The 62,709-nt window shown below is 38.7% G+C and overlaps 1 protein-coding gene across 1 annotated transcript; it reads left to right on the top strand.

Moving 5' to 3' along the window:
• Positions 1-2,175: 2,175 nt before the first annotated feature.
• Positions 2,176-42,824, top strand: LOC131693807 (myb-like protein W). The gene is made up of 3 exons (XM_058981955.1): positions 2,176-2,370; positions 19,846-20,156; positions 41,885-42,824. The coding sequence occupies exons 1-3, from the start codon at positions 2,176-2,178 to the stop codon at positions 42,822-42,824; spliced, it is 1,446 nt and encodes a 481-aa protein (XP_058837938.1).
• Positions 42,825-62,709: the final 19,885 nt, after the last annotated feature.

Genomic DNA, 62,709 nt, shown 5'->3' with positions numbered 1-62,709 from the left:
GCTGAATGACTCACGAAAACAGTAGCTAAATGGCTCATGAAAACAGCAGCTAAACGGTTCACTGATACGAGAGTTAAATGGCGACATAGTAGATGGAGACGGATAGCAAGAGAAGAGTCGAGAGTTGTATGACTCAAAGGTCGAGCGACTCAAGCACAATGAGCTCCCCATGAAGTAATACCTTGATGTAGTTCCGTGGGGAAGAAGGGCAAAAAAAAACGTAAGGCGTGTGTTAGTGGTTAGGCTCGAAAGAGAATCGTGAGGTGCAGAGCCAATACACAAGAGGCCAGGTTTTTGGAGCTTTTTAAACCTTACTATAAATACACAGGCTTTCAGGGACATGCCCCTTCCCCTTGGATCTACTGCGAGTTGGGGAGTATTGCTAGGGCATGGTGGGGTTTGGGCAGCATTGGGCTCTGCTAAAACTTTGAAAAGTCATAATTGCGAAAGCAATTCCGCTGCCGCTTTTGCTAAGATCCCAAGATGTCAGCAATCAAAGATCTTAGCAATAAAAGCACCCTTTTGCAATCGAAGTGCCAACCGGCACATCATGATCGACGCCAGTAACATCCTTATTACGGCATACTGGCCGTGGCTATCGTCAATGGACCGGACATGGATCACGAATTGGACGACGAATTTGGGCTTAGAAGCATCTACATACTCCCAGAGTATGGAAGGATGACACCGACCTGAAAAGGCTAGTGGGTTAACAGTACAGCTGCTTCCCTCCCGCTAAAATCTTGGCAGGTAATCCGGGTACGTTCAAAACTCTTCACAAATAGTTGGTTGTACTAGGTTCGGATAGACCATCCCAATTTTACGTCGATCCGACTCTGAACACTACACCCCATGAAGGATAGTGCTAACCCTAGTGTGGCTTCCCTGCTTGCATAGATAACAAGAGGCCATTACGTATAACGAGCCCAATAAAATGGAGAACAAACAAGAAACTCATACATAGGGGGTAGGCGCGGTGAATCCATTCGCCACAGGTGGTTTGGTGAGGTCACCATCACCAGCAAGAGGAGAAGCAGCAGCAACAAGAGCCAGAGCAGACCGGAGTGAGCAATAGCCCACAGAAACCGAAAGTAGTCAAAGCGAAGTGCTTGGTAAAGGAACTTCACAAGTTTGTGTACGTGAGAAACAATGTCCACAAGGACATTAAGGAGATGATTCTCAGGGTCCGAAAGGCGCTAGTGTCGGTCGTGAAGGAGTATGATACAGCAATGTTGAAGGCTATTGTAGCTGGGCGTGTATTGGCATCGGCTAAGGCTACTATCAAACCAGGTGATAGGGTGAGCATCCAAGTCAGCCTCACATGGTATGTTAGAGGCGAGCACAAAAGTAAGCCTAGCAAAGGTGAACACACAAGTCAGCCTCGCAAGGAACGAAAAAGGTGAGCACAAAAGTCAGCCTCATGTGGAGTGTTAGAGAGTGAATCAAGGTGTGACAGAGAGAGAACCCAAGTAAGCCTCATACAGGACGTATGAACGCGTGAGCGAGAGAGCGTGAGTACATCAAGGACAGCCATCCCCCCAGAAGTAATACCGTGAGGTAGTCCCTGAGGGGAACAATGGTGGTGCCCAATGGAGTTTAGTCGGTATTACCTAGTCATGGCTACATCACCATGAGAGCTCGACACACCCCGTGTGGTAGCTTGGCATCTACTAATAGCACGTGTACTGGGTAAGTACGTAAATTGTATTCTCCATTGTAAAAAAAGGCTACTATCTTCCTAGCAACCAGGGGAAGGAGAAGCTGCTTGGAGTGGAGAAGACGCCAGTTTCTATGGCTCCAAAGAGCGCAAGAACCTCACCAGGAGACGGAGGATAAGGCGGGTTCAAGAGGCAGATGAGCGAGCATGATCTCACTGCCGAAGGGAAGGACACCACTCAACCAGGAGAAAGTTGGAGTACCGTTGTAGGTCGGAAGAGAAACCATTGGGAACAGTAAAAGCGAAAGGAAGAGAGAAAAGTGCAGCAGAAGAGGAAAGGAAAACCTCCGGCTCGTCAGAAGGCGCCAAAAGAAGAAGCCGTACTCGTCAAAGCCGAGGCGACAACGTATGCAGCGTTCCTCAAGAAGGTCAGCGAGGATCCGGAGCTGTAGACATTTGGGGCAAACGTAATAAGAACCAGACGTACCCAAAAAGGTGAGATATTCTTCGAATCGAAGATGCATCCTACGATTAACATTTCGAGTATGCTGGAGATTATTACCAAATCACTGCGTGAAGAGGCAGAAGTTAAGGTCTTGAGCCAGGAGACGGTGCTTGTGTGTAAGAACCTGAATGAAATCACGACGGAAGACGATCTGAGAGAAGCACTGAAGCAGCAATGTAACCTGGTCGAGGTGTACATGACGATTCGGGTAAAAAGGGGTATGGAGCAACTCAGACAGGGATGATTCGTGTACCGGTAACCACTGCTGATAAGGCGCTAGAGGTAGGCAAAGTTACGGTTGGATGGTTGAAATGCCCATTGAGAGTCGTCCCACGAGTGACTAAACAATCAGAAAAATGCTTCGTGTGTTTGGGCTTTGGACATTTAGCAGGGGCTTGCAAATGCCCGGATAGATCCAAGATGTACTAGAAATGTGGGGAGAAGGACCATCTTGCGAGAAACTGCACGCAGAAGCCGAAGTGTACGCTTTGCACTCCAGCGAACAGAAACGACCAGCAGACGGGTGGCTTCAAAAGCCTTGACTTCAAGAGGGGGATGGCAAGCCAACGGCAATGGAGATACCAGACTTCCCAAATGAACATCGAACACCATGTTCGCTCTAGTTCTGTAATCATCTTAAACCCACATTTCGTGTGCAAACTCGAACGCGCTAATTCGTACCAAAACACGTACACGTGTTCGTCTGCACAAACGAACCCCATGTACGTACGCGGTGTTCATACACTCAGGTTCTTGACACTAGTTTTCTCTTTCTATCACTCATCATCACTAGTGTTGACTCATTCAGTTTTGTGTGTGCCTTTCTTGTGTACGCACACGGTGTACGTATACGGTGCTTACACCTAAGTTTGCACATCGTTCGCTTGGGTTCGGTGTTCGAGGCGAACCTGTACACAAAGGCAAAGCAAGTTTGAGGTTGAACGCGTGCACGAAATTTTGTACACAGGTGCAAACTTATCGATGTTCATGGGAAGACTGAGAGATACACCAGATTAATCTGAATCACTGTGATAACAACAATGTGTGACATCGCTCTGATTGCAGAGCCATATCAAGTTCCCCTTGATAACGGTAACTGGGTAGCGGACAGATCGGGAACGGTTGCAATACAAGTTTTGGGCAGATTCGCCATTCAAGAAGCGGTAGAACGCTCATACGAAGGCTTCGTGTTCGCTAAAATGAACGGCATCTTCGTGTGCAGCTGTTCCGCTCCTCCAAAGTGTGCAGGCGAGCGAGTGGAGCGTAATACTGGAGCAGTTAATTGAGCAGCTGATCGGCCGAAAGCCGGTAGTCATTTGTAGTGACTTCAATGCTTAAGCTGAGCGGTGGGGCAGTAGGTAAACCAACACAACTGGGTGTATCCTACAGGAAACTCTAGGCGTACGGTAAAAGCTGCTATCCTAGCATATCCGGATATGTTCAGGATGGTGCTGCAGATATGTTTGGGTGAAGGCAACTTCCCAGAAATGTGAAAGATATAGAAGCATGTGTTGTTGCCACAGCCAACTGGATACACTCGGAAAACATCTTTCACAGGATGTCGAAATGCTCGGAGGGTGGATGGGGACTGTCCAAGGCGCAGCTCAGATTCCCTAAAGGAGCATCGACAGTTCATGCTATTTGAACAGAGCTCGAGAAGGCATATTAACAGAAGCGATGAAGAGATCTATACTACGCTGTGGTCACGATAGATGTTAAGAATGCATTTAATAGCTGTGATGTCATTGACCAAGCGCTGCAGTAAATGAGGGTCCCCGACTATCTATGCCAAATCCTGAAGAGCTACACCTTTTTGGAAAAAGGACATAATTTATGTTGATTTAATCTTCTTCAGTAATAAATTTACAAGGTAGTGTGCTTCTCAAGAATCACGTGAAAGCAGGCATGCCCTAGCCGTTAATCATGTCCTCTACGCATCTGTTAGGATTATTAACTGGTCATGAATAATTTCAGCGCGCCAAAATGGATAATAACATAATTCTTGAGCGTTTTTTCAAAACGTCATATCTGCAATGAGTTACTCTCTTTGTTTACTTTCTCTTCTGTTAATAATTCGGTCACTTTAACATTTATCCCTCAGCTCTTTGCATAATATGCTAGCTAAAACCACCGTCTTTCGATCTGTACTGTAAAATAAGTGAAAAGTGTAATAATGACGCCGTAAAAATCGAAAGAGAAAGTATAAACAGAGAGTAACTCATTGCAGATATGACGTTTTGAAAAAATGCTCAAGAATTGATCTTTATAAAGCTGTATAGAGAATCACTACAAAAAAGTAAACAAACGAAAGGTGACAGTCAAACGCACAGAATGCTGCGATAGGCACATTAAGGCGCACTCTTGCTATTTTCGTGATGCGCGCCATTATACAAGTATACATATACAAGACCGTTTTCTTTGTTGGGAAAATACTGGGACGGAACTCGCGGATAGATGTTTTCTTTTCCTTTTTTATTTTTCATTCCCCAGAATATTCACATACGCTCTCATTCTGGTTCACATATCGCTCACATGCCATCTCATTCTGGCACACACTAGTTCAAACTGACGTTTGAGGTTAATAATGTTTATACCAACAAGAATGCTCTAAACAAAGTAAAAACTAATTTAGATTAAAATAAACGAGAAATCTTCCAGATTTTCAAGCGAAACGAAACCTGTTGCGCATACTTGCGAACCTATATCACAGTAGAAGAAAGACACAAACAAGACAACTCCCAAAAACCAACTTCCAGTCTTCTCTATTATCGAACATGAAGCAAATAATTCGAAAAAAATATTCGCACCAACAAACTGTTGCCCGCACCACCTTTTCGCAGCCATAAAAACGCACCATAAAATTGTGAAACAATTCACTAAATCATTATCAGATTGACAGTCGGAGTCAAACCACAGACAACATACTTCTCCCCGGTCGGTGTGTGACACTGATTGTGTTTACGTCGTACGATTATTTTCACTCCATTAAAAAGCCATTAATCATGGCAGGCGACGCCCGGTACGAACCGAGGCTGGCGAGGGTGGAACGTTTCGCGAAGGTATTGGCTGCGCCTGGATGTGCCCATCCGGTTCCATGGGATGATGAGAGCTACATGCACAGTTCAGACGATAGAAGCTGCCTGTTTGCCTGACACCCTCTTTACGTTGCCCCAGTATCCGTTGGGAACAGTTCATCATATCGGTAGTGACTGTATCGGCTCAGGTCGGTCGCCAGATGTCGCGTGTGCGTAAGCAGAGGAAGCTGGAGTAAAAGACACCCCAGCATATACTGGATTTTCGTAAGTAGCTCGTTTAAAAAAAATCAATATATTATGTCAACCTTAAACCAATAAGATGCCTAAAGATGGCGGGTATCCAATCAAATTTCTTCAATCAGTGCATTTTTACTCAATTCCTCCATGTTAATCCCAACCTTTATCATAATTAGCACCGAAGAAGAGTAGCGATACTTGTGCCATACATGCACTTGACCATCGGACCATTAGTTATTGGCTGCTTGGACGGATGGCGTGTTTCCAACCGAAGTCAACACGACATCAGCCTCTTCCTTTCCGGTGTTGGCTGATCAATTAGGCTGACTGGTGGTCGGGAGCAGTCGGATCTAATTGAAATGCAGCCTCAGCTAATTGAGTCCAGCTAGCGAGTTCATCTGCCCTGATTGCCAGCCTTGGGTTCGATATGTATATAGGAAACTTTGACGGGTGGACCTTGGCTTGACGTGTCCTGTGGGAGATGTGCCACATGCAATCACCCTATTCGGATTCTGGCCTTTGTCTTTTCCTAATTGTTATTGGAAATCTGGCGAGGGAGAGAGAAAGAGAGAGAGAAATGTAAGAGGGTAGATATTAAGTTTGAAAAGGATTGAAAATAATTTCGGTTTACAAACACTTTTTATTTGCTTATGTTAAATTTTTCCATATAGCTCATTCTTTTTTGCATTCCGCCCACTCTGAGCTGAGAAGTATATGTTTGTCTGCTTTGGCTATTATTTTCATTGTAGCCGCCAACCCTGTCCAAAATCATGATATTATGAACCCTATTGTCATCTACCTATGCTTCACAAAAGATGGTAATACGGAAAAACTGGAATCGTAGTTATTGTACCGTAAATATCGATTTTGAAGTTGCTGGTACCGAAAAACAGCAACTGAAAAAATAAGTACCAGTACTTTCGGCAGTATGCTTTAGAGTTTAATTGAGAAAGCATCGAAAATCCACCATCTTTGAGAACGAAAAAAGCAGTTTCTTTGGCTGCCATTTCCACAATCTTCGTTAAAATCAATCAATGTATTCAGCGTTGTCAAAATACTAACTATATTTTTAAAATATATTTTTACTCGGAGTTTTTTTCCCAACTCATTTTAAAGTAGAACTACTTTTTTGTTTTCGATAAGGGGGTGCACTTTGCAAATATCAGAAAAAATTACGTGAAAAGAAAAGTGGTTAGATTTTGAACACTTATAAAACAGCAATTTCGCGATAAATTTTCGTTATTTTTTCACATATCGCGCAGAAATACTTTCCAAGAACAGATTTCAATATAGATAAAACTATGGATTTTTTTCACCGCATTGAAAATTTGAAGGATGTAAAACATAGTCTAAATACCATGCAGAAGGTTGCGTTTCCCTCGTCTGAGACGACAGGTATGGGTGCTCGGCACGCCACGCTTCTATGAATGACGCCATCTTCGACAATTTAAATTACAGCATTGCTCGAGTGAGCTCATCCCAGGAATTCCAGGTAAAATTTTGTGAAATCTGTGCGCAGCCTATGTAAAAATCTGTGTAAATCTGTGTGAAGGAAAACGTACAAATTTGTCTCATAACAAGAAGCGGCGACCTTTTTTAAGTATTCGCAAAACAAAAAAAAACAGAAATCTGTGCTAGTCTGTGCATTATCAAAGAAAACTGTGGAAATTTGTTCAGTTTTAGAAAGCTGTGCAGCAAGTTAGAACCGGTTGTGTCACTGGAGCCGGAATACTAACCACAACCTGCCAAATTTCCGATTAACTTCCAGCTGAACTTTACTGAGTGGCAGGTTCAATTTCCTAGTTAAACCCATTCCGGAACCGGTTCGGATTTCTGAATGGAGTCAGTATGGATTTCAACTCAAATACAACAACCGATTGCGACTCAATCGATTTCGGAATCGGTTGTTGCGTTTGAGCTGAAATCCATACTGATTCCATTCAGGATTTCGAATCAAATTCCAAATGGTTTGACCGAGTGGCTCCGCTCAGTTTTTCCGCCTAACTATAATTGTAGGAACTGTAAATGTAACCTGACACATTAGGTTTGTTCCAGTACCAAGAGAAACTGAAAGAAAATCGTTCCTCTTTTTCTTTTTTTTTCTTCTAGTAGCAAACCGGAGTAATCAGGAGCAAATATTTTTTACTCCGGAGTGACTTCCGTGTACTAGAACAAACCTATTTTCGGTAGTAGGATAGAACTACAGACACTTTATACACAGAATAGTGAGGGGTCAAAAAGTGCTGCCAAACGAGCATGAGGGTTTTGAAAGGGGAAGTACTAGAAGAATCGCATGCGAGGCTTATGGGATCTTCCGTGATGCCAATTTACATTCATCTAGCAACCATGACTTACTGTTTTTGTCTCCGCAAGTCTGTGTATAAAGTGTCTGTAGTTTGACTGCCCTCTAATAATGGCTGGTTTCAAAATCGTCCAATGAAGGACGTTTGTTGGACCAACGTTGAACGACGTCCAAATAACCGTTCAACGGACGTCCATCGCTGGACCAGCGTTGAACGATTTTCAAACAAATTTTTGGGCTTCTCAGTGGGTGGATAGATTTATAATTTTGTCGGCCATTTCGAAATGTCTATGTGAGGCGCTGTCAATTCAGTCAACCTTACAGCTGGAGTTGGACGTCTGTTCTCTGTGCTGCCATGGTAGCATAAACCAGGCAGCGACTTGATCCAGCAACAATACTATTTTTTACATTCTACATCAACCGAACAGAACCTGCTAACCGCTGACAAGAACTCGGGTGCCACCAGACAAACTTACTTCTGCTGTTATCTCCAAACCAATGCAACAAGCTGACGCCAAGATTCACCACGAAGCATGAAGCAGAGAAACACATTTTCATTACTGAGGTAATTGGAGTACAAGTGGCACGGGTGTAAATAAACGAGAAAAACCGCTCGTAATCATAAAGAAAATTTCCAACTCGATAAACAGCATTCCTTCTGCCGCAGTTATCCTTCAGTTTGCGGGGAGTTTTGTTTTTCTTTGCGTTTTTCAGGTACCTAGTATTTACCAGTCTGGCATCGGTGCGGGTCGGGTGTGAGCTGGATGCGAACAAGACGAATAACACAAAGCATCTTGTTTTGCTCGTTAAGTAACCATTGATTACAATGGATGTGATGTGGGTACAAGGTGTCATACATGTTGGTGTTTTCAACCGCACGACTTGGGCAGTATATCGTTCTATAAGGATAATGATTGTTTCATTAGAGTTTCTTCGACTGAGCACTTTAACTGAGTACGAAACGAGCAATACTTCTGGAAACCGGGGAACAGACGATCATTACGAAACGTTGAGATTGGGTCAAAAAATGAAAAATAAAATCGTTCTTTTATTACATACAACGAAAGAGCTCAACTTGTAAAATGTAACAAAATATACGTCCAAGCCTTCAAACTGTAGAACATCTTTTAGTTTATTTTCTATCAAAATGTAAACACGTCCTTGTTTGACACTATCGGTCTCACTTGACAATGGTTTTCGTTCCAACATGGACAGTTAACTCATCAAACGGATAGGGGTCAAGGTAATTGAATGGAATGTGTGGCCCTTTGAAGTATAAAATATTTTTAAATTAGAATACTTCTAACGTTTGCCGTTGTACTGAACAAAAAAAAAGATTAGCGCGCTATCTGTGCAACAATTTTGTAACCAATTCCGTAGGATGTACAATTACTAAAAATTACGGAAATAATGGATTTCATGAAAGCAGTAATTATCTGATCTATGATTGGTCGGAACAATTCAACCAAGCAGTGAGCGTTGCTAGGACTGCCCCTTTGTCATCGAATAAACTGCGACACGTATAGAAAGGGAGCATAAGAAAAATTCGTTAGTTTGTGTACTGACGTTGGAAGCGTAGCAGTTTCTGCGTTTCATGTCTACTCGCATTCTTCGGTGGTAGGTAATACATTCCATGACGTAGCAGTTTCTGCGTTTCATGTGTGCTCGCATTCTTCGGTGGTAGGTAATACATTCCATGACTGCCGCCAGGCGCTGATTGCATTTCATTCTAATGATGCAGTGGCATGTCAGTTTCATGCATACACGGAAGATACAATGATGACACACCACAGAAAATAAGCGAAAAGCTCTTTCTTTTGGAGCTGAATAAATGGATGGCGATGGGGTGGTTTGGTGCGAGAGCACCGCGCTCTCTTGCTCTTTAAATTATATATGGCGTCAGGTACGTGTACAGATAAATTCACCACAGCGCGCGTTCCAGAGTGCACCATGCACATAAACTGTAGTGTGAACTGGCGTGTGCTTTTTGGTTCGTTTTCCTCTGGCAAACGGTAGTGCGGGTGTGATTGACGATTAGATAAGCACTGGTTGTTTCGTTGTGTAAAGGAGATGGTATTGGCTTAATGGATGCTGATATTATAATTTTCTGTTGATGATTCGATACGATTTACTTTTGTACACTACCCGGCAAAACTCGTTTCTCGGGGCAAACTGGGAAAAAGTTTTACGTATCATCAATGTTTAAACACAGCTAAATAACGATTATTTAGGAAAAGAATAGGGGAAGTACATTTATAGCTTAGCAATAGAACATAACCAAATGTGTAAGCGCGCTGTTTGACCAGTTGCAAAAACGAGAGCAAAACGCGAGCAATATAGTTTGTCATACTGTTGTTCGATACGAACGTATAAGGAAAGCACACGTAAATTATATTCAAACGGTCTAAATAAATACCGTCATCGGGGGTTACTTTACGCCAAAAATAGAACGTTTTGTACATTACACTCAAGAACTACGATCACGCAACTTCAAATTTGAAACTGTTTGATGTTTTACATATGGCAGAAGTACTTCCAAAGCCAGTGAAAAGAACTTTTGGTAAATCAAGATTGAGCATGGGATATAATGAACTAAAAATTACGCCAAAAAGTTTTTTTTTTCAAAATCATGTTAACTTCTTGATTTATTTGTTATAGATCATAATCGTCATTTATGTGTGAATTCAAATGAAAGTCGTTCTCGTGGTCGTAAAAATAAAAAGGGTATTTTCAAAAGCTGCGTACCACGCATCCAATAATCTTGTTTTGACGAGTCAATAAGTCCTACAATTAAAAACAACAAGCCGAGAAAAAACGCTCTCCATAATGTACTTTTTCATTGAGCCTTATGAATTAGACACCCTTGTATTAGTATTTTTCTAAAAGTAGTTGTATTCTGGAGTGCAAAGGTTTTTCCAACAGAATGGTACTGTTATATTCAATAGTCAGGTCAGTTCATCCATCTTTAATGAGATATCCATCTCCAATATATTGATGACCTTTTTGTTTAGTAAAATTTTAACCATAAGTTCATTCGCCTACACTGCAGAACTATTCCCCGCTACTTTTTCTGTCATTCCACGACAAATTGTTTCAATACACATACCGTAAACCGGGGTCAAAGTCAATACACATACCGGGGTTACCGGTTCAATACACATACCGTAAACCGGGGTCGGGGTGACTTTGATCACTCGACACTTTTTTTCGTAGATCGCTTATTAAACCAGAATAGTCTACCGAATCATTTTAATTTGAAATGATTTTTACTCTAAACTTATAAAATACTGATTTGTTATACCTTTTGAGTATATTGTTCGGTTTTTGGGTACAAAAACTACAAAAAACCGAAACTTGACTTTACCTGATTTTTGCGAAGCTTCGTAAAGTGTCTATTTTTTATAAAACAAATAAGTCTCAGATTTGAGCAAGAGTAATAAATTACAAGCGAGTTTTTATTTTCCTTTAGATTGGGATATGCTAAATTTAATTTTAAGAGTTTGTTTATTTTTAATACATTTTTTGTGCAACTAATTGGCAATTATTTCAAATTATTTTAAGCTGAAATTCGTAACGTTTTTTTATTGTTCAATATTCCAACGTGTTAAAATGTATGAAACTTTTTGTACATTGATAAAATGTTGAACCAAAACAATTTAAGTAGTTTTAAAGGTTTTCAGAATCTTTTATTCTAGTTGGACACAAATTATACGAATTTTGGTACATTGAAATACTTTGTATAATACTAATTAACATCTATTTAACAATGAGTATCTTTCCAGAATTAGTTTAAATAAACATTTGAATGAAAAACATTGACATCAATAGCTTAATGTGGGTGAACATGCAAGTTATCAAAGTCACCCCGGAACACGAAAACGGACTTCAACTTGAAATCATTTCTTGAAAAAATAGCTGCAAACGGACAATTTTAGATAAAACCATCCAATATTGTTCTCCATACATCAGTACATGGTTTAAAAATATTAAACTTGAAAAAAATGTGTTGCGTCTAGAAATATGTAATGATTACTTCAAAAAGTGATCAATGTCACCCCGGTTTACGGTAGTTTAAATACTTCTAGAAACGATGGCGTTTTTATATGTTTGCCTCCATTGCAACTACATTACTCAACTTGCAAATTATGGATTGCTGTTATTTTTCAAAACAGTCAAACTAGTGCGCTAATCAAAATCTGCTTTGAATTAGAATCAAATCCCAAAACAAAGTAAATTTTAGATCAAATATACAGATTGTGTAATATAGACTTAAGTAGAGCTTGGCGTAAAGTAGCCCCAATTTGAGATATAATGGACATATAGTCACCATTTTCCAAAAAATCAAAAATACGGACAAAAAGTACAAACACAAATAATTGTTTTACATTGCCAGGTTAATTCCACGTAATCTATATCCTCTTATCTAATAATTTGACTAGTATATCACACTTTCCCAAGAGAATTTAAATTACAATGCTTTTTGCGTATATTTAATATTTCAGTTTCATCGCCTACTACGATTATTTGCAATCATTTTCTTAAACCTATTACCAAATTTATATATTTGTGTTGAACCAGCGAATAATACTATGTTTTGTTTTTGTCAAAATATAACGTTAAATTTGAACTAGAAGCTCAAGTATCATTCTACAATTTTGGCGAAAAGGAGCCCCCGATGACAGTACCCAAGTTTTAATATGAAACACATGAACACAAAACATCAAATTACACACACGTTAGAAAAACAGGAAACGCTCGGGATTGGGAAACTATGGGAAAGCAGTAAATACAGCCAAACGGGAGAGGAAAATTGCGAGTGAGAGGGAAGCTACTGGGTTAGGATAGAAAGAATGCAAATCACTTTTGCTAAAGACTTCAAGAAAGGCAGAAATCAAAATTAAAAGTTTAGGAAGATAGGCGGTTGGAAATATTTAAACGTAAAGTGTATAGTGAAGCAAATAAAAGTGTTTTATGACAAAAGAAAAGGATTCAAGGTTATACACCTGGTAATTGGGAGAAGTTAATAAATGTCATTCAACCACATATTCCCCTGCAATCGCAATCATGACGCTTTGCAAAATGTTCACAAACATGTAAAATATGCAATGTTTCAAATCATTATAAATAACACTTTGTAAAAACGGGCAGTCCAAAACGCACTTGTGTGAGGGTAAACTTCACCACAACAAGGGGGCATAATTCACTACAACAACGGGACACTTTAGACACATTTCAGCGTTAGGGAACAACGTTTGCACGCCTCGTGCAACTGTTAACATAATATCATAATAATCGTAATAATTACATACCGTAATTATCATCAAATGGCTGTTTTATAAGTGTTCAAAATAGGGTTTGCAGTACCGACCCTTTTTGGCGAGAACCGGTACTACGGTACTGAAGCCCTCAGTACCGGTAGTACCGGTAAAGTACCGGTACCCGTACATTTTTTTTAAAAAATTCGAAAAAAAGCGTCAAAGTGAAATTGAATGCTCAAACTGATGACCTTATTCTTAGATGATTGATTTGTGCTGATATAAAAAAAAACATGTTTATTGTTTTTATTTGCTTCGGAATGGTATGACCCATTTTAGCAGAAGATATTTTTCGAAGGCGGCACTTTTATTTTGAAATCTAGGCCACTTTGCGACTTTCGTCGACTTCAATAGCTGGTACACGTCAGAAACCCTATTAACATCAATAAATCAAAGCGAGAATGGCAGTAAATTCGGGCAGGTTTCTCGCATTTCCTCTCTTGCTTTTTTTGTAAATTGGTTTCGACCTCTATGTCGTTTGTCTACTATTCTCTTAAGCATACCAAGGCTCGTTGCTTTCCTGTAAACTATGGAGTTTTGCTAAATTTTCCGATTATCAATAATTACAAATCGTCCCATTTGAAACTGTTCACCAAGTCTAAAAGTGTTAGTTACTAAATCGCTGTTCGTTCTTTTATAGATAAAGGTTTAAGAGCAAACCAAATACAGACATGACTTAGACCGTAGTATTATTACGCGCCACCCAGTGAATAATGGAAATCAATCAGAATGTCACTAATAAAAAAAATCATAGCTATTTTATCGGTCTCTTACGCTAGATGTGAATATTTTGAAATTTAGTACAAGATCGCTAAATTTAATTTCGAGAAAGTAGCGCAGGAATTTAAACATACCGTTCAGTGCAACGGGAACTGGTAATGTTTAACTTCTAGAATTATGATGATGGCCCCTCGTCATTCCCCCACAAAGGTGTTAGCTCAACGATTTATCTAGAAGATATTTAATATAATTAAAAGTCATCTTGCAGACCGATATTTTGAAACAGATCCCCCTAGATATTTTTCAAAAAAAAATTGCATGATACCGAAAATACCGGTACTGGCTTTTGTTCAGTACCGGTATTACGGTACCAAAAATGGGTCGGTATTCCCGGGATTTTCGGTACCGGTATTACCGGTACCACAACCCTAGTTCAAAACCTAACCACTTTTCGTTAATATAATTTTTGTTGAATTTGCAATGTGCACCTCCCCCCATATCAAAAACAAAAACGTAGTTTTACGATAAAATGAGTTGGTAAGAAACCCCTAGTAAAAATCCATTTTTGAAAAATAAATGAAGTTTGTTCTAACATTTATTCATACAAAGCTACTCCTAATTAGGTTATTGCAAAGAGCTATAACGGTTTTAAAATTTTCATTTTTCAATTCAAATCGAAAGAATATATCCTATTTTCAACCCCTCTCAAAGCCCTTTCAGAAAAAAAATAAACAGAATTAGACGTGGTTTAAAATGCTATCAACTGCTTGCTGGAAGAAATACATGTGTGCGTACTATCTCCTATCTATATTACAACTTGTAAGTCGCATACATTTTTTTTATATATTATTTTCTATTTGATTATATTGTTTTGTTTGCATTACATTTCTAATTTAGTATATTGGGTGTTCAGCCACAAGTGGTGACTTTTCATCCCTATTGTTTACATGATTCAGTTAATTATTATAAAGTTATAATATGCTTTCGCAGTTAAGTATTTTTTTTTTCAGTAGGATGTTTTAAACCTACTTGTCTTCTGAATAAGGAGCTAAACAAATCTTATAAACTAACTTATAAACTATAAAAAGAGCCAATCGTTGCAATTGAAGATTGCAACGATTTTTGTCGGAAGTTGCTTATAATACTGTTCGTCATAATTTCTAATATTTCTATGTTTGCAAGTCTGTGCAACTCATTTGTGCTAAAGCAGGGAGGACGCTTCAAAATCATTTTCAGAATTTTATTCTGAATTCTTTGAAGCGTTTTCTTCCTAGTAGCACAAGTAGCACAAAAACTTCCCCAGATTGGCACTGCGTATAGCATTGCCGGTCTAAATATTTGTTTATAAATTAATAGTTTGTTCTTTAGGCAGAGCCTAGAATTCCTATTTATAAGAGGGAATAAACATTTTATATATTTGTTGCATTTTGTTTGGATTCCTTCAATGTGATCCTTAAAAGTGAGTTTTTTATCGTAAATCAAACCCAAGTATTTAATTTGATCTGTCCACGTTAAATTCAAACCATTAAATTTAATATTATGGTTATTATTTCCTAATCCTATTAAACAACGGTTATCATAATGAGCTGCAGTGTGACATCTTGTAATATCAGCGATGATCGTTTCTTGTGGCAGTGTGAATTCTGCAGAAAATGTTATCATGCAGCTTGTGTAGGAGTCCAGCGAAATCAAGAAGAATTTATCTCGCACTTCATGATTCCCCTGTGTGCAGATTGCCAGCATAATCTAAAGGTAGGCATAGACACACGAAAAGTGCTGTACCAACAGGAAAAATTATTTGAATCTATAACTACGCAAACGGACTGCAACTTACAAATAGCAGCCGACATAAAAAAGTTCAATTCAATTGTTGACTTATTCGAAAATGTTGAGCTGCAACTTAAAGAATCAGTGGCGAATGTGAACATAAACACATCGTCGCAAGTGGCAAATGCTGTATCGGCACTATCGCAGGCCATTGACAGTAATTCTTTTAATAAGGCCGATGAGCTGGTCACGCTGAAAAACCATATCACATCACTATTCAACATATCTATGGGATCTACAAAAAACACATTGAAGAGTATGTAAATGATCTCACTGCCGATTTGACCAGAGAATTGAAAAAAATCTGCAGCGAAGTTCAGAACTTGAGCACCCTTACCATAGATATGGCAGCTCATTGTAATGAACACTACCTGAGTGAATCGCGTCCTACACGTGAAGTTTTAGACGAAGTGAAAATTATAACAAATTCAGTTGGCAGTGACATTCTCAAAGAAGTATGATCTCTTGCCGGCTCAATTAACACTTTGGATAGCTCATTATCGGCAGTGATGCGAATGCTCATCACATCATTTGGGGCAGCTCAGACATCAATCTGAGAGGCTCTGAACTGATGGAGTACATAAGTAGTACAAATCTCCATATTCTGAATGTGGGAAACCGACCAACTTTTGCGAGGTCTGGGAGGGAGGAGGTGTTAGACATAACACTTTGCTCTGATAGAATTTTGCATGAACTGGGAAATTGGCAGGTTCCAAATGAAACTGAACCGCCTCTATCCGATCATAAATATATATTTTTCGAGCATTTTGATGTCACCTTCAATGTGGTGACATATCGTAATCCTAAATCTACAAACTGGGACCTCTTTTTGGAAAACTTGGCGACTAAATTTCATGGATATTTTCCAACAATTAGTCAATTAGACGACTTAGATGACGTCGTGGATACGACAAACTCATTCATATTAGCATCCTACGAAGAAGCTTGTCCACTTCGTACTGTTAAATCGACTAGGGGAACCCCTTGGTGGAGGGCTGAGCTTGAAAGAATGAAGAAAGTTATGAGAAGAGCTTGGAACCGGCGTCACCGTGATGACTCCAGGGCTTTCAGGTCAGCTCGTAGTGCATATAAGAAATGTCTTAGATCTGCAGAACGGGCTGGCTGGCAAAGCCTATGCACTAATGTCTCTAGTCTGAACGAGGCTAGCAGATTAAATAAAATTCTCTCCAAATCGAATGATTTTCAGATGAACTCCTTGAAAACCAGAGATGGTGTTTATGTGACGGACGAAAAAGATGTTCTTAATTGTCTCTTCGACACACACTTTCCAGGCTGTATCGATCCGGAGTTGATCAATGTTCACAGATCTCATTCTGGTGATTCGGACTCGTGGGCGTTAGCACGCACATTGGTTTCCACTGAATCGGTCAAGTGGGCAGTTGACAGCTTTGCTCCATACAAATCACCCGGAAAAGATGGAATACTTCCCGTGCTACTGCAAAAGGGATTTGATATTCTTAAACATGTCTTGAAAAAGATTTTGCTTTCCAGTCTTGCTACCGGGTATATCCCGAAATCATGGCGAGAAATAACTGTTAGATTTATTCCCAAAGGGGGGCGCTCAAGCTATGAAGAAGCCAAGAGTTTTAGGCCTATCAGCTTAAGTTCTTTTCTTCTGAAAGCTTTGGAACGGATAAACGATCATCACATCAGGAACGTTAGTTTAGTTGAATATCCACTGCACAAAATGCAACATGCATATCAGTGTGGGAAATCCACGATCACTCTGCTTCACGATGTTGTTTACAACATTGAGGAAACCTTCTCGTTCAAGCAATCTAGCTTGGGTGTATTCCTAGATATTGAGGGTGCTTTTGACAATGTCCAGTCTATTCTGGAAGCGACGTGCGGTCATGGGATACCTGCATGTATCTCGGGTTGGATAAACGCAATGCTTAGTAACCGCATACTTTGCTAGTCACTGCGACAGGCTGAGATACGGAAGTTGAGTATTTGCGGTTGTCCTCAGGGCGGCGTTCTGTCACATTTGTTATGGAACTTAGTAGCTGACGGCTTGTTGAAGAAACTCAATGAGCTTGGATTTCCAACCTACGGGTTTGCTGACGATTACCAAATACTAATTACTGGATTTTGCATCGGAACAATCTTTGACTTGATGCAACAGGCATTAAGAGCTGTCGAACAGTGGTGTCGACAAGTTAAACTATCAGTTAACCCAAGCAAAACTTCAATGGTTCTTTTCACGAAGAAGCGAATAACAACCGGGGTTCGTCCCTTGCAGTTCTTTGATTCTGAGCTGTTGTGTGCAGATCAAGTCAAATACGTTGGAGTCATATTGGATTCCAAACTGAATTGGTCTGCTCACATTGAGTTCAGAGTCAAGAAAGCGTGCATGGCCTTCGGGCAGTGCAGACGAACTTTTGGAAAGACCTGGGGTCTCAAACCTAAATACATCTATTGGATTTACACGACAATTGTACGTCCAATACTGTCATACGGATGCCTTGTGTGGTGGCAGAGGGGAGAGGTGGTGACAGTCCAGTCAAAGCTAAACCATCTGCAAAGAATGGCGCTCATGGCGTTGACTGGTGCTTTCACCACGACTCCGACTGCAGGTTACTGGGCTTTGGAACAGTAATCATGTTGATCTTGCTACCAGTCATACACGATTGTGGTCACAAATGGTTACATGGGGTGAAGATATTCTTGCTCCCAGCGATATTACACTCACTTGTAGTTTTCCTTACAGGACATTCCATGTTAAGATTCCCTCTCGAGAGGAGTGGTTGTCTGGCTTTATGGAAAGACAACAACAAACGCAAGTGGTTTGTTACACTGACGGTTCTCTGATGGAGGGACGTGCTGGTGCTGGTGTCTACTGTCGTGAAATGAGACTGGAACAATCTCACTCACTAGGTAGATATTGTACTGTATTCCAAGCAGAAATCTTTGCGATTATGTGCGGGGTGCAATCGGCCCTTCAACTGAGTTTGTCCGGCAGAGTTATAAACTTCTGCTCCGATAGTCAGGCTGCAATCAAGGCCCTTAGCTCAGACAAATCCCGGTCCAAGCTAGTGATCGCGTGCCGAACCCAAATCGAAGAACTAAGCATTGTCAACACTATCTACCTTGTCTGGGTGCCCGGTCATTGCGGTATTACTGGAAATGAATGGGCTGACGAATTGGCCAGGGCAGGTTCAGCGATTGACTTCGTTGGTCCTGAGCCCGCGCTGCCAATTTCGACAAGTTGGATAAGGGAAAAAATACGGTCCTGGGCTTCGTCCGAGCACCGCAATTATTGGAGAAATCTACAAACGTGTCGCCAAACAAAGGCGTTTCTAGAACAACCATGCCCAGTGGTTTCGAAAAATCTCTTACATTTTTCGAAGCTCCACTGCGGCATGCTGACCAGGGCTTTAACCGGCCACTGCAAACTCAATTATCACATGGCAACTATTCAGCGCGCTGAGTCTTTTTCATGTGATCTTTGTGAATCCGACTACGGAACCTCATATCATCTGATATGCAACTGTCCAGCGCTAGCGCAATTGCGATTTCGAGTCTTCGGCCGTCCTTATATAGACGAAACCATGTTTGGTCGACTGAAACTCAGAGACATACTAAAGTTTCTTATCCAATGTGGTAAAGAGCTTTAGGCTTATTCGCAGGCAAGTTGAACTACTTGTGAGTTTAACTTACCTGTTGTTTATTTTTGTTTTGTGCTGTTATTTTTCCCACCCTTCCAATTCTACTTCCCCACACCTCCTTGTCCTTTCCTTCCACTCAGGAAATGATGAAAACACACGGCAAGGCACAAATCCCCGACTATGTACGGGGAACGTGCCATTTGAGCCAATATATTCTGATTCCTGATTCCTGGCAGTGACATTCTCAAAGAAGTACAATCTCTTGCCGGCTCAATTAACACTTTGGATAGCAGTATACGCGATGCTTGTTTGTCACCAGCGGGCCCCAGCTTGATGGACGAATTAAATGCCCAATCAACAAAATCGGCTGACTCAGGTCACCGTTCCACTGCCGAAGCCACTGAAGGGTGGCGCTTATTGGGTTCGAAGAAAGTGTGGCGCTCTGACTGGACGGAGTACGACACACGTAATCAGCGTAGAATTCAACAGCAAAAGATGAAAGATAGGGCGATGGCACGAAGAAAAGCTAATAAAAAGCAGTTGCATCGGGTAATAAATGATCGCAATAAAAACAGACACCAACGTAGCCGTAATACTAATGAGACAAATAAACATCAGATATCCAGAAGCAGTTATTATAACTATAACCTCAATGACAACAACAATAGCAACAACAATAGCAACAATAATCGTAACAACAATCGCAACAACAATAGCAGCAATAATCGCAACAACAACAACAATACGCAATGCGGTCGTCCAACAGCTGGCAACTCTCTTCCCCGGGATAAGGATCTACTTGCGGCGGCAAGGGTGCAATTCTCTAGGCCTCCGTTTGAAAATCAGCGTGGTATCAGGATTCAACGTGGTGAAACACTGAATCCATACCCGGTTGTACATCAATTTAACTCAACTTCCGCACCAGATAGGTTTGTAACCCCCGTCCTGACGAATTCCTTTTCTCAGCGCTGTTCAGCTTGTTCCTGTGAGCATTCGTGTTTTCGTCCAACCTAACGCACTCTTCAGAGGCAGACCATGACGAACCGGTTACGGATGAAAACGGAACAATAGTTTTGCATGATATTTCTAAGTATGACAAATTGCCATTACCTTAATCAGAAACGCTTTCAGAAATTTTGATATATTGTCAAAATTTTAATCGTATGCAGAGCGCATCTAAAATGAGCAAAATCTATAGTAATGTATTGAGCTCCTCTTATTCTGTTATTTTAGGCACTGAAACAAGTTGGAACGATAGCATAAAAAGTGAGGAAATTTTTGGTAGTGGTTTTAACGTATTCAGAGACGACCGAAATCTTTTAGAATCTCAAAAGAAGTCTGGTGGAGGAGTACTTATAGGCGTTTCGGCTCAATTTAATTCTGAAATTCTTCCCACAGTGAAGTTTAAAGAATTTGAACATGTGTGGGTTAAAGCGAACATTTCAGGTGAAATACATGTTTTTGCCTCTGTATATTTCCCACCAGAGCATGCTAATATATCATCGTATGAAGCCTTTTTCAAAATTGCTGAACAAATTTTATTTGAACTTCCGGTCGAGGTCAAAGTTCACATTTACGGAGACTTTAACCAGCGCAATGCCGATTTTATTCCGGATTCTGAAAATGAAAATATTCTAATCCCAGTCGTAGGAGAAAACGAAACATTGAATTTCATCTTTGACAAAACTGCTAGGATAGGATTAAATCAAATAAATCATGTAAAAAATCAACAGAATTGCTATCTTGACCTTTTATTTACAAACACTCAGGAAGATTTCTGTGTATCTGAATCTTTGGCTCCTTTGTGGAAAAATGAAGCTTTTCATACTGATATTGAATTTTCTTTGTTCATCCATAAAAATCAAGAACCCAACGTCTATGACTTTGAGGAAGTCTTTGAATACCATAAAGCTAATTATGACAATATCAGACGGAAGGTAGGTAATGTCGACTGGCAAAACACTCTTAGGAATGAAGCGAATATTGAAACCGCCCTGGACGTATTTTACAAAATGATTTTCGAAATTATTTATGAAGAGGTGCCCATTAAGAAGAAAAGACGACACGGTAGCTCGAAGCATCCTATTACAACGGTTACGGTACAACAGGCAAATTAAAAATCTGAAAAATAGGAAACAAAAAGCCCACAAGCTATACAAGAAAAATCAAAATAACGAGCACTTGGAACAATATCTCGACATTTGCGATAAACTAAATATTGCCATAGATTCTGCACTTGCGGATTACAACTCCAAAACTGAACAGCAGATTAAATCCAGTCCAAAGAATTTTTTTAACTACGTCAAAACTAAATTAAAATCAGACAATTTCCCATCAACAATGCACTTGGATGACAACGTACATAATAGCCCGAAAGAAATCTGCAACCTATTTGCAACATTCTTCCAAGAAATATATACAACTTTTTCTGAACAAGACCGCGATCGCGATTATTTTGCTTTTCTTCCAGATTTTCCTATGGATATTGGTGTCAGTCATGTCATAGTGGAGGACATTTTCAATGCTCTAAATCATTTGGATTCATCAAAAGGTGCTGGCCCTGATGGAATTCCACCACTATTTATGAAAAACCTAGCAACCGAGCTTACAACTCCATTGTTCTGGCTCTTTAATATGTCTTTACAATCTGGAGAGTTTCCCAAAACATGGAAGAGTTCTTTCTTAGTACCTATATATAAATCTGGGAAAAAATCTGACGTTCGCAATTATCGTGGAATAGCCATAATCTCCAGCATTCCGAAACTTTTTGAATCGATCATTAACGAAAAAATATTTCTTCAAATAAAAAACAGAATTACTAACCTCCAACATGGCTTCTTCAAAGGTCGTTCGACCTCAACAAATTTACTAGAATTTATTAACTATTCACTGATTGCAATGGACAATGGAAACTACGTGGAAGCACTTTACACAGACTTTAGTAAAGCATTTGATCGAATCGACATCCCAATGTTACTTTATAAATTAAAAACTCTTTTAATCCACCTAACAGTGTGATGAGACATTTCTTATAACTCTTATCACTCTCTTCGGATATTATATCGTTTGAGAACATTTAGAACTTGATGCTTCGCGATGTTTTTGATAACACATACTACATGGGATAGTGGCAGGACTCAGAGAATCACTCAAATCAGCATAGGACAACATCAGTGCTAGAAATCTCAAACCAAATCAATGGGAAGGCGAAAAAATGGCCCATAAAATAGACATACAAACGAATTATTGCTAATGCTCTGTTAATAAAATATCTAAATTCCTCAATCAATGCATTGTGGTGGGAAAACTGATTTTTCTAAAGGGGTTATGTATATTGTACTGAGCCAAAAAAAAATCGATTTCTTTTTAATCGATTTGAAGTTTATACTTTACTCAAATTTCCAACGCGACTGAGAATTAAGAAATCAACGCTTTTTCTTTAAAAAACCCACCATTCCACTATGGGTCACAAGGGCGGTTTTTCGGTACAAAAATCAATAACTTCCAAACCGTTCATTTTAGAGAAATTATGTCTGAGAGAATATTTTTGGAAATTAAATTTTCTTACTTTTAAAGCAAAATGTAGCTAGGGTGGTCCTCTCAAACATTATTTTCGAAAAATTATGTTTAGAACTAAATGGTGTAGCAAGGTACTTACTTCAGCAAAGTTGTAGAAAAATGTTTTTCAAGTAACATTTTCAAATGCATCAAAGTTATAGCATTATAGCATTATCGGTTTTCATGTTATAATTATTTTTCTTCTTTATCTTAGGGTGTCATTTTAGTGTTTCTGAAAAAGTCAGTTTTTTAACTATAACTTTTTAAATTGTTAGTCTATCTTCATACTCTCTGAAGCAATTTTAGTACTTTTCATTGCGCATATTTCTGCTGAAGAATGTGAATCGATATCATTTTTCGTTATCGAATTACGATCATTTTTTTAAATAAAAATGATAGTTTTCAATGACCTCTAACTCAGAAGGTTGCAAAAAGTAGCAGCTAAATTTGTACTCTTTCGAAAGTGCATCAAAAATACTGTAAAATATCTCAAAATCAACTTTTGCTTTTTTGTCATTCAGCGAAAAATGTTGACATCAACATTATGATTAAATGACATCAGCATACGGCTGTTTTTAAGGGTCTGGTCATTGCCATTTAGAACCTGCTTTACTAGATCAAAAAGTCGAGTTGTTAAATGATTTTTTGAGCTTGTCAAATATATGTACACAAATATTGAAAACGTTAGGCTCAGACAGATATTTATTTTACTATTCTACGTAACTACTTTATTATCATCGTCATCCTCATAATTATTATAATCACAATCATCAACATCATCAGCATCGTCGTCGTTATAGTTATCTGAATCGTGTCTCTTTTCTCAAAGTGCTAACTCATTTAATATTGAACTTATTTCAGTGCGTTTACTGTATCGGGATCTTCTAACTGCAAGAACCGGATTAGACGAGTCCATTGCTCTAAAGAAAACATCTTCCATGTTCGCGACTCTTGAACAATTTCTACCGTGACTCAGTCGATCGTTCCGAGCCTCAGCTCCTTGTTCGCTCATGAAACTTGTTGGTAATGGAAGTGTTGACATAATATAAAATGTAGCGCATTTTGCCTTAAAAAGCAAATGAATTAAGGATTACCCTTCATTCTGTTCTAAGTAAGCGACGAATTTCTGTGAATGCAGGTTTGGGAGGAAGTGCAGTTTGAATCTTTTGTAGGAACTGTTAACGGCTTCTCAAAATATTTCGAATTTTTATCGAGCACTTTCGTCTCAATTCGATTACTGTCTTTCCAAAATTGATCAAACCTTTTACATGTTTTAATTGTTACAGCTTTTGCATTCTGAGTGAACTTATTTTTTTTCATTTTGTCCCACATCAAATTATCTCATTATTTCCTCAAACACAACTTTTATTTTATTTTTATTTTCACCTTTGGCCACTTTCCAGAGATCGAACAACTTTATTTTATCCATTTTAACAGCACTAATAATACAAAGCACTACACGCGTTGATCAAAGCAGTCGTCGGCTACTGCGATTCGATTCATGAATGAGATTGATACCAATTAAACTGTCACGACTCGTGGTGTTGTTGTTTATATTTGACATCGAAGGGCAAAAATGCTGACTTTGATTTTGAAATATTTTATAGTATTTTTGATGCACTTTCAAAAGAGTACAAATTTAGCTGCTAGTTTTTGCAACCTTCTGAGTTAGAAGACATTGAAAACTATCATTTTTATTTAAAAAAAAAAGATCGTAACTCGATAACGAAAAATGATATCGATTCACATTCTTCAGCAGAAATATGCGCAATGAAAAGTACTAAAATTGCTTCATAGAGAGTATGAAGATAGACTAACTATTTAAAAAGTTATAGTTAAAAAACTGACTTTTTCAGAAACACCCTAAGTTAAAGAATAAAAATAATTATAACATAAAAACCGATAGTGCTATAACTTTAATTCATTTGAAAATGTTAACTGAAAAACATTTTTCTACAACTTTGCTGAAGTAAGTACCTTGCTATACCATTTTGTTCGAAAAATAATTTTTCGAAAAGAATGTTTGAGAGGACCACCCTAGCTACATTTTACTTTAAAAGAAAGCGAATTTAATCCCCAGAAATATTCTCTCAGCATAATTTCTCTAAAATGAACGGTTTGGGAGTTATTGATTTTTGTACCAAAAAATCGCCCTTGTGACTCATAGTGCATTCAAAGAAAATCAACAGTGCATATTTCCAGACTTGGTTTTATTTCCAATTTAGAACTATTGTGTTTTTTACATCCTAGATTGCATGATTCAGTGATCGAAACCCAAAACTTCATGAAGTATTTGAAATTATTAAATTAAAATTTGTGTTTGCTATTGAAATTGACAAAATGATTGTATATATAGTATATAGTCCCTTTGGCGATTGTTTACTTTTTCGGTCCCACCTATCAGCATTGAAGTATCGCCCTTACGTTTTTTTTACAATACCAATTTTACAATTGGTGGGGGTTTGGTGAAAATCGATCTTAATGTCTAAACGGCATAATTCCGAAACCGTAATTTTTGAAGTTTTAAAATTATGCAGAATTAATTTTTCAGAAAATAGTAACAGAGCAAATAAGTACCAAAGTCCAAAAAAATCAATTTTTGTCAAACGTTATTTTTTCGAGTTTACATCAAATCTCAATGTTTCATGCATTATAATGTCATTTGGCATCAAAAATACAAATTTGATTTTGAAAATTTTTCATTTCAGTTTATATGGGAATTTGTTGTGTGATTGCACTCTTCAACTCGTAACTCCGGAACCGGAAGTCCAATCAATAAAAAATTCAATAGCAGCCGATGGGAAGATTGTACCTTTCATTTGAGACTAACTTTGTGCAAATCGATCCAGCCATCTCTGATTAACAGAGGTCACATTTTTTCCACATACACACATACACACACATACACACACACACACATACATACAGACATACATACACACAGACATTTTCCGATCTCGACGAACTGAGTCGATTAGCATATGACACTCGGTCCTCCGGTGAATGAGAAAGGCAAAAACATTTTAAGCAATTGTTGAAATTTATGCATTTTTTGTTGAGCAGTTCTATGTTTCATAGAATTAAATCAATTTTAACTTCGCTTCCTATTAAATAAAGACCCTTATTACAGTACATCTCTACAAAAACGAGATCAATTTGAAAATAAATCTGAGGATTATGATTGATTACAGAACTCTGGAATTTTCTATTGGAATGTTTTCAGACAGGAATTTGATATTGATGCTATTAGACAACTGTGAAATCAAGACCAAGAGATCAGTTACATATCAGGACCCCATTCCGACAATTTATCAAAAGTCCTCATGATGTTTACAACAACAGGTTATCAATCTACGGATCAGATAATTGTTATTGTAATATTGAATTAAATCAGTCTGCATCAATAAATTTTCAACTTCAATCCAATTTTTTTTGGGTGTTGTGGGGGGGGGGGGGGTTGTATGGTGTTAAACCCCAAAACCTTCTCTTGGCTACGCCGTTGCTTGGAGTTATTTATTTCGCTTCTCATTTTCCGATATGTTTCAGATCGATCCGATGGTTATAAGTTAGCAAAATTGCAGTCAGAAAGTTCGCACAAATGAACATTTTTGTACTGATAAGTTATCAAGTTCCTTCCAGATAACTTGGAAGTGTTCGGTGATTATTTCTAGCGGTTGTAGATAGTAAAATGAAATACAAAATTCGTTTTATCGAAATAATGTTTGGCTTATTTCAATGGATTATTACTATATTGAACAATAAATAAGCGACAAAGAGTAATCAACAAACAACAAGCCATAACTTTTAAAGTATTCAAAATAGATATTTGAAGTCTTCAGTAACGTTATTCGCAAAAGTAAGAGCTACAAATTTGCTGAAGGCATCATTTCGATATAATCACTTCCAAAAAAATTTGTGAAAATATCTCACTCATAGGGGGATTAATCAGCAAAAGCACAATACCAAAAGAAAGGGCATATTGCCTCCATTAAATTCTCCGAAGATACTATTGACCTAAAATAAGCCGTTTTGGCGTTAATAATAGATTACATGTTTTTGGTCATATTTCTGGCTATGGGAAATGATAAAAATCTTTCGTCCGCAATTAATGTTAAATATCTCTTTTGATAATAGTACGATTTCAACAATCTATAGCTTGTTCGAAAGGTATTCGTTAAAGCTGTCTAAAACCATATAAATTGTTAATCTACATTGTCAATTTCGGCAGATAATTTAAAAAAACGGCAAAAAACGCCATTTTTGCGCATTCAAACATTCATATCTTGGAAACTAAACATCAGAATCAAAAACAAATTAATAGCGTTCATACTGTTTTTTAGTTCTTTCATTTAAAATTGGTTTGGATAAGATCGGTTCAGCCATTGCTGAGAAACACGAATGAGAATTTGTCCGTTACATACACACACACACACAGACACACACACACAGACATTGTCCCAAATCGTCGAGCTGAGTCGATTGGTATATAAGACTCGGCCCTCCGGGCCTCGGAAAAAATCTTGAAAGTTTGAGCGAATTCTATACATTTCTTTTATAAGAAATGTAAAAAGATGGGAATTGAGCCTGAGCTGCGTACGTGGTTAGAATCATATCTATCCAACCGCCAGCAAATAATCAAATTCAAAGGAAAGCAATCTAATCCAATTGAAGTCACCTCAGGAGTTCCACAAGGCTCTCATTGAGGACCTCTATTGTTTATTTTATATGTGAACGATATTTCCTTCCTTCTCAAAAAACTGAAAGTACTAATCTATGCCGATGACATGAAACTTTACTTGGAGATAAGAAATGCCGAAGATATTGATACATTCCAAAACGAAATTCTAGTTTTCCACACGTGGTGTCAAAAAAGCCTCCTACAGCTAAACGTAAAAAAATGCAATTCAATCACTTTTAGTCGAAAACGACAAACACCGAATGTTGTGATTACCTTAGGAAGACAGAATGTAGCAAAATGTGAAAGAATTAGGGATTTAGGCGTTATATTAGATTTCAAGTTAAATTTTATTGATCATTATAACACAATTATTCACAAAGCTAACAACATGCTCAGCTTTATAAAACGCTTTAGTTATCATTTTGTAGATCCGTATACAATCAAAACATTATATATTGCTTATGTTAGGTCGATATTAGAATATTGCAGCATCATTTGGTGCCCTTTTTCAAGCACACATGAAGAACGAATCGAATCTGTACAAAAACAATTCATATTATTTGCCCTTCGTAAACTAGGTTGGATAGCATTTCCTCTGCCATCTTATGAAGCACGCTGCATGCTTATCAATATACAAACATTGAAGGAACGTCGTGAATTTGCAATGCTTTCGTTCATTAATAATATCGTCTCGCATCGTATTGATTCAGCCGAAATTTTATCCAAATTAAACTTTTATGCACCTTCTCGACAGCTACGAAACCGAAGCATATTTTCAATAACTCCATATCGCACAAATTATGCAAAATATGGGCCTATAAATCGAATGATGGCTGTTTATAACCGCTATTGCGAATCAATTGATTTTACAATGCCCAAACTAAAACTCACACAATATTTTTTACATAAAAGAAATTCTAACGCATAAGAAAATGATTCTGTAAAAGCTGAAATTGTTTTATTTATAATAAAATTACGTATATATATATATATATATATATATATATATATATATATATATATATATATATATATATATATATATATATATATATATATATATATATATATATATATATATATATATATATATATATATATATATATATATATATATATATATATATATATATATATATATATATATATATATATATATATATATATATATATATATATATATATATATATATATATATATATATATATATATATTTTAGTAAATAAGAAAAATGTAAACATTACTGTAACTATACCAGTCTACATCGATTGACGAAATAAATAAATAAATAAATATTTGGTTTAAGAGAAGAAGCTCTTGGCTTATGCGGAAACACAATCAATTGTGTATTTGCCGCAATAGTGGAAATTTTCCATTTTTCAGGTAATCATTGAAAATATTCAAGCTTCGTTGCAGTCGACTGCAGATAATACGAAGACTCCTCCCAGTGCTGAGATGCTAGTATCATCACAGAAAAGTGACTTTTTACAGCCTGTAGGTAGATTTGGAAGATAAGAGGTAAAAGTATTGTATAGTATTGGTGCGACGCTTGATCCTTGAGGGACGCCTGCTTTAACGGGTAGCTTATTAGATTTACAATTCTGATAAGAAACCTGTAGGGTACGGTTAGCAAGATAATTTTTAATTATCTTTATTATGTAAATTGGAAAATTGAAATCCTACATTTTGGCAATTAAACCTTTGTGCCAAACACTGTCGAAAGCTTTTTCGATGTCTAGAAGAGCAACTCCTGTGGAATAGCCCTCTGAGATATTTGCCTTTATCATGTTAGTTACTCTCACAAGTTGATGAGTAGTTGAATGTCCAATACGAAATCCAAACTGCTCAGGAAGAAAAATAGAATTCTCATTGATATGTGACATCATTCTAGTTAGGATGATTTTTTTTCAAATAATTTACAAATAGAAGAGAGTAAGCTAATTGGTCGATAGCTAGATGCTTCTGCTGGGTTTTTATTTGGCTTCATAATAGGAATAATCTTGGCATTTTTCCATCTTTCAGGGAAGTATGCTAATTCAAAACATTTGTTGAATATTTTGACCAAGTATCTCATGGTGATTTCTGGAAGGTTTTTAAGAAGAATGTTGAAAATTCCATCATAACCTGGAGCTTTCATATTTTTTAACTTTTTCATGATGGATTTGATCTCATCATAGTTTGTTTCAACAATATCGTCTCGAGACAATACTTGATTTGAAACGTTTTCATATTTTTGTAAGACTTCGGTTTCAATAGGACTCACAACGTTGAGATTAAAATTATGAACGCTTTCAAACTGCTGAGCAAGTTTTTGAGCTTTTTCTTCGTTTGTAAGAAGCATGTGGTCACCTTCCTTCAAAGCTGGAATTGGTTTCTAAGGTTTCTTAAGAACCTTAGAAAGTTTCCAGAAAGGTTTAGAATTTGACTTGATTTGTTCAACCTCTTTCGCGAAATTTTCATTTCTTAAGAGTGTGAATCTATGCTTAATTTCTTTTTGTAGATCCTGATAGATATATTTCATAGCAGGATCACGAGAACGTTGATATTGACGTCTTCGAACATTCTTCAAGCGAATCAGAAGTTGAAGATCGTCGTCAATAATAGGAGTATTAAATTTTTTCTGTGTTGTTGGTACTGATAAATTTCTAGCATCAACTATAGATATACTTAAATTTTGTAATGCCGTATCAATGTCAGCTTTATTTTGTAAATCAAGGTCATGATTAAAATTATTCTCAATATAAGTTTTGTACCTTTCCCAATTCGCTTTGTGATAATTGAACACTGAGCTAATGGGATTGGTAACAGCTTCTTGAGGAAGTGAAAAAGTTACTGGAAGATGATCAGAATCAAAGTCAGCATGTGTAATCAATTCGCTACAAATGTGACGTTGATCTGTCAAAACAAAATCAATTGTTGATGGATTCCGTACAGACGAATAGCACGTAGGACCATTCGGGAACAAAATTGAATAATAACCAGCAGAGCAATCATTAAAAAGTAGTTTACCGTTGGAATTGCTTTGAGCATTATTCCAGGCTCGGTGTTTGGCGTTAAAATCACCGATTATGAAGAATTTCGACCGATTTCTTGTAAGTTTTTGTAAGTCTCCTTTCAAGAAATTAATTTGCTCGCCAGTGCACTTAAAAAGGCAAATAGGCTGCAGCAATAAAAATGATACCAAGATCAGTTTCAACTTCGATACCCAAACTCTCGATCACCTTGGTGTCAAGAGACGGCGTAACGGAATGTTTGATCATACGATCAACCGCTATTGCGATTCCTCCGCCGAATCCAACAATTCGATCAAATCGATGAATAACAAAATTAGAGTTACTCTTCAATTTAATATTTGGTTTTAAAAAAGTTTCGGTCACAATGGCTATCTGCACATTATGTATCCTCAAGAAGTTGAAAAATTCGTCTTCGCACGTTTTTAATGAACGACCATTCCAATTTAATAAATTTAAATGATTATTTAAAGTCATTGTTAAACTTTAATTTCATTACAATTTTGTTAGCAAATTCCCAACCCGCTTGAAAAGTTTCAAACATGGAGGTAGAATTTAACATGGCAATCATCATAGATAGCATAGACTCCTGTAGGTATTTTAATTTTTCTTCCGTTACGCTTCCTAGATCCACTGGACTAAAGGAAGCGTTGGGTGCAAACGAGATTGAGGGCGTGGTAGTTGCAGCCGTTATTTTGGCATTGCTACCTGCCACTGAAGCATAAGATGACACACCATTGTAGGATGGTGTGACGGAGGTAGAAGAAGTTGTTAATCTATTTTGAATCGGATTAACACGTTTGGGCGTGTTTTCTTGAAGTGTACCTGAAGAGGTAGGTACATTTTTTATTTGTTGTTTTTGTTGTCTAGAACGAGAATTTATAATTTTTTATCGAACAGGACAACCCCAGAAATTCGATTTATGATTTTCGCTACAATTAGCACACTTGAAACTTTTTGTGGTTTTTTCACCGGACAAGTATCTTTCGTGTGCGATTTATCACCACAGATCATACATTTGGAATCCAAATGACAATTTTTTGTGCCGTGCCCAAAGCCTTGGCATCTACGACACTGGGTCAGATTCTGCCCCCATGTCGTCTATAATGTTCCCACGATACTCGCACGTGGAACATAAAACGTGGTTTTTCAAATACTTTCAAATTATTAAACTCATTACGGTTAAAATGAATTAAATATAGCTCCTGGATAATTCCAGAGCGTACTGGCGTGTCATCGCCGGTAGCCTTTCTCTTCATAAGAATAACTTGTGAAGGAGAAAAGCCAAGTAAATTTTTCAATTCGTTGGATATTTCATCCAAACTTTGACCTTGAGGTAGCCCTTTCAAGACAGCCTTGAATGGTCTATCTGTTTTGAAATCATATGAATAAAATTTATATAACTTCTCCGTAAGATACTGGAGTAGTCGTTTGTGGCCAATCAATTCCTCCGCTGTAACTCGACATTCTCCGCTTCGGCCAATCTGAAAAGAGACTTTTACGTCCGGAAGGAACGTCGAAAGCTCAGTTCGAAAGGCTTTGAAGTCGGAGATCATCACTGTTATAGGTGGAGGTGATTGCGTTTTCTTCTCATTGGCATTATGCGCAATGCGAGGAAATTTAGAAATTTCATCAGCTTCACATTCGGATAAAACATCGAATGAGTTGCTGCAGTCAATTGAATTTTCGGGTGGAGAAGATACCCTTTTCCGTTTAGCTTTAATTTTTGGCACACGGCCTTTGAGGGAGGACCCAGGCATGTTGGAAGAATTAAATAGCCTTGAGAAAGACTGTTGCTGTTGAAAAACTCTAGGTAAACCAGGAGCTATCAAGATTTGTGACCGGTTCGAACGAAGGTTCAAGCCGGTATAAGTCGCATACATATGCGGTAATATAACATAAACACAAGAATCGCTGCACACTAGATAAGTATGAACAAATTATCTGAAATCTGGATCACACAAAAATAAATCTATGTCTGTCTGTACGATGTTTAAAAATCTGGGAGAATCTTGATAAATCTGGAAGGTTAGCACCACTGGATTTGACCCAGTCGAGCCCTTCCATTGGAAAAGGTTCTCTTATGTTGTTAGAGCTGTACTCACTATTAAATAAATTTAATTTAAATTTGAATAAACTTAACGCAAGATTGCATATAAAATCCTAGCAATGAGTTGTAATTTTCACCGTGGTTAAATGAAAACTACTTCCAACGCTTTTAACTGGTTTTACCTACTTTATTCAACGATATCACAAAATTTTTTGAGCTCTATTTAAGGAAGTTTTCCGTATGCGTGTAGGTAAAATTCGACGAGCTCTACAGAAACAACATGAAAATTACAAGCATAGAGCTAGTTTTATTGCAAGAAACTTTTCTAGATATTTTGTGCCATATTTGGATTTAGATTTAGAATTTTTGGCAACGTGTTCGATTTTTATTCATTCGTTTATTTGATAAGGCACGTTTGTGTTAGCTTAAAGGTTCCATTTTTTCTTTGTTTTACATATTGAATTTCTTAAAACTAGGGGGTAACACATTTGTATATTATTTCGTTTATTTTAATGAAACTAAAGAAATTTTACAACTAACTTATACATAATTAAGAGGGGATAATATAATATTCGTAAGATTAGGGGGTGGGGGATCAATGTGTTTGATTGAATAATAAAATACAATAAAAAGGAAGATCCTGATCCTATTTATATATTTTTTCTCAATTTATGCAACGCCTGTAATTCAAGTAAATCAACAATCTTAACGTTTTCAAATTAAATTCAAATGATAGGTACAGATATCAAGCCTTCGGAGAAAGACGACTTGCATCTGAAATAAGCGTTTAAACCAGTTGCGTGCACAAATAGTAAGGCTGCAATATACTACATAAGTAATCTCATATGAAAATTTTCCCTAGCCCCATTAAAGCTAAACATATGGTTAACTTTAGAATTCACTCCGACCCTTAATACTTCAAACGCTTTACGATTGGGGGAGTCATTAACCGTACGCTGCACAATCGCTGGCGAAACGAACGGGACTCCTCACTTGACTTAATAATTTTGTAATTACAATTTCATGCTAGTTAAGCACCCGATATCGTTCCGCGCAGCCGGTTTCCACCACCGTGTACCGTGAGCATTTGCGATAATCCTTTGCCCGTTCCACCCCTCCCCCGAAACGGGCCGGAGTTGGCAGCCAACCGTTGAACCGAGGGTGATTCACAAGTGTATTCCGCACAAATTAATGCTCAGCCAGCAGTTTGTGTTCTTCCTTATGGCAAGCCTGAACCCGTGCTAGCCGACGAGTGGCGCTCGGGGAGCCATTTTCACGATCCGTGTGTATGCGTGTTTGGGTTTGTCTTTCTACAATTCCACGCTAGAATCCAATAGAATTGATATGTCAATACCCGCTCCTGCCAGGCAGCGACTCGCAGACTCCCGGAGGTCATCCCTCGACGCTGCGGCTGCAGACGATGGTCGGTTCGGTTGCGGGGTGTGGCTCATTTTAATGGAATTGCACGCCCCTAAGCAACATCGACAGCGTCCACGCATTTCCACGTGTTTGTGACACGTAGGCACATTCTCCTCCAGCTTTTCCAATTTTTAGGAATATTTCTAATTATAGCAAACATTTTAATTAAAATGATTAGTCTCGCCCGTTTCATATATGTATGCGATCCCCTGCGGGCAAGGAAGTGTGTTTAACAATTTAAACGCTAGCAAGAAGAAAGCAGCGACAGAGAAGTTTTACAGCTTGACCTCTCCGTCGTACTGTGTCACGCTGCTCCGAGGATGTTGCTCGACTGGTTTGTATCACCCTTTTTGGGAACTTTTATTTCATGTGCGGTGACTGCTATGGCGGGACGAGAAACCGCCCCGAGCGGAACATCCCGGTCTGTTCTCGGTGACAGGATGGCATGTCTGTCAGTTATTGTACTACTATGGAATTTGAAGTTATTTTTTAACGACATTTGGGATGATATCCAAGTTCAATTTTATCAATTTTCAAGTTTCACCCAAGTGCCACCGGCGTCGTTGGATCATACAGCCGTAGGGGAATTGTGGGAAAAACCGACACTGTGGGTAAAACCGACACCCCACAACTTTGCCTAGAAATCAAATTTTTATTCATTTCATAATGATACATTATTATTAGTACGTTTATCTAGAGCATTTGAATAAAAATTGATTTTACGTTAGTGCGCCGAATATCAGAAAAATAAACAAAACATACGACAGCAGCGTTCATACTCGTCTGGATGTAAAATTTCGTTGGTAGATTTTAAGGTTTTAACCGAACAAAAGCTTTTCAAATCACCCCATTTTTCTGTACCTATTATTATCGGCCTTTCCTATGATCAATTAGATGCATTGAAGACGAGTTTGAGAAATTCAATATTTTTAATTGCTTTTATAAAAAAATGTGCGCTGTTGGGGTAAAACCGACACCCTTTGGTTAGGGTAAAACCGACACACTGTTAAGATGGTTGTGTTTACTTGCGATTCATTACAAAAGGCTGGGGATCTTTGTGACACTTCAATTACACTATTAGCACACTATAGTAATAGCAGAAATACACAGAAATACTTTTATTGTGTTTATTTCTTATAAGTCTCTTTAAAAATCAAAAATTGGAATTTTTGCTTATCTAATTCTATCGAAGCTTTTGCTATTTCTCCAAAAAGCTCATCAAACCGAATTTCTAGTGTTTTCTTGGTTTGTCATAGACGAACTTTATCATAATGAGACAATGATATTATGTATACCCCAATAGATCGTTGATAATCAGAGTTCAAAAAATCAAATCTGAAAAAGATAGTTTTACTAAGAAATGTGTGTGTGTCACTTATAAGTGAATGAATCCAATTAGCAGAACGTAGAACGCTTGCAAATCTTCTCTTACGAAATAAAATGACACTGGAAGTTGCAATGATGTGCGCAAGGATTATTTGGAAATACTCATATCAATAAATAATCCTATAGCATAAAATACTCTTATTTATAGTACTACGCTTTCGAACTATCTTCCCCTCACTACATGATGAAGCAATAAAAAGCACATATTTTGCATCATACATACTCACACTTTATTAATCACGCATATATCTAATTTTTAATAAAGATAAAGATTTTAATAAAGTGGAGAGAAAATAAATTAAAGGGGGTGTCGATCTTACCCCTATAGGGTGTCGGTTTTACCCGCAGTGCCTACAAAAAGTCACTTTGTTTTCCAAGTTTTACAACCAATAATTTTTAATGAAATTAATTTTTCGAAGCGCTGAAAAAATTAAGTCTTGTTAAGAATTTTCTGAAGAAGAATTGTGCATTAAAATTATAATTTTATTGGTTTTGTGGCAACTTAGAAAAAGTGTTAAGCTTAAGGTGTCGGTTTTAACCATAATTCCCCTACTGGGAGATGGTGTGGCAGCGTGTCTCGCTCAACGAACCAGAAAGAAGTCATACATGCGACGCTCATTTTCTCCAAGCAAAGGGGGAAAGTAGTGAACACAATTTCCACGGACTTCTCGCTCTTTTTCTCTGTGGGATGAGAAGATAATAATTGCATGTTCTATTTCTTCCACATACTCGAAGCTAAACCACAGGCTCGTGCATGGCACCCGCTGGGAATTTCTGTATTCGGGGTAAAGGAAATCATGAAAGCGAAAATGATGGAGGTTAAGCAGAGCGTCAGAAATTAGCATATTCACTTCCTGTGGCACGATTGGTCTTTCAGATTTTCGCAAAACCCGTTTCTCTCTGCTGTTATTACCATTTGGACCAGAATTAATGAGTTTTCAGGTTTTTACTGCCATTTCGTGCTCGGTTGAAGGCACAAAAATAAGGCCGTCGTTTTTAGTCGTTTATTCACTCGGTTGAACCATCTATTGGTAGTGCAAAATACGTTTTGACAAATGCTAGTTAACGTACAACCACCTGAAATTGGACAGGATTTTTTTTCCAGCGAGCCATGAAGATTGAAGCGATAGCGATTTATTTCAATGCAACGCAGTGGACAATTCCGTACATCACTCAGTTATCATGCGATTCGGAAAACTTTCAAACAAAAATTCATCAATGGCATACCTACTTGATCCATTGCAAAGCATAGCCAGGCGCTGCCCAAAAGATATTGAAATGGCGTTCATCAAATGTGGATTTTGCGATTTTGGTACGCATAGAATGACTATTTCGATAAATCACATAAAACGCTTTTAATCCACCTAACAGTGTGATGAGACATTTCTTATAACTCTTATCACTCTCTTCGGATATTATATCGTTTGAGAACTTTTAGAACTTGATGCTTCGCGATGTTTTTGATAACACATACTACATGGGATAGTGGCAGGACTCAGAGAATCGCTCAAATCAGCATAGGACAACATCAGTGCTAGAAACCTCAAACCAAATCAATGGGAAAGCGAAAAAATGGCCAATAAAATAGACATACAAACGAATTATTGCTAATGCTCTGTTAATAAAATATCTAAATTCCTCAATAAATGCATTGTGGTGGGAAAACTGAATTTTCCTAAAGGGGTTATGTATATTGTACTGAGCCAAAAAATCGAATTTTTTTAATCGATTTGAAGTTTATACTTTACTCAAATTTACAACGCGACTGAGAACTAAGAAATCAACGCTTTTGCTTGAAAAAAGCGATAGTAGCAGTGATACCATTCAAAGAAAATCAACAGTGAATATTTCCAGACTTGGTTTTATTTCCTATTTAAGAACTATTGTGTTTTTTACATCCTAGATTGCATGATTCAGTGATCGAAACCCAAAACTTCATAAAGTATTTGAAATTATTTAATTAAAATTTGTGTTTGCTATTGAAATTGACAAAATGATAGTATATATAGAATATAGTCCCTTTGGCGTTGGTTAATTTTTCGGTCCCACCTATCAGCATTGAAGTATCGCCCTTACGTTTTTTTACAATACCAATTTTACAATTTGTGGGAGTTTGGTGAAAATCGATCTTACTGTCCAAACGGCATAATTCCGAAACCGTAATTTTTGAAGTTTTAAAATTATGCAGAATTAATTTTTCAGACAATAGTAACAGAGTTCGTGTCTTTAGCAAATTTGTTGAGACTTTATTGTAGTCATGAATATTAACCTGAGAAAATTCACCATAAATACTTCTTGAACGATATACCGTCAAAATTACTTTATCAAATGATGCGCTGTTCGTATGTAAAACTCATCGAAGATACTAAACCTCCGAAATTGGCGGTTTCAAAATGATGCTATCTTGACCTTAAATTATTGTTTTGGAACATTTGACCTATACATATAATTGGTCATACAACAAAAATCAAATTCTCATCAAAATCGACCAGGACCTGCTAGAGTCGAATGGAAATCGTCATTTTTCATAAATTTCGCTCTACATTCGGAAAGTGTTATCCTCGTTATTAATCATATTACGTTTTCGTCTCAACTCGACGCATTCCCAAAATAAAAATCTATTTTGATCCACCTAGTGGTGCAATTGGGCTTTTCTCATTTGTCCAGACTACGATTCCATGGCTGGTTATGTTCAATACGATGGTGGAAATGAATATTACATGTTCAGTACAATTTGCACATACGTACAATGGATCGACAGCCACGATCTTGAGATACTATGTGATACTGAAACATCGCTTGACCGCCGCTGGTTTCAAGCGATGTTTCAGTATCACATAGTAAGATCCGGGAGGTCCGGGTCCTGCCGAAAATTTTCAACTTGTTAAGAAATTTTAAACTAGTTTTAATTTTAAAACAGCAACCCCTCACTGCATACTCCCTCCGGGCCGGTATGATTGACGATTTTTAGAGTGATTGCATAACCTTTCTATATGAGAAAGGCAAAAAAGTCCAAAAAAATCATTTTTTTTCAAACATTATTTTTTCGAGTTTATATCAAATCTCAATGGTTCATGCATTATAAAGTCATTTGGCATCAAAAATACAAATTTGATTTTGAAAATTTTTCATTTCAGTTTATATGGGAATTTGCTGTGTGATTGCACTCTTCAACTCCTAACTCCGGAACCGGAAGTCCAATCAATAAAAAAAATCAATTGCAGCCGATGGGAAGGTTGTACCTTTCATTTGAGACTAACTTTGTGCAAATCGATCCAGCCATCTCTGATTAACAGAGGTCATATTTTTTTCCACATACACACATACACACACATGCATACGTACACACACATACATTTTCCTATCTCGACGAACTGAGTCGATTAGCATATGACACTCGTCCCTCCCGGTCGGGATTAGATTGACGAATTTTAGAGTGAATGAGAAAGGCAAAAACATTTTTAGCAAATGTTTCATAGACATTAAATCAATTTTAACTTCGCTTTCTATTAAATAAAGACCCTCATTACAGTACATCGCTACAAAAGCGAGCTCAATTTGAAAAGAAATCTGAAGATTATGATTGATTACAGAACTCTGGAATTTTCTATTGGAATGATTTCAGGCAGGAATTTGATATTGATGCTATTAGGCAACTGTGAAATCAAGACCAATAGATCAATTACATATCAGGACCCCATTCTGACAATTTATCAAAAGTCCTCATGATGTTTACAACAACAGGTTATCAATGTACGGATCAGATAATTGTTATTGTAATACTGAATTAAATCAGTCTGCATCAATAAATTTTCAATTGCAATCCAATATATTTTTTGGGTGTGGTAGGGAGGGAAGTTGTTAAACCCCAAAACCTTCTCTTGGCTACGCCGTTGCTTGGAGTTATTTACTTCACTTTCATTTTCCGATATGTTTCCGATCGATCCGTTGGTTATAAGTTAGAAAAATTGCAGTCAGAAGGTTCGTACAAATGAACATTTTTGCACTGATAAGGTATCAAGTTCCTTCCAGACAACTTGGAAGTGTTCGGTGATTATTTCTAGCGGTTGTAGATAGAAAAATGAAATACAAAATTCTTTTTATCGTAATAATGTTTGGCTTATTTCAATGGATTATTACTATATTGAACAATAAATGGGCGACAAAAGGTAATCCACAAACAACAAGCCATAACTTTTAAAGTATTCAAAATAGATATTTTATGTCTTCAGTAAAGTTATTCGCAGAAGTAAGAGCTACAAATTTGCTGAAGGCATCATTTCGATATAACCACTTCCAAGAAAATTTGTGAAAATATCTCACTCATAGGGAGATTAATCAGTAAAAGCACAATACCAAAAGAAAGGGCGTATTGTCTCCATTATATTCTCCGAAGATACTATTGACCTAAAATAAGCCGTTTTGGCGTTAATAATAGATTACATGTTTTTGGTCATATTTCTGGCAATGGGAAATGATAAAAATCTTTCGTCCGCATTCAATGTTAAATATCTCTTTTGATAATGGTCCGATTTCAACAATCTATAGCTTGTTTGAAAGGTATTCGTTAAAGCTGGTTAAAAACATATGAAGTGTTAATCTATGTTGTCAATTTCGGCAGATAATCCAAAAAAACTGCAAAAAACGCCATTTTTACACATTCAAACATTCATATCTTGGAAACTAAACATCAGAATCAAAAACAAATTAATAGCGTTCATACTGTTTTTTAGTTATTTCATTTAAAATTGGTTTGGATAAGATCGGTTCAGCCATTGCTGAGAAACACGAATGAGAATTTGTCCGTTACATACACACACACAGACACACACACACACACACACACACACACACACACACAGACATTGTCCCAAATCGTCGAGCTGAGTCGATTGGTATATAAGACTCGGCCCTCCGAGCGTCGGAAAAAATCTTGAAAGTTTGAGCGAATTCTATACATTTCTTTTATAAGAAATGTAAAAAAAGTTGTGGTTCTAATGTTCAGGAAGTGTAGACAGTGTGTAAATGTCTATTACATTCTTATTACACTTGATAAGCATATATAAGTGCACAACTGTCCGAATCTGATAAGAAACATATCGCAGTTGACACAGTTGAAACAAACAAAAATATAATATGTAATTAGCTTAATCAGCGTGAGTTCAATATTGTTTTATTTCGAAATACGGGGGGTGCGTCGGGAACCACCTAATTAATTTCGGTATACGGGGTGGATGAAGGAAATGTGAGGTTGGTCTGAAAGGGGTAGGGGGTGAGAGAGAGTAGTGGAGAGTTGGGCGGAAGAAGGGGGGGGGGGTAAATGGTGGGGGGCATACTGAACTGCATATTGTACTTTCCATTTGAGACTAGGTTAGTGAAAATTGGTTCAGTCATCACCGAAGTGGCTTTAGTTCTGGAATATGACCGAAACCCGAACCTTTAGGAATTATCGATTGTGACCAGTATATTCTAAAAATCTTTGATTTTCCATCAGTGATCTAGGCCTACGAATCGAAGTAATTAGATGTTCGTGACGATTGTATCGGTTTATATGAGAAATTCCTATGTGACCGCAATAACCAACCTGTAACTCCGGAATCAAAAGTCAGAACTGAATGAAATTCAATAGCAGTCAAGTTTTATTTGAAATCAAGTTTGTTAAAATCGGTTAATAATTTGCTGGGAAATAAGTGTGACATTAGCTCGGGAACTTGGCGAGTTCCCCGGGGGCATTAAGATCCGTCATATGTGGCCAATGTGATCAAAACTACTTCGATTGGTCATTAGTGATCTAGACCCGCAAATTCAAGTAATGTTGAATGTATATGAATATATATGACATCATTTGGACATCATAGGGTTACCAGTTTATATGAGAATTTACTGTGTGACCGCACTCTTCAACCCGTAATTCCGGAACCGGAGACCGATTAATTAAATATTCAATAGCCTTTTATGGGAGCGTTATATCGTTCATTTGTAACTAAGTTTGTGCAAATCGGTCTAGCCATCTCTGAGAAAATTGAGTGACTTTATTTGACACACACGTACATATACACACATACATACATTAGCCCAACCGGCACATCCGGATCGACACCAGTAACATCCTGATTATGGCATACTGGGCATGGCGAACGTAAACGGACAGGACACGGGTCACGAATTGGACGCCGACTTTGGGCTGACAAGCGTGCTGTTCTACTACCTGAGTAAGGAAAGATGACACCAACTTGAAATGGCGAGTGGGCTAACAGCACGGCTGCCTCCGTCCCAACAAAACCCTCCGTCCGGGTACGTTCAAAACTGGTACTAGGTTCGGTTGAAGCATTCCCGATTTTACACCAATCCGGCTCTGAACACTACTCTCCGTGAAGGATAGTCTCAACCCTAGTATGAGCTCCCTGCTGCTAAGTTTTTGGTATGTATAGATAATCATGGAACCACGAGAGGCGACTATGTGCAACGAGTGGAGATAGCAGCCCGGAGTTGGGACCCAACAAAATTGAGACATCCAATAAAACAAATGAGGAGGACTCGATTGTGTTTGCAAGGAGCGGTAATCTGCAGAGATCACCGGTTACGCCACTGGTAGCCACAGCGAGTGCTGGCAGCGGCTTGGTACAGAGTGAGCCACGAGGAAACCAACGTGAGATGGGATTACCGAATCGAGTGTTCACCTCGAGATCAGGTAGCGACATCACTCACTATGGCCCACATCTCGGGAAGTCGTACTTGACGGAGGTGAGAAAAAAGGTCGATGAGCTCTACGAGTTCGTGAGGGGTAAGCACAATGTGCACAACAAGGAGAAGCAGCTAGTGACGAGCATCAAATCGGCCGTAACAGCTGCTAAACGTAAGCAGAAGGCGCTCTTGGTGAGAAATGAATCAGCCGAAAAAGCTCTGATGGAAGCTGCAGAACACGCGACGGCAGTAACTAAGGTGACACCGAAGAATCACCACAATACTCGCTGGGTGAAAAGTGTGAGGGACACGCCGGGGGAGCAAGAGGACCCGAAAAAGCAGAAAAGCGAGCTGGAGGGCTCTGACGACCAGAGGAACGTTGGGAAAGACCGTGGTTGGCGCATAGTAGGAAATCAGCAGGCGGAGCGGAGGGAACGGAAACAAAAGGAAGAAAAGAAGAAGGAACAAGGTAATAAAGAAAAACGGAAGCCTTCTCGGGAGAGGCATAAGGGCGATGCACTGATCACCGAAGCCGCTCTTCTCAAGAAAGTGAAAGAGGACCCTGAGTTGAAGGAGCTGGCAGAGAACGTCGTTAAAACAAGACGCACTCAGAAAAGCGAAATGATCTTCGAGCTGAAGAATGATCCTTCCGTCAAGGGCTCGATCTACCGCGAGCTCCTTGCTAAATCCTTGGGCAACGAAGCGAACGTGAGAGCTCTGTCGCAGGAAGCCGTAGTTCGATGCAAAGTTCTAGACGAGATAACGACCGTAGAAGAACTGAAGGTGCACTGGTGGAGCAGCGCAAACTGAACGTACCGGCGACTATCAGGATTTGGAAATCGTTCGGAGGAACTATAACGGCGTCGATTCGACTACCAGTGGAAGATAAAAGTCGGATAGTCGGTGGGCTCGTTGAGAGTCGCTCCGCGAGTAACCAAACAAATGGAGCGATGCTTCAGGTGCTTGGACCTTGGACATCAGGCGAGGAGCTGCAAGGGTCCGGACAGGTCTGCACTGTGTAGAAAATGCGGAGGAAAGGGGCACGTTACCAGAGACTGCACGAAGCAACCAAGGTGCAAACCGAAGGACGGAAACGACCACACGACGGGCGGCTTCAAATGCCCTACGTACAAAAAGGCGAAGACAAGCTAAAAAATGATGGAGATAGCCTCCTGGGCCGGATGGTACCCCCAACGTGGCAGTGAAGACCGTGATCCTGGCGGACATGTTCAGGATAGTCCTACAGAAATGCCTGGACCAAGGCTACTTCCCAGATAGATGGAAGATCCTGGTGTTGCTGCCAAAACCAGGGGATCCACCAGGAGATCCAGCATCGTATCGGCATATATGTCTGCTGGATACTCTAGGTAAACTTCTGGAAATGGTCATCTTCAGCAGGCTGATGACTTGGGCTGAAAGTGAGAACGGACTATCGCAGAGGCAGTTCGGGATCGGGAAAGCAATATCGACGGTGGACGCCGTCCGTGCAGTCATCGAGAGCGCGGAGAAAGCATCGAAGCAAAAGAAAAGGGGTAATCGCTACTGCGCCGTGGTTACGATCGACGTGAAGAAGGCGCTCAACAATGCCAGCTGGGGGCTATCGCAGTAGCACTGCACAGAATGCGGCTTCCGGACTATCTATGCAATGTTCTGATAAGTTACTTCCAGAGCCTAGTACTGGTCTAGGCGACGAACATGTGGCAAAGGTCGATTAGGGTCACGGCGGTACCTCAGAATTCCATACCTGGCCCAATGCTCTGGAATATAATGTACAACGCAGTGTTACCACTAGAACTGCTCAGGGGAGTGGAGATCGTCGACTTTGCAGATGATGGTGTCCTAACGATAACGGGCGAATCCCGTGAGGAGGTAGAGATGTTGACGGCAGAGATAGTAGGCATCGTGGAAACCTGGATGGCTGCCGTCTAGTTGCAGCTGGCTCACCACAAGACCGTGGCTATGCTGGTCAGCAACTGTACAAAAATGCAGCATGTCGAGGGACAATCCATCCCATCGATGCGTGCGCTGAATCACCTGGGTGTGATGGTCGACGATCGGTTAAATTACAACAGCCATGTCGACTATGTTTATGAGAAGGACAACTAACACATTGACAAGGATCATACCGAATCACGGAGGAGCAAGAAGCAGCACGAGACGTCTCCTGGCGGGTGTCTCACCCTCAATACTGAGATATGGCGTACCGTCCTGGGCTGCAGCACTGAACTCAAAGCAAAACCGAACGAAGTTGACAAGCACGTTTCGCCTAATGACTGTTCGTGCCGCGAGTGCGTACAGAACGATGTCGTCGGAAGCGGTATGCGCAATTGCCGGGATGATTCCTATCTGCATCACTCCGGCTGAGGACGTGGAATACTACCAGCGGAGAAATGCACGTAATGCAGAGAGACTGGTCCGAGTGGACTGGTTGGCTAAATGACAGCAATAGTGGGACAACGCTAAGAAAGGAAGGATGACTCACCGACCCATCCCAAATATGTCTGCTATGTGTACCCAAGGAAGCATGGAGAGTTGAACTTCCATTTGACGCAGTTTTTGTCTGGGTACGGATGCTTCCGGGAGTATCTGCATCGGTTTGGACACGATTCGTCACCCCTTTGCCCGGAGTGTGTGAGCGTGCATGAGACACCGGAATACGTGATCTTTGAATGCCCTAGATTCGAGGAAGTCCGAAGGGATATGCCTGGTGTGACAGTGAACAATATCTTCGAGGAGATGTGCCACGACGAGCATATATGGAACGCTATCAACAAAGTGGTTACGAGTACACTCTCCGAGCTGTAGAGGAAGTGGCGAAGGGACCAACAAAGTAGCGCCAGAGGTTAGAACGCCGGGAAACCACAAATCTGTTGTCAGGAGGAATTCCGCCGCCGAGGAACTCTCCGACGGTGTAGACATATCACCGGGTTTGGGTCGCCGGGGTTCAAGTGAACCGGACGTCAGACTTCATCGGAATCACCGGACCGACCTTGACGCCCTTCCGGGTAGCTCGTGGGTAGGCTAGATCCACCACCAGGGATTAGACCGAGTAGTCCGTGCCGAATAGCTAGCAGTGGGTAATTTGGGCGCCAGTGAACCGGAAGCTACGCTCCACCCGGAATCGCTGGATGGACCTCAGCACCTACTGGCTGGCCCGTTGAGTAGGCTAGGTCCACCACCGGGGACTAGACCGAGTAGACGAAGCGGGCTCACAGAAAGGTACATGATATCGGGAGATTCGCCGCCGTGGACTAGCCAGAGTCGTGATGAAAAGGAGCGCTAATTGGCTCACGAAACACACACCGAGAGAAATTCTGTTGTCGGGGAACTCCCAGTCGGAGTAGGATAATATCCGAGTTGATCTCGATAAAGCTGGGAGCTAAATGGCTCAAGGAAACTATCGGTCGGAGTAGGGTGAGTTCACCATTGACTATCCGAGTATATCGTGATAAGACTGGGAGCTGAATGATTCACGGGAACAGGAGCTAAATGGCTCAAGAAAGCAGCATACAAACGGCTCACTGGGACGAGAGCTAAACGGCAACGGAATAGATGGAGACAAGAAGCAAGAGAAGCGTCGACAGTTAATTCAAGGCTCATAGGTCGAGTCACTCCATGAACCAAGTGAGGCTCCGATAAAGAGCTAGATCCATCGTCGAGGACTAGACCGAGTAGTTTACAAACAAGTAAGAGCGGGAGCTGAATGGTTCATCGGGGGAGTTGAGCGAAATTGAACGAGAGGGAGCCAAAAGGTTCTAGAAAGCTAGATTCACCGTCGGGGACTAGACTGAGTAGACCGCGACTAGACATCACCGAACTGACCTCGACACCTGGCTGATTGGCTCGGTTTCGGGAGAACTTCTCTCGCCGGGGCATTCCCTGTCGGAATATGCTAGATTCACCGTCGGGGACTAGACCGAGTTGTTCACGGACAAGTCGAGAACTCAACGAGTAAATGGCGTTGAATTGTACGAAAAGAGAGTTGTGGTGCTAACTGGCACAAGCGAGCCGAGTCGTGGTGCTGAATGGCATAAGCCCAAGGGCTCGGTGAATTAGACAATCTGAAGTTTGCCGCCAAGATTGTCTTCTTAGGGGAGGAGCACTAAGTCTCGACTCACAGCCAGCTTTCCGACTGCCATTCAGCAATTACCAGTCTGTGTGGATGGTGGAGAACTGCCGGTGTGTCGAGGAGTGGGGTTGTAATCCTACTGAAGGAACTAACTTCTAAGTAGTTGAATTAGAGTGGGTGCTATGCACATAAAAACCTCTCCCCGAAGTAATGTCGTAAGGTGGTGCCGGGGAGGAATCAGGTTCTGGGCAAGAGCAATGGTTTTTAGCGGGTCGGGTGATGGCAGCCGGCAGCCCAAACCCGTTTCCTAAGACATTTGGGTTTACGTACATTTTTCCCGTCTAAGGGTTTTCTTGAAATTGTTTTAATGTTCTCTAAAAAAAAACACATACACACACTAATCTGCCGCTTTTGATAGAGTGAACCATGATATAACAATTAATAAAATGGAGAAATTTGATTCCGACGGTAGTTTTTGTATTTGTTGCGATCTGTGAGCTAGGAATCGAAGGCTAATGGTTATCACCGATTACCGGGCACCCACATTTACTTTTACGTCAGCTATAGCCTAGCGACGCTACTTGGGACCGTTGATATTTCAACTTTACTTTAATGACGTGTATTCTGTGCTGAAGGCTCCTCGCTGATCCTTTGCAGACGATACAGAAATATTTTTTCTCGCCAGTAGAATTCCAAATTGTAGATTTCTTCAACAATAGCTTGAAACTTTCGCTGATTGTGGTGTAGCAAACGCAGTGTGTGAGTAAATCCAAAGAAGTGCACGATGATCGAATTCTCAGGAAAGACATTCTGGTAGAGGGGTCATCTTTCGGCTGTCCTTGGTTTTTACTTGCCCGATATGGTCACCCTAGATTACACTCAAATCGCATTTTAAACGGAGACTCGCGGCGCGCTTGAAAAGCCTTCCAAAAAATTGTTTTCAATGTCTTAAAAACCCACAGAACTATTAACTTCGGCGAGAAAATAACCCCTCTAACATGTCGCTACCTTCTCTTAGACCTGTATAGCGTACCAGCTACAGTACAATACGACATAATCGAGTGTATGATCTCTGTTATTATTTACCTATCTTACCCACCGATCTGCCACAGCGCCTGTGGTGGTTTTCTATTTTGAGCTTTTTCTTTTTTCCACCACAACTCAAGGACCGAGTCTGCCGAGCACAACTAATTGTTCTCACCTTTTGTGTCCTTTTTACGGTGGGTATCAGAACGTGAAAGCGTCCATTGTCTGTGCTGGTAGTTGGATGCAACCGGCGGTTTCGTTAGAGCAGCTGAAGTATGAGGGCAGATTCGGGTTCATTTATCCACTATCACTTTGCTAGATTCAAACAGAAATTGCAAGTACAGTATTTCATATGCCAAATGTGTTATTTATGAATATGCTTCGAAATAACTTCGATGGCTTGTTTGTATCTGTTTGCCAAAGCGTTTGCCTAAATTACTGGGATCTTTCATATTACGATGATTGTTTACCATCAACTGCCTAACGAGAATGGGGGTAGGGTAGTGAGCCTATTCTCACTCTGTTTCTTTTATCACCGAAGAAAAGACGTTGATGTCAATTTATACACATTCCATCGACTGTAGGTCGCGCACAAAATAGGCTCTTTACCCTATGTAGTTTCTTTCAACATGAGTAGAGATGCGAAACTTTACAGCTCATTGAAATGCAGTCTTGCGTGATGTGTTGATTTGATCAATGGCATCCCGGTCTCCGTTAGGGGGTTCTAAATCAAATACGGTTCAGTCAATTTCGAAAGATACACGAAGAATGCTAGAGGAGGAAGCTGAAAGGAATGCTTTAAGTGAAAGGGAACTAATGGAAATATTTTCAATCGAATGTAAATAACTGTACTGCTAGAACTGTGTAGGTAGCCCGAGGAAAAAACTGGATGTTAACTGGTGCATGTTCTAGTTCTACGAAGGGTTGTCGTGCCCCTTGATGATATTTGCTATTGTGCTTCATGGACCACTCTCCACATGTTACTCCTTTACTTTAAAATTTGGATTTCATGATTCAGGTAAAAATCAAACAAATGGAATGTTTACTGAAATTCATAATCAACACTTGGCCAATTTAGTAATGGTATCAATTTATAAGGCTTCTAACTCAGGTTCAAATCAAGTTTACAATTCAAGCAAACTTATTGAAGAGGTTCTATGTTGCACATAGAAGAGCCTCTTTTTGTTTACTTTCTCTTCCGATAATAACACGGTCGCATTTGCGTTTGCTGGCTAACTCTTTGCATAATATGCTAGTCGAAATTATACTCTACCAATTTGTACTGAAATATTATTGAAAGATTAATGATGAAGCCGTGATAATTGGAATCTTTACGCAGAATATATATATATATATATATATATATATATATATATATATATATATATATATATATATATATATATATATATATATATATATATATATATATATATATATATATATATATATATATATATATATATATATATATATATATATATATATATATATATATATATATATATATATATATATATATATATATATATAGGGGGCGCTACCTGCTTGAGGTGGATGTTTTGCGAATGAACTGTCAAATCAGTAGAAAATTTTCAAAAGTTTACGCAATTTTTGCAGTTTTTAAGAAAATTGGTCATATTTGTATAAAAAACTGAAAGTGAAGTGGAAGAAAACCAATTTCCTTCAAGATGGTAAAAGATTTATTATGCAAAAGAGGGATATTGTAGCATATTTTTAAATTTTTCTTTCTTAATCGGTATGAAACCACTTCGTACAGAGTTGTGTATACTCGAAATGAGAGTTAATTCTTGCCAAAAGTTAACTTATATTTGTTATGCCTTGATGAGTTGTTTAAATATTCATAAATCGGGCGGTTGTGAACCCTAACCTAGAAGCACAGAATAGACATTTTCGAAGATTTTTTATGTTTAACTTAAGTGTATCTACTAAAAACTATTATCATTAACTTACAAATCGTTTTTCTTACCCTCTGAGTCCATTATTCGGTGATGATTGATGCGTATTTACGGATAAACTTCAAAAAATTACATCAAATTATTTATCGTAGATATGAAAAACAAACAAACATCTACCTTATCTTGTTTATGCTATTAATCTGTAGATTTGCAGCAAAATGCCAATCGAAAGAGAAAGTAAACAAAGAGAGGCTCTCTTTGCCACATAGGTTCATTTCAAAAAGTATGCGAGAATTTTTGTCAACCTGTCAAGCAAGGCAGCACCAAATTGTAAGGAATCTTCAGGGCATTTGTGTCACTAATTAGATTAAACTTTCTATCATAATCAACAAGGAAAACACATGGAAATGTCTGAGCTTCGCTCCAGTCCGATTCAGTTCTTCAAAACATGGGACCATTTGCTTCAACCATTTCACCCCAAATACCCTTTTAATTTATGAGGTAATCGCTCATCCCTTATATTCCACAATGAAGGTGACAGTTATACGTGTGCGTACAAAAAAGCCGGTCGCAAAAGGAGGAGGCATTCAGATTGATTTCCTCGCATCGCTCTCGGGGACTCTAATTCCAATTTTCCGTAATCAAAGTGACAAACAGTTGTTATTGTTGTTCTTCGACTGTGCAGGGGGAAAAAATAACACTGACGAGTGCGTAAATTGAATTTCAGGGTCGTTTCCTTTTTTTCTTGTGCCAAACCCGCTCCGGAATATTTGTTCCCTATTTTTACATTCGTCGTTACTGCTGCCGCCGGCTGTCTGATTTTGTGATATTTTAATTTTGACACATCAAAGAGTGCTACGACTCCGGATGGTCTGGCGAATGGGACAAATGTTTCACACTTTTCACAATTTTACAAACCGAAATCATATTTCTCATTCATTTATTATGCTTTACACTCGAAGGGGGAAGAAATAGATTGATCAATTCACGCTCGGAGTCCTGTCATTCTGAGGGTTCATTAGGTCGTATGTATTGGATGTTTGTCACTTGTGCTGTACGGACTGTGGATTGCTGCTGTCAAAGTTTGACATAATGAATGGATTGCTACAACAAATTCAGAAGTGTTATTTCTTAAGGGGTTACACCACTGTAGAGCAAGCCCGAATAGAAATGTACAGTAACAAAACCATGATTTTCACTGTGACAGTACAGTAATTTTACAATAATTTACAGTAAGTTTTAGTGTTATGCTACAATACAAAAACAATAAACTTTAACGTTTTTACAGTAAATTTCAATGTAAAATAAACTTTTACAGTGAAAAAGCGGGTGGTTATGTATCTTAACATTAAAAAAATCAATTTTTCTACATACATTTTTTTTCTCGAAAACAGTAAAATTTAATGTGTATGCACTGTAGCAGTTTTTTGCTGAACAGTGAAATTTATTGTTACATGAAATTTTATTGTAAATCTACTGTGAGAAAATGGATTCGTTCGATATTTTAATAAATAATTTGAAATGCGATGCTTTTTCATTATGCGACACATGGCTTACATCAGAAACACACCTCAACTTTCATGATTTCAATATTATTTGCTTGGATAGAGAAGTCTCTTTCGGAGGAGCACTTTGTAAGATCAAATAGTGCTATTCTTTCAAACGACCTACCCTCGACACCAGGCATTGAAGTTGTCGCTTACCAAACTTAGAATCAAAGGAAATATCGTTATTATTCTTGCAAGCGAAAAAAGGATTTAAAATTACTTTTTATTCGACCAGTTTCGGGCTCGATGTCGCCCATCTACAGGACGAGTCGGGCATTACGACGAACGAATGAATCATTTGGGAGCTTTTCGCTCACAGTTTGAGAGCGAAAAACAGATGCATTAACGCTCCCGATGATTCGGTTTGGGTGTATGTTTAAATTATATCAATTTAGCAGCGGAACAATCATCTGTTTTATGTTTATTATGATATTAAATTTTATATTTAAGTAGAACAAGTGGAATACAGTCTTTATTGAAAATGAGTTATCCAGTTGAATAAATCTTCATTGTGGATATCCACTATGAAGTTTCACAAACGTTTGATTCATCATTGTATTGAACATTGTGCAGATCGGATAAAATTAATATTATTACTTTATGAATTCTTTATCGAACACTTTTCAGCTACAAATGTTTCATCATATTTTTGGACGCTTTAGCTCAAATTCGTTTTGATATTCCTGCTTATATGTAGCTGCTTTACCAGTCTTTTTGAAGTGTCCTTCCACAATCGTCTAGTAACGTTCGATGGACCAAAGCTGGAGGCAATTTAGTAGGTTGATGCCTTTCCCAATGAAATCTAGATCCTTTCCCGTGAGCCAATTGAGAGTTGTTTTGGTGTAATGCTTAATCCAACCAAAACAGTGTACTTCTCATATACGGGAAGCATCCTCTTCTTCAGACACTCATATCGATAGATTTCCGCATTTATAGTTCATACGTCATGTTCAGACCTCAAACTTTAAATGAACATTACTTGCCTTGAATTGACCTGTCAACATCGTTGCTCAGTGAAATTACTAATTTTGTGTTTGTTGTGTAAATTTTTACTGTATGTTCACTGAATATTTGACCTGGTGAGTAATAATAACCTGCCGCCGAGATGGCAATCCTACTTTGCATCTATCGGTTCGGGTCCAGTTTTGCTCGCATCGTGATACAAGTGTAAAGGTAGTTTTAAGCCCTATTTTTCGCGGATTTTAGTGCAGTGAAACGTATTTCGTTATGCGTTCGAGAAATCTGAAGTAGAATACCGAAGGAATGAAACATTTTGAGGGCTTTTTCGACGGCGTCCGTGAGTGATAAAAAAATTGCAAAATGGCTACCGCTAGTGAAAAATGCGATGATACGTCATCTTAAAATGTGTTAGTTTTACCATGCCAGCAGCGATATGATTGCGTTGCGATAGTCAGCCAGCGATGATTGCATTGAGTTCTACAAGATGACGACACGAATGAACTCATGATGAATGCAGTTCATATTTGACAAGTAGTAGGTGGTGGGGGGGGGGGGGGGGCAGGATTTCAATGCTAAAATTTATTTAAATTAAAATTTTCATTTAATGAAGTGTTATGAGAAGAAGGCTGTCTCTTCACAGAGAAGAAAAATTAAAGGGTTGTGTACAGGACACGACCACGGTGACATTAAAAATGTAGTTTTTTTCAAGAGCGTGCAAATGAATTTTATCTATCACACATATCGACTCACGTTCTTGTTCACTCGCCTGTTTTCATATGTTACAATTTGCTATATACCCTCCCCATCAAAACATAATTTATTGAAGGTCTTTTAACGGTAATCTATTAATTAATCAAGTATCTCACTAGGTGATTGGCATTATTTGGCTGATCCATCTAGTAAAAATAGGCTGGTCTGTCCAGAAAATATATTCAAAAGAAAAGTTCCATATTGAGAGCTGTGATGAGGAAGCCCACGCCCGCCAACGGAAATATACAGATTCTCCATAAAATATGAAATTTCATTTTCCATTTAAATTTTCAATAATGTACTAATGAACTTAAGTAAACAATCTTAAGGTTAAGTATTTCTTGATCGATTAGTGGTTGAACAAATGAAATTATTTGATAAATTACATTGTTATACAACGTTCGCACTACCAGTTAAAACGGGTTTTTATGCTATCTTGGTGACATTTTTCTTGTTGCTAATTATTAAAACGTGTCATAACTCTGTAGTGTAAACATTGTATTATTAAACCAATTCTGCAGCGTTTTATGTTATATAGGTGTTTTATGTGGTAATAGAACTGACATAATTATATCTTCAGTACAGCGGTTTGTTTCATAATTTAAAACAGATTTATTTTAAAATTTAAATTAGTATACCCAACCGTTTTATTTGTTGTATACTTTAAAACACAGATATTCTGACTGGATAAACTGGGAAAACAAACAAAGTCCAGTAACGCTTAAGACAAGGCTTGAATTTGAATCGAAAAAGAACACCCGCTTAAACTGCTGCTGGGACGGTAAGTTCTGTTTTAAAATTTTTCGTTGTGTGCAGTACGAAACAAAAGTGTTTGAAATTAGAAAACAAAAAGTTCTGCTGAGAATGTGATTGTTTCCGATGCAATTACACTCAGATTTTTCACGCAGAGGATATAGGCCGTGTAAATGAAAACCGCGTAAATTTAAAAAAACGCATTAATGAAAACCGCGCAAATTTCAAAATCCGCGTAAAAAACATGAGTGTACTCTCCTATATAAAATACTACGCTGCTGAACAGTGCAATAACTACAGAAGCACGTTGTCAGATGCCTTACTCATAAAAAATATAAAACCAAAATATGAAACATGAAAACCAATAGGCTCTTTACCCTACGCAGCTACAAAGCGCCGTAAACATGGATTAACAAGTTACAACGCACACGCATGCATAAAAATAAATATATTTTTTTCAAACGCAACACTCTTAAGCAGCACACACCGCATTGAATTAAATCCAAACCACCCCACCCACCCACTTTGCAAATCATTCTGTAACACCGTGCTGGTACCCGAAAAATCCGCACACGGCCACCGCTGCCGAAAATGCATAGCGTCTACCGCTTATTGTAGTGCCCAGACACTGCACCCATGGTCTTACCCGTTCGACATAAGAACGAAAACTGATTCAAACGGGTACGCGTCACCTCTATTTATAAACTAACCGTATATGGTTTAGTCACTTAGGTGCGAGTGTATGCGAATGCCAATGTTACCGAAAATCGATAGCGCTTATTGCATCGCCCGGAGACGATGTTGTTCGTATGGGATAAGAGCAACAACTGATTTAAACGGACATGTGTTGCTTCTATTTATGACTTTTCGTGTTTCATTGAGCAACTAAGCTGCCCTCTATTGATGGCTGTGTCTGAGAAATCTGCCTCACGAATGGTAATTTTCCCGTTTTTCGTGAACTTTTTAATTTTACCAATTTCCAAAAGTCTACTTTTATTGGGGAGATATTAAATTATTACCAATATTTAAGTTAGGTGTTTCTGAATCGGTTGGTGTATGAATGATTAAAATCCATCTAGTAATATCGGAGTTATAAGCGTGCAAAACTTACATAGTTTCGTTACATCATGTAACTTACATGGGAGATAGTTTAGATTTTAGAATGACACCCAGCCCCAGATAGTGGAGTAAGACATTTTTAATGTCAAAAGCTTGCTCACATACAGCGCGGCTCACTAGTTGTGTGCGTCGTTAGAAGACGGTGCTTTTGCGGTGAGCGTGGGTTGCCCGCGAATAAGTGGCTGGAGAAGATTGCGTGCACATATGGTTTTTCATCCATTGAATACTTTACGCTGACGTCATAAATTAACTCGAGTACTCATTTTTGATAGTTCGCTTGTACTTTTTACATGGACTTAGAAAAATTCTTTGCTATTTGCTTAGAGAGAATCTAGTCATAAACAGAAACCATGTACAGTACTACTGAACTGTCAAGAATCAAGAAAAGTGGGGTTAACTGTGTCAGTAAAGAACCTAATACAAGAGTATGATTGTGTTCGTAAGGCAATTTCGCAGGTCGGCAGCCATCTCTAGTTGCTTTCAGTAAATTGTATTCAAAATGTGTTTCATGAAATGGGTTGGTGTTTGGGGTGTTAGTACCAAAAGAATGCCAGTGCACGGAAAGAAAACATTTCTTATCTTTAAAATATAAGTAAGTAATTATATATTTCGAAGAGGCGAAATGTAACGAAAGTAAAAGTATATACAGTCAGCGTTTCAGCTAGCGATGTGTTATTAAGGTTTTGGAGCGAAGAAGTCCGTCATCGTGGGCACGGCATCTCCAGATATCTCTACACAAGCGATGAAATCGATCAAAAGACGCTTTTCCTGACGGCAGTTAATGACAACCAAGCCTCGTACTTCACTCACCATGGATTGGTCCTTGGCGATCTCCAATGGAACGACCTACGCTAGTTGTACAGGCGGTGATATCGGGCTCAGAGAAACGACAGCGCTGAGGGAAACACGATGTCAATCAGATCTTTCTTTTTTCTCCATTTTGTCTCTTTCTTCAATAAAATAATTGTGGTAATATCCCTTTAAACAATTTTTTTTGTGCTTCGCAATTAGTATTAATAATCTCAATTTACGGGATATCGATTTATCTATTTACCGCGTCAGAAAAACATTTCCGAAATTGGTCTATTTTTTCGTGTTCTCCCGGATAGAATTTTACAATAGCATTTACCCTACAAACAATCATAAAACAATAAATATTATAGTTATTACTGTTTCACTTGGCATCGAACAATGTTGAAACAGTAATAACTATAATATTTATTGTTTTATGACAGTTCAGTAGTACTGTACATGGATTCTGTTTATGACTAGATTCTCTCTAAGCAAATAGCAAAGAATTGTAAAGCATGTAAAAAGTACAAGCGAACTATCAAAAATGAGTACTCGAGTTAATTTATGACGTCAGCGTAAAGTATTCAATGGATCAAAAACCATATGTGCACGCAATCTTCTCCAGCCACTTATTCGCGGGCAACCCACGCACACCGCAAAAGCACCGTCTTCTAACGACGCACACAACTAGTGAGCCGCGCTGTATGTGAGCAAGCTTTTTCTTCTCTGTGAAGAGACAGCCTTCTTCTCATAACACTTCATTTAGCATTGATATCCTGCCCCACCCCACCTACTAAACTTGTCAAACATGAACTGCATTCATCATGAGTTCATTCGTGTCGTCATCTTGTAGAACTCAATGCAATCATCGCTGGCTAACTATCGCAACGCAATCATATCGCTGCTGGCATGGTAAAACTAACACATCTTAACATGACATATTATCATCGCATTTTTCACTAGCGGAAGCCATTTTGCAATTTTTTATCACTCACGGACGCCGTCGAAAAAGCCCTCAAAATGTTTCATTCCTTCGGTATTCTACTTCAGATTTCTCGAACGCATAACGAAATACGTTTCACTGCACTAAAATCCGCGAAAAATAGGGCTTAAAACTACCTTTACACTTGTATCACGATGCGAGCAAAACTGGACCCGAACCGATAGGTGCAAAGTAGGATTGCCATCTCGGCGGCAGGTTATTATTACTCACCAGGTCAAATATTCAGTGAACATACAGTAAAAATTTACACAACAAACACAAAATTAGTAATTTCACTGACCAACACAAAAGTTGTAAACATTCTGAATCGCACACTCTTTTTTCAGAAATTTCGAAGCGGGCTCCTATATACTGAACCCTTAGAATTAAAGACTGTATTGGAAATGTGATGTTGACATACATTTGCATTGGACGCACGTATTTGTGATGGTTTTAATGCGCTCACTATAAACATGTTTGGGGAACACTATAACTTGGGTAAACAGCCAAGAAGAGATAGAAAATCCGTGTTTTTTTATTTTGATTATAGAAGTTTTCCTAGTGTCGTTCGCCTCTTTTCGGGTTAGAGAAATTTCTTTTGGAAAAATCTCTAACTATATGAGCGAACTCAGATAAGCTGCGTACAAGGCAATCGATTTAGCAACCACACTACGCCCGTCCTCGAATCCGTATCGTTAATTAGACAGAATAAATCAATGTTGGCCAATAACATGGAAGCGAGGGTTCGATTGTCTTGTACGCAGCACACCTGGGTTCGAGTCCCGACCCCGCACATAGGGTTAGAAATTTTTCATAAGAGATTTTCCTAACCCGAAGAGGCGAATGACCTCAAGGTTAAAACCTCTATAATCGAAATAAAAAAAAGAAGCGAGGGTGACCCTTCTAGGGTTGTTGTCGTGGGGAAAGATGCAAGCGATGTTGACAGGTCGATTCAAGGCAAGGAATGTTCTTGTATAGTTTGAGGTCTGAACATGACCTTTGAACTAAAAATGCGGAAATCTATCGATCTGAGTGTCTGAAGAAGAGGATGCTTTCCGTATCTGAGAAGTACACTGTTTTGATTGGATTAAGCATTACACCAAAACAACTCTCAATTGGCTCACGGAAAAGGATCTAGATTTCTTTGGGAAAGGCATCAACCTACTAAATTGCCCCCAGCTTTGGTCCATCGAACGTTACTAGACGATTGTGGAAGGGGTCTTCAAAAAGACTGGTAAAGCAGCTACATATAAGCAAGAATATCAAAACGAATTTGAGCTAAAGCCTCCAAAAATATGATGAAACATTTGTAGCTGAAAAGTGTTCGATAAAAAATTCATAAAGTAATAATATTAATTTTATCCGATCTGCACAATGTTCAAGTACAATGATGAATCAAACGTTTGTGAAACTTCATAGTGGATATCCACAATGAAGATTTATTCAACTGGATAACTCATTTTCAATAAAGACTGTATTCCACTTGTTCCACTTAAATATTAAATTTAATATCATAATAAACATAAAGCAGATGATTGTTCTGCTGCTAAATTGATCTAATTTAAACATACACCCAAACCGAATCATCGGGAGCGTAAATGCAGTTGTTTTTCGCTCTCAAACTGTGAGCGAAAAGCTCCCAAATGATTCGCTCGTTCGTCGTAATGCCCGACTCGTCCTGTAGATGGGCGACATCGAGCCCGAAACTGGTCGAATAAAAGGTAATTTTAAATCCTTTTTTCGCTTGCAAGAATAATAACGATATTTCCTTTGATTCTAAGTTTGGTAAGCGACAACTTCAATGCCTGGTGTCGAGGGTAGGTCGTTTGAAAGAATAGCACTTTTTGATCTTACAAAGTGCTCCTCCGAAAGAGACTTCTCTATCCAAGCAAATAATATTGAAATCATGAAAGTTGAGGTGTGTTTCTGATGTAAGCCATGTGTCGCATAATGCAAAATATAGAACGAATCCATTTTCGAGATAATGTTTCTGCAATTGTACTGTAGAAAAGTGATCAGATCCGTGACCTCGTTCGATGAATTAAAGGATATAACCACTGAAAGGAGGGGTCATTTTGCAGTCAAATGCATCAAAAATGTTTTTACTATGGAGAGAAAGCTCTACACGTGCTTTTAAGAGTGTCAGAAATGTTTCAAACTGTGAAAATTCGGTCCGCAAATCAGAGAAAGTTATTAAACCAGCGAACCTTGTCAAAGAAGATATAGTTGGGTAGAGCAGACCCGAAGAACACATATGTCAACTGAGGCTCTTTTAGGGTAACCTTCGAAAAGAGTCTGAGTTGACATATATGTTCTTCCCATCAGTTTGTGACCGATTCTGCACGCACACGTTTGCAGTCTAGTATCTTCACTGGCTGAAGCATGCGATCTTTAAAACAGCCCACTCCATGTGACGGCAGATCCACGCGATTCAAATTCGAATCGATGACAATCCCGTCACATTCAACCCTTTAAGCTGGTACATATACTCTGTACTCCTTCGTGAAGGGCCCGTATCCAGCAAAATCGTTTGCCAGTGATGTGCCACATCGGTTTTTTTATGATTGTAACAATAATGTATTGTTATCAAAACATTTTTTTATTAAAGAGCATTATTGTCATTCAGTTTTGCTTGAATCTTAAAATACTGACAAGTCTTGGTCGATTTAAGTTTCAACTGAGAACGCCTCAATAAGCGGTCATGTTGCGAAACGAAAAAAGCAGTTTTTTCTCACACCGTTGGAAAAATCTTCATGAAAATGAATTAATGTATTCGGGGCATTGGTAGGGTATTACTGGTTGATTTTCATGAAGATTTTTCCAAAGGGGTGGGATGAAACTGCTTTTTTTCGTTTTCTAAGATAGCCGCTTTTCCAAGCATTCTCAATTGAACCTTAATCATTGGCTGATCGGTGATCCCGCATTTCTTTACAAATTTTGTAGTTAAATAAATATGTTACCTTTCCAACACGTTTCAAGCTCAATTTAAGTCGATTGCGTTTCTTATTATGAATCCACCTAAACGTACTAAAAATCTTTTACTGATGTAGTTGATGCCAAAATAATTTGGATTGAGTTCTGATTACGGTGCATTCGTATGACGAATGTCCAGGCCACTCTCTTTCTGCTTATTACTCACTCTTACTGTCAACCAAATTAAGTAGGTATTCACTAAGTTTTCAGTGATTTCGTTAAAAGTGGAACAACCTTCGTTGAAAGTGGAACAACCTCCAAAATGAATAACAAGCAGGATAAAAGTTGCTTGGGCAGCACAGGATTATTCTGATTTTCACTAGTTAGAGTAACTATTACTATTGTTCGCTGTACTATATAACACTAGCTGGAATATTTGGATGCGAACTAAATTGAACCTACGTCGTAAAAGTCGTAAGAGTCGATTGAAAAAACCTGCAAGTATAAAAACCGTAAAAATATATCCGATTCATACAAAGGACTTTTCTTTATCTGACTTTGAATCTTGAATGTTACTTTATACGGATTTTCCTGTGAGCGGAGGTTTATCCTTGCCTACAATTTTTGGGTTAGTACTTTCTAAGCGATTCCTATGCTGAAGAATCTCTGTCCGATTTTTAAGTTTGAGTTTTATATTCGATTTTTACATTCTAAGATATTTGAAGTGGGGTTTGCAAAGCATGTTCTATCCCTGTGACTTTTATTTTCAGACTCTCAAATGTAAATGTTAGATTATTTTAAAACGTTAAATGAACATCATAAATTTGATAAAACTAAAAATCTCATGTCTCGGCCGGGTTCAAATGATTTAGGGAAAAAACCCGTTTAAAGCCCGGAAAGATGAATTTTTTCCCAGCGATACATCACTGGCCACGGCCGAATATTGTTTCAATTGTAAATGTAACGCTATTCAAGCGAAACACCGTTGCTTCACTGCTCTGCTGGTAGAATAACGGTTAACGCGCACACACAAAAGAAGAAAAAATTCCGAAACCTCGAATAGGCGGAGAACGCGCAAGATGATCTTAAAAGTGGATTAGCACTATTCTTTATTGTATTACACAGTACGGACTGGGATGATCGACTTATCGGTCTAAGAGTCACCGAACGAATGTTAAGTTATAGATCTGTAATTTAAACTTTAATTAAAACAGCATATAGCATGTCCCTATTTATTTTCTGCCTGATTTTGTAAACTGCCCCTTGCCTCTCTGTCTTGAATCTTCTCCTAATGTTACTTTTTTTTATTAACAATTTATGGGCTGTTCAAATACATTAATCCGGTCACGTTGATTAGCACCTTACAAATAGAAACAACAACAAAAAATCAATTAATCTAATGCAAATTTGTAAATCATTCGCTATACACAACCACCCTCGGCTTAACGTCGAGAGTCCCGCCGATAGGGGATTTATACTTTAAGCTTTAAACACGGGAGTCACCGAAATTCTAGAGGTTTGTTTCCGGTGACATGATACCAGAGAGAGTGATTTCGTTCGGTCCTTTCCGCAGGGCATAGCATCGAACCGGAGCGAACCGTCTGCTGCGAAGCTTCTGTTTCAAACAAAACGACAAATATAGGGGACCAGGACCACCCATCGGGACTTTTTCTATTCCTAGTCAGTCGGGTGAATTGTCCTGCACCCAACGTACCCCACACGCACAGTGGGATGTCCGTTCGCCTCCGAAATCAGCCGGTAGGTGGTATCCTTCACCGGCCAACCGATGGTCTAATAGGTTTTTCATTACTAGGATTGTTTAGCGTTCTAACGACGAGGATTATCGCTTCGTTTCAGCATAGATTTGACCTGTCGGTGAGGCTCAGTGGGTTTAGAGAGGATGTGCGAATGGGACGTTGAATTGGAATAATTGAAATTATTCAAATGTTGATGGTTGTAAGGTGGGAGTCATTCGTACCATCTAACTTAGTGAAGACATGAAACTGCGCACGAGGCGAGTGTCTTTTGACTTTTTGGGAAGCTCTAGCGATATCATAGCTATTTGAAATCGTAGAACAATTAACGTATTAAATATGCATAACATTCGTTTGATGTAAGTGATGCCTGCTTTCATTGCATCCTAACAACACGCACAGATGAATGAAGACAACACATTACTCAGGGAATGGACCTTCATTATCTTTGCATGCGAAATTACTTGTCTAAACTTTGCCCCGACTGGGGGTATTTGGGCGGCAGTATAAAGGGAGGAAACGGTATGGTCGTGAATGGTTTCACTTTACAGAAACGATGCCCTTGTTGGTGCTGCGTTGCTCTTTGGCAGGTGCAATTTAATAGCTTTCCTAACGAGAGCAATATATCGCTTAAACGTTCATTATTTCGCCCCAAACATTACGACCGACCTTACGCAGAAAGGTCAAAAGCTTTCGCCAGTTAAACTGCAGGCCGACCTATTATCAACAAGTAATTTAAATATTCTGAACACTGTTGTGCGTTACTTTAGGTTCGCCGAATAATATTAAAAGTCAATATTAATTCAATAAATTCCGCCGTTCCGTTGCATACACCAACCGATGTAGTGGGAGGGTGGTGATGGGCCGTGGAAAGGGAACGTTAGTTCCTTTTGCACTGCCGTATGGCTCCGTTCAAGTGTGGGATGATAAAAGCAGCACGTGCTCCGACAATGGAGACTGGGAAGCATTGTGGATGTTTAAATTATTGAAAGGCTAGAAAAATTGGTACGTATTCCTACTTTTTACTTCCATAACGCAGGATACCATAGAAGAAAGTAATTAAAGTTTTGTACGATGCGTTAAAGGAATTCTTTGAGACTGTAACCGACATTGGCTAATTTTCAGAAAAGATTGTTTATGAATCGACTCGTTCAGAAACTTTTAATGATACTTTCTTTGATTTAACTTCATTTTTAATCAAATTTTGGGTTTTACGAGAGTTTGTCTTCATGATAGCCCATACCGATTATTCCGTTAAAGGACGCAGACATGATTAAGTGCCCAAATACCACATCCAGTGCTGCGAAGTTTCAAAATCAGTTACCTATTTCTGCTTGTATTGACCGAAACCAACATTAAGATTCACCGCCTCGCTTATTCCTTCACAACTGACTGAAATTTCATGCAGAATCGAATGCTTGAATGCAGATGAAATATACATCCCTTCACCAACCAAAGCATTCATTTGTCATTATATGGACGGTTTGAAGGCAGAAGTTGGCATCTTCTACATTTTCGAGCATAAGTGAACTGCGTAATCTATACCTGGTGCACTTTTGCCCAATAATCCCTCTCAGAGCTAGCATAGAAACAAAAAGTTAAGTTTGCTTCTGAAACCGAGCATGTCTGAACCTAAATGTGCTGCGTCGGGAGAACGAATGACGAGGGAAACGAACCAAAAATTTCATTCATCGCAGCGGGCATGAATTGAATTTCGTTTCCTTTCAAGTTCACGCAGGGATGTCAATTTTTTTTAAGCTCTGCACATCCGCAAATCGCGTGCCGGACAAGACATAATTTGGCGAAATACAACCGCTTCTTATTCCGTACACTCTAAGGAATGGCCAAATTAGGGATGGCGACGTAGTATTTCTAACCTGACTTTTGACTGATGTTGACAACAGGTTACGGATATTCCGATAATAATCTTCGAAATATTTGGTATGCGAATCTGGCACATCAAAAAGTTTGATCATCTGGACACATACCGGCACTGACTTCGCCTAGTGCGCCGTGGTTACCCGTATATCAACTAAAATTTTCAGATTTGTTCACGTTTTACGAAATATAGAATTAATCACATGTGCTCCCACTTAACCCACTTTGCAGTC

Source organism: Topomyia yanbarensis, chromosome 1 (assembly GCF_030247195.1).
Source record: "Topomyia yanbarensis strain Yona2022 chromosome 1, ASM3024719v1, whole genome shotgun sequence".
NCBI lineage: Eukaryota > Metazoa > Arthropoda > Insecta > Diptera > Culicidae > Topomyia > Topomyia yanbarensis.
The sequence above is the reverse complement of the archived record's forward strand: the minus strand, read 5'-3'. Positions and strand labels throughout refer to the sequence as shown.

Bases quoted from the DNA above. Each gene is read 5' to 3' on its own strand.
- LOC131693807 (XM_058981955.1), top strand. From the start codon at position 2,176: ATGCATCCTACGATTAACATTTCGAGTATGCTGGAGATTATTACCAAA. The intron at 2,371-19,845 runs GTAAAAAGGGGT...AATAAACATCAG, and splicing joins AGGTGTACATGACGATTCGG to ATATCCAGAAGCAGTTATTA. The intron at 20,157-41,884 runs GTTTGTAACCCC...TGTGTTTGCAAG, and splicing joins TCAACTTCCGCACCAGATAG to GAGCGGTAATCTGCAGAGAT.